Source organism: Lepidothrix coronata, unplaced genomic scaffold (genome assembly GCF_001604755.1).
Source record: "Lepidothrix coronata isolate B3197 unplaced genomic scaffold, Lepidothrix_coronata-1.0 Scaffold88, whole genome shotgun sequence".
NCBI lineage: Eukaryota > Metazoa > Chordata > Aves > Passeriformes > Pipridae > Lepidothrix > Lepidothrix coronata.
The window spans coordinates 3,579,406-3,636,452 of record NW_016690268.1 but is presented as its reverse complement, the minus strand read 5'-3'; the positions used below and the strand labels follow the sequence as shown (position 1 = coordinate 3,636,452).

Here is a 57,047-nt window from a genome sequence, read left to right as displayed (position 1 = left end):
TAAATTTGTCAGTGATGGTCACTTCTTTTCAGATTCCAAAGAATCAGTGTCACCAAAAAGTGACACTTCTCTAAACTGTTATGTTTTGTCTAAATCTGCTGTGTCTTCATGCACCCCAGCAATTTGTCCTACCTCCTAACCCTCCTATGAATTCACATTTTCTCAGATATCCATGCAGTAAGTCCATTTTAAGAAAATACCAGGTAGTACAGTAAGATTTTGGAAAGGGCCATTATTTTGAAAGTTTAGACAAAACCACAGGCCTCCCAAGAGATCTGAAGAACAGGTACAGTATATAGAAGAAATTTAGATGCCCTAACACACACCAGAAGCCTAAATTATAGAAAATCTTTTAAAATTATCTAAGGCAATAATGAGTTACAAGGGCAGGGACAAGTTTAGAACGGCTCTTCTGCAAAAACCATGACGCATAACTTTCTGGATTGTCTCAAGTGCTCTACGCTGAAACTTTAACATTTCAATTGCAAAACAGCTACAATTATTATAAGGCAAGGCTGTTTGAAAAACTGCGTATGCAGTAGGTTTAGATTCCAGAATATAATGACACACTTCACAAACTGCCTTTAAAGGGGAAAATAAGATACTTAAGAAGCTACCATGACTCGTCAACTAGTCTGTAGAAAAAAACCCAGGGAAATACACCCATCAGTTTAAAACCCATATAACACACCACAGTGGCTTCATGTCACTTCTATTAATCTGATTTTTAAACAGCAGTTGTAAATACATCAGAAAAATGCGTTTTCATATATCCACACCAAAACTCTTGACCATCCATTATATTTCATATATAGAGATATCTATATATCTCATGTTTCTCAAGCTAAGTATTCCCATTTGTGTAATAACTACTGAAGATTTCAGGCAGTGACTATACATATAGAAGGTCATCACAAAACCAGGGATAAGAAGAATATTCAATTTTATAAGTTTTAAAAACTTGAATCAAGAGTCACACTGCAGTTCACTCCACTAGTAAAGAGCAAACCCTTACCACATTCACCCTTTTCCTGTTTTCAGCATAAAACATGGAAGATTTATCTAAAATCAGCATTTCCTAGAGATTGCATGTTGGGAGGGGTGCAAGAAAAAACCTGTTCATGACATCTGAACAGAGCTGTGGCTGGGGACAGGCAGAGCACGAGTGCCCAGGCTGGGGACAGGCAGAGCACGAGTGCCCAGGTTAAGGTTCTTAAGAAAAGTAAACTGATAAGAATAACCGCCCCCAACCTTATGAATGGCAATTGGTACACAAAGTTTAATTTTAAATAAAATGTTACCAGTCTTGTGAAAACACGCCAAAAGCCGAATCGTGTTATGAGTCTAAAACTACCGAACAAGGTTTGAACAAAATACTCCATTTCCAAAAAAAAAGCAAATACAGGTTTAATGCCAGTCATCCAAAATCGACATTAGTCTCTTAATATAAGGCAAAAATAGTAATTTTCTTTAATTTTTTAACCTACAGTAAGTACAATCAGCAATAGTTGCCCTGTAGAATATGCATCATCAAGATCTAAAAGCAAGATCAGCAGAGAATGCTGACTCATGCATTGTAAGATCTTCTCAACATACTGACAATTCCATAGCAACTCTGGAAACGTTTCTAGGTTAAGGACTGGATTAATGCTGCAAAGTGGTTTTTTTAAATGTGTGTATAATTTAGTTCTCATGCGCCACAATCATATTTCCGTGTTATAGCCATGTAGCACAAACAACATTTCTTGCAGATCTAAGGGTGTGTCAATATACATTAAACCATAGAAAATGCCATAAAATACTCTATGCAATCTTTAAGCATCTATCTTCAATATAACTGTATTTACATATTTTAATGAACTTATGTAATAAGCCACTGAAGACATTTTTACAATGTTTATTAGATTATGAATTTATAAATTCAAGGACTCAAGAGGCACATAGTTTAAAAGGCCGAGAACACCAAAACTAATTAAGTCACAAAAATCAGAATATTTATGGATGTAATACCAGTAAAAAATAAAAATCACATCCAGCCTAAAAGCAACACTTCTTAAGAGTCATCCTTCAAAGTCAGCATAATAAAAAGTTCTCATTTCCCTCAAAGAAAAATAATTCATCCCACCTACCAAGCTAGAAAAACCTATTTACAATTGTACTTTGATCAGAAGTATCATTAAGTTGTGTAATACAGCCACTTCTACCCTGCCATTAGAATTTAACGTTTCTTTTAAAGTATAATTGTATTTACAAATGCATAAATACTGTAACTCTGATCTTCATTAAGATTTGAATGAAAACAGGTTGTTAAGTCACAATACAAACGTGTTAGTGTAAAAGTAGGTGCATATTCAGTATCATTCTCAAAGAACAGGAAGCCAATACTTCTGATAAAGCTCAAGTTCATCAGCAAGACCAGGTCTTTAAGTTACGTTAATGAAGATTAAACCTCTTCTGTGTTATTCTTTACATTGGTTTCTTCAGTCAACCTTCACTACGCTGTATATTTTGGTTACAAACCAAAAGCATGCAAAGAATCCAATTGTCCCTAAAAAAAAAAAAAAAAAGATAAAAGTTACGTGTTAGGAACACTGGCACAGGAGACACCCATTTCTACTTGTACTTCATGAATCAGGACATACGTGTATGCGATCTGCTATCCATAGTCTTCATATTAATCAGATCAGATAACGGAAAAGACAATGGAAAGTTACAGACAGTACCTGGTCTTTACAATCACCAACTACTCTATATAAAGTATCTCAATAACTTTACGATCACAGATCATGTGGAAGATTCTTGTTTTAAGATGTTTCTGTGTTATTTGTCTTACTACATATTCGTTCTTTGTTGTTTCAGTATGCTGCAGTCCAGCTCCTTCACATTGCTCCATTTCACCCTTCTTCAGTGACCAGTCACACACACTCAGCTGTCAGAATATTATTAGAGTTAATAAACCAATTAAACTGACAGCATCAAAGGGAGTTCTCATTTCTTAGTTATACTTTAAGGTCCCGGAAAATTGGAGCACTACCTTTATTTCTCCAAAGATCAAGATAATAGAAATTTTAAACCATAGTGTAGTTACTACACAACTTGTAGTTCCTACTGAAAACGTGTAATGTACCTCAACAATAAACACTTCTGAAATACTTAAGGCAGTCAAAGGGTATACACAAATCTGAACTGAACTTTAAGGATGAAAACCATTTCCCTGATAACTTAGCAGAATAAAAATAGCTTTATCCATTCTCTTGGTGAAACACCAACAGAAGCTTTTAATAAAAATATTATTCTGGATGTGAAATAGTTAATGCAGTTGGGCTTTGTTAATTTAACTGGATTACTTCAAAATTCAGCCTCAATCAGGATGATACTGGACTAAATAGCGTCTCAGAACACCTGTTACAGGAACCTTAATTTCCCACAAAAACTAAGACAAGAAAAAAGCCATGAAGATTATCTGATTTTTGCCTGAGTACTTCTTCTAAAATCATAGCCTTAACTTATGCAAGAGCCAAGGAAGTTCTTTAAAGGAAAAAGATGCCTTTATTTTAGATCTGGTAAGAGGCACAACAAAATTTGTGTGGTAACTCACTCGCTAGAAAACCTTGAAAGAAACCATGAATGATATCATGGTAATTTTCTTTTTCCCTTTACGCTTCCTAAACTACTGATGTTTAACTGACTCATTTACTATGATACGTAGTTGTGGTCCCAGCTGTGAATCAAAGGTTTGTCATGTAGCTCCCGGTATTTTGCCTGCTGAGTCTGATCAATGACCTGGAATGCAGTATGGATGCAAGTGCCTGAAGCATGTGTTACATAGCAGCAGGGCACTGTCAAAACCCTTCCTGATACTGACAATTTTTAACAGATGAGTAAGCAGCAGCAGAATAGTTTTGATACAACAATTATGATTTTTTCCTTTTAGCTTCTTTATCATCCTGACATGGGAAAAGTCAGTTGCCTTTGGGAACAGATTTTGCTAAACTACTAATATGCTTTTTTGTTTAAGAAACTGGAGAATTCCTTGTCTCTTCACCCCATGTTTTAACTTCTTCAGTAAAAACTTATCTCAGGGCACTTCCGTAAATCTCAGAGAACTGAGCATACCTGCTCTCGAGTTCTTATCAACCTAAATGAACAAAATTATTCTTAAATGCAAGGAATAGGATTATTCCCTGAAATTAGAAGATAATTTGCACTTAATCTTGTGGGAAGTAGACAAAAAAAATCATTAAGTGTATGATGTTTCAAAGTTCTAACCATCTGGTTAACTTCATATGTATTCTCCCGATTTCAATATAGAAACTGAAAATTTAAAACCCCAAGAGTATACAAACTCTGAAAGCGTGGTTCAAGTTGCACAGCACAACTCACATCTCCACTGTCCCAATTACAAAGACTGCCACAGAAAGCATCTAAGGGGGCTGAGAATAAATTACCTCCTCTTTGCATGCTTGTGAACCTACCCTAAAAATGACTCCCCAAATCTGCTGGCAGGCACTGCACAGCCACTTGGTCAACAGAAAGTAAACACATGAGCAAAGGAAAAGGGGGATGCACCAGGCACATCTTAATGCCTCTAGACAATGTCATGTGACATGACTGACTTGAAAGAATATGGGCAAAAGATGGAAATTATATGGGTACCTGAATTGCAGAAAGGCAGCTCGATGAAATCTCTGCACAGAAAATTACTGTAAATTCCCCTGAATGTGTGCACTCCAGAATTACTACACACATCCAAAGTAAACGGAGTGAACAAAGGAGAAAGGGTAAACACAGTCCTGGTTTTGGGCAGACATGCTGATCATCTGTGGGAAAAGCTGGTGAAACTAAATTAATTGACCTTACACTTATGTAAGGCCTAATTATTTTTCACGCTACTTTGTTAGTTTGTACTGCATTTAAAAATTGATCTACATACAGCACTACCCATTCATTTCTAGTTGAACAACCATGCATTCTTTGATTCCTTAGTTCAATGACACTATCAGTAAACCCAGAGCAGAAATAAAGGTTAAAGAGAAAAGCAGTGTGAGAAGGAAAACAAAGTGAGCAAGGGAGGCAGAATCTCTGACTTAGAATGAAGGATGGAAGATAAAACTAAACCCTTCTGGAACCCAGCTTGATCAGTTTTCATTTCATTTCGAGATTATATAATGTACCTAAGTCCCATTCCTTCCTTTTAACAGGCAATGACCCAAGAAAATCCTTGCAGGCCATTGCTCCTGTTCATCATCATCATCTGCATTGTCATGGTGCACAAACAGCTTCAATATTTCCTTAGCTGAAGTGGCAATGTCTTTGAATAATATTCAGTTATACTTAAAATGAACTCCATTCTCAAATGTCAGTTCTTTTCTCATTAGACCATTTTTGCTCTCCTGTGGTAAGTGGAAATGAAAATTCTATTTAATAGTTACAGTGAGATCTGTATTAAAAGCTCTGATGGCAAGCCATTTGTATTCTAGGAAGCCTCAAAATATAGCGTGCATGCATAAATATGCATCAAAGCCTTCAGAATCATTAAATGTCATCATAAACTTGTAAAACTTGAAATTATTTAAACCATTGGTTCAAAATAGTTTCAAAAAATATTGCTCTATATGGTAAAGTATACAAAGACAGATTGTATTCTGCTGGAGCAAAACATAGAATTCTTGAGATTTTTTGAGGAGTTGGAGGTTGCAGTTTCAGTGGAGACTTTTTGCCTTTTCACTGCCATTCTTCCACCTTAAACAAGTGACATATGTGTCTGACTAAAGGTTCCTTCTTAGTACTGAAGATGACAATGGATGATTTTGTGGCCTCATCTCACATACTGAAGAGGAAATGAAAAGGCAACACCTAAGACAGGTGTTTTTCCAGAAGCTCACAATGAGGATTACAAGGTTCTGACGAGATTGATACAAAAAATGTCAGAGAAATTCTGTCTGCTTTTCATGTCACTTCAATGCAATAAAGAAAAAAGCATTCTCTGTCAATTTTTATTCCTCTCTCTTCCTCTTTTCCTTCCTCCTATTCCACAAAAGCTGCAATTTTTATCTTGACACTGTAACTTACATACTTGATTGTGTGTGATTTGAAGTGTGCTTCTCCGAAGACAACTAATTTTAAAAAATGAGTTTGTCATATGACTAACATAAGAATGAAATCTGGAGAAGTATTTATCACATATTTGAAGACCTAATTATTGGCCACACCTCAAATTAGCAGTAGTTTTGCCTCATCCTCACTTAATCTCTTTCACTAAAATTTGTGATCAGAGTTGCAATATGCCACATAACTACCTGGAAAAAAAATCAAAGACATACGTAATTTTTAATTCTGTATCAAGGTAAATTTTGCCAAGGATTCTACTGTGCAAAACTAAAGGTAGACTCAAAATTTAAAGTTAACGTTCAATACTTACCTGTGAAGAGGAAGAAGATCAAAACCATAATCATGGTATAACCGAAATACAAAATGGTGCTAGCTGTTCCTGTGATTTGCAGTTTAGAAAAAAAATAATGTATTGCATATATTAGGAAATAAACTGCAGTGAAACCACTAGTGAGAAATGAACGCCACTGCCAGTGATAGTCCTAGAAGGAGTGAGGAAAAAAGAAGTATTAGTAATAGTGCACTTCTAATGCACTGACTCTACTACTCAATGCAGAGCTACTTTTTCTATATAACTTTGTCCAAAGGTGAGGTTTTATAGGTTTTTCTATCTACAGGAAAAAGAACTATATACAATTAATACTGCTTTTATTACACCATTCACAATTCAAGATAAGAAACCTAAGGATCAATATCAATTAAACAAAATACTAAACCCCCCAAATAAGCCAGATGTACTTATTTCCAGCCACTGAGATTTTTTTTCCCAAGGGTAGGCATGTCCAAAATGCACTCTGACTGAAAAAAGTTAATGGATTAGTTTAGCATGTTCAGAAAACAGGGCGTTAGAACCTTAAGATGTGATATCTGACTTAGCAGTACCTAGCGCAGGCTTTTAATATTTGTTACAAGTTTTGCCAAAAGTTGCCCCCTTCGCTTTTGAAAGACATGGCTGAAGCACATCTCATCCAGTAATGTTGTTCACGTTGAATAGTGGAATACTTATTTTCAATCGCAGAAGTGTTAACTTCTTTTTTAAGCACTCTTAAAACAATATCGAGTTTGAATACTGAAGAGCATTTCTTACCTCTGCACATAGATGGAAGTAGCAGAGCAATATTGTAGCCTCAGAACATGTAATAACCAAAATAATGAATACCAGAAACAGGAAACCAAACATGTAATACATCTGGTGGGACCTATAAAAAGGAGTTAAAAAAAATTAAAATGGCCACTGTGGTAATATTATCTCTTCATATGCAGTAATATCATCTTCACATGAAGTACTTCACTTCCTTTTGAAGTACTGTCAGTTGTGTGACCATACAATTGACTAATTTATTTTCAAACTAAAGAAGAGGTGCCTTGGCAGCTCAGTCTGACAACAGTAAGAAAGCAATCCCAAAGTATGCTCCTTGTTGGGATTTTAGGAAAGAAATTACATAATGGTGAAACTATAGTTCCAGTGAAGTCAGCATGACCTCTTCCACTGACTTCAGCAGAACTTGGATTTCACCTCACATTTCAATCAAAGAGGCAGAGCTGCAAAACAACAAGAAATGTCAAATGCTGTAGCTGTCTGTGTTGGGTAGAGGCACCTATTCAAGGTTCAGAAGCAGTTTAACAAGATCCAGTAACTAAATTGTGCCAGAAGGAAGACAAATTCCTCACAGTAGATTAGTTTGTCAGTGTGCTATGAGCTCACATCAAAATTCACTTATACTGGGCTAGTCTTTGGTGCTTTATTTTTTAAAATAATTACTCTCTTGGTTCCTTTATAATGATTTCACAAGAATTTGTTCTCAATTTGTTTTTTTTCTCCTGAGAGTATTAATACTTTTCTAGCCTAACAACAACTACAAAAAACCCCCTCAAGTCAATTCTAATATTCTTACTACTTTTAAGTTATATGCCCTATGTCACCTTCAGAAACACTTCCACATGAAATCAGAGGAGTAGCACGAGAAAATGAACTATCTGAATATTGTAGGTCAGCTGTAAATTGTTAAGCCACCTCTCTACACACACCAACAAGCAAAACAGGCACTGAGTATCTTCAAACTCACAAAATATTAAAAGATGTTAACATTCAAATTTTTATCGAACCAATATTATGGTAACCCTGCATCGCCAAAAATCAGGCAAAGCATCTTGAAGAAAAACTTAAACAAAAAAAAATTACCACTTTTTGTGATAGAGAAAACTCAAATAGGTTGTGGTTAACTTACCAAATACTATTGAGAATAAAGAACAACTGTATAAAGATACATCCAAAAGGAAGAATCCCTCCCATGACAATACCAGGTAATGGCTTCGTATAGAACGATTGCTCAGGAATCTGACGAGGAATTTGATTTGTGCGAACAGGATGTTCAATAGCCTTTAAACAAAATAAGAAATTGCTAAATAAATAAAATGTCAAATTACAGGACTACCTTTTTGCTTTCTTTTTAAAATGAGTGGTGACAAAAGTCTGCACTTTGTTTTGAACATGTGCATACCCAGCTACCTACATTTGCTTTCAGCTACAGACAGCTCTTACTGAAAACATATGACAGATATTTTGAACTTTGCTTTTTGTTTTTGCTTATCTATCCTCTGTTACAGAGCCTGACCTGATTTATCACTTTTCAGCTGGTAGTAGTGGTGGTGCAGACTCCTGCCTTCCCCTTCTAAAAATCTCTTCATGTTGTTTTTCAGGACTTACTTCAAGAATCACATAAGGATTCTTACATGAATCCTTTTAAATGGAGAGGATTCAAGCTAGCAATTAAATCCTACTTTAAGATGCATGCATGGTGGGAGAAAAAAATTTAAAGGCAGATAAATGCATACTTTTCCATCTTTCCCCTTTCATAAAGATTACATCAGAAGCATCAATAGATACTAGCTAGGTACTTGCTTTCTGATTTGATTTTCACGTTTTTGTGGCACCTACCATGTTGCCTTATTAGTTTATCAAATCATCCCTTCTTAAAGGAAGTGCCCCTGTACAGTGCAGGGGGACTTGCTGGAATTTCAACATGGTTATCAGAAAAAAAACATTGAATTCTGGTTAAGAAAAAGAGGATAACTGCACAGTTGACTTAAAAAGTGCCTAAAGTGCCTTTTAAGGTAATATTCTGTGAAAGTACTACACAAGATCTACAAAGACAGAACTCTGGCTTCCGAAACAGGAAAAAAGCCACAAAAATATGTGAACTTAGAGATATTTATGTTTGTGGGGGATAGTAAACTAGTTTTTAAGGGAAAAAAAAAAAGACCCACCAATCTCATTATTTAATGATTTGGTCACCCAATTATGAAATGTTTGGTCACCAGTGACACAAAGAGCCCTCATACAAATAAGTAAAATTGATCAGTTTAGGAGAAAATCCCAATTAATGTCTGCCAAGCAGTGATAACCATTTACAGAACACTTATGGAAAGAGGATAATTCACAGGAGAACTCTAGCAATTTTATCAGAAAATATCCTCAGTGTAGTGGGCAAACAGGAACAAAAAATACATGAGGAAAACCACAAATGCCTACGTTCCCTTATGTTTGCTGAGTCAACTAATTTTTTCAGTAATGAAGATGCTAATTAAAATAAAAATTAAATTAAAAATACTGACTTATCTGTAGCAGTCACTCAAAAAAAAATACAATACCCCAACTATTGCAGAGAAATATCAGCCCCAACAACCAACTGAATATCAAAGCCTTAGACTTCCAAGATCAGATATCTAAAAGTTCTGAAGTAACTGAACAGAACTGAAACCAACAATGCAACTAGCTCAGGGGTAATAGCCTATACAGTGAAAAATATTTATGTGTGTATATATGTATATACACTTACAAAACAACTTCTCAGAAACACTTACATTTTTCTTAAAACCGAAGTAGGCACCAATAAATGTCAACGGTACAGATATGCAAAACCAGAGTGCCAAAATAGCAACCAAAGTACCAAATGGAATAGCTGCTGAAGAGCCTTCTCCCCAGAGAATGAGGTTCATGATAAAAAAATCCGCAAATACAATTCTGAAAAATACACAGAGCACAGAAATACTCCTTAACATTTTATAATGTTAACAAAAGAATAGCACTGTACTAAGATTTCAGTGTAAATCTCTGTTAAAACCAAATGACACACGAAATATCAAAACAAAGAGGTCAAACAAGAAATTCTTTGTTAATCCACTGGGACTGAACTCCAGCAGGAGCTGACGTTCCAATTAAGCTATTTCAAATATATGCTTGTCTTAACTAGACTTAAAGGTACGACTGCTTGCTGTGATTAAGTAGAAAAATTTATCAGTGGTTATACAGTATATGACACTATATAAGACCAACTACAGTGTGGTGAGAGAAAGAGCCCAGATAACAGAAGAAAGCAATGAAAAATTGGTCTGTCTAAAACTTTCTACTATCAAAATGCTTTTTCTTAGTCAACATTTTTATATGGCAAGAGTAAACAAATGCTTACAAAAATAAATACCACTAACGTATTCATCTTTATCAAAAGCACTGTGATGATACTCTTGTAACTTCCAAAATAAAGGGACGATGTAATAAGATTTACTTGTATAGCTGAAACTTAAGAAATTAGCTATGCATGTCAGAGACGCAATTTAATTCTGTTAATCATGGTGGTATTTCTCAACTTACCCAGGACAAAGAAATGATGTCAGCAGGACATTTGTTTTCCATTTCTCACCTCCAAATGCTGTATTAAAACATTTGACAGATATCAAAACATGCATTAGGCTCACAACTATTAATTTTCCAGTCCATTTACCTGTTATACTTAGCTTGCAAATACTCAAATAACGTGCTATCATGCCCAAATTTAAAACAGTAAACTAAACCTTCAGTAATAAAACTAAATTTCCTTATCATATTGCTTAGCCACAGAGCTTCAAAGCAAAGAAAAGTCTCAGACCAAGGTCAGGAAATGTATCCAACTAAAACTGTGTCTCTGACCAGTTCATCTGCTAAAAGAAGGACATAGATTTGGAGTTCTTTTAAGTCTTTAAAAAACATCTTAAACCTGGAGTGATTAAGAAGTTAAAGCTTTCTAGCATTTGACTGCAGGTTTCAGTAGGAAAATATTCATAAATATGTGAAAACCAAGTTTAACAGTTTTCTTGAAATAATTCTTGCCTGTGAATCTTACAAGAGACTCAGGACTAACATGCTTACAGAACCAGTGATGTTCTCTTGAGTCTTAACAGCATTAAGCAGTGGTGATACCAAAAGACCAAAGATAGTTTTATTAAGAAAATCTTTATGAATTTGCACTGTGCTGATAAAAATTCTAGTCAGTATACTTTCAAATTAAAATATCCTGCTGGAATTCAGTGAAGCTGATAATTTCATATGAGCACTGCCATAATGACATGCTTCTTTATTTCAAGAGTCAGAAGTGATTATGATTAGAGTGATTTTAATTAAGTTTCTATTTCTTCATAAAAACTTGGTAGAACATGGCAGCGGTTATTAAGATTAACCATTTAATTTCAAGTCAGGTTTCATTTTTTAAATGCAATGTTGAAAAAAAAAAACCCAACTTTTAAAACTGGATATCTGTTTCAGTTGCATTTTGGTTTGTCTCACATTACTTTATTTGTATACTATAAGGAAAAATATTCATGCTTGCATGGTCTATCCAGGGTATGAACCACCTCACGTTATAACAAAAACATCACCGGATCAGTCACTCACTATCTTAGAAGTTAAACACGACATTCAAAGATCAGCTAAGTGATTCCCAGTAAGTATAATATGAAATACAATCATTAATAGCCAGATCTCCACCAAAGAAACAGGATTCAATTTATCATCAATACACTTCAAAATATCCTTCAAAACACATAACATACAGCACGATGTAAAGAATAATTCTGTCCTCAATTATGCTCTTCATACTAAAATCTCCTTCTGTTTAAATCTAACTGGCTTGGAGATTAGGAAGAGGAATAGTTTGTTATCACATCACCACCACTGTGGTAAAACTCCCTACAAGATACAAACCCACTTTTCCCACTGGTTCTCCCCACATGAAAATTACAAAATAGTTAGAAGAAACAACTCCAATGTCTACTGCCAGGCTGAAGTTCAGAAATAAACTCCTCTAATCGTGTATATTCTGAACTAAAGTAGTCTAAAAGATTCACCCCTCTCAGTCAAAAGAGTCTTTTATCTTGAGCAAGGTAATTAAACAAGCTGTATGTAGAATGCCATGCTTCACCTTGAAACAAACCAGAGGGTAGAGGAGTCAACCTTTTGAGGCTGGTAGACAGTTCTTGAAACAATAGCTGGGACCAGTGAAGGAAAGCAGTATCCACTAACTCCTGTCAGGGGCCTAAACACTGTTGGGTTGACTTCTACAACTAAAGAACACCTAATAATCCTTCTTCCTGCCACAGTCTGATAAGCACTACTCTCCTACAGACCTAGGAACTAGCTAAAAAGAGGTGACAGTCACAGGCATGCAAGAACTGAGGTTCATGACTTGGGGGTGAGGGTGAGTGTTACCAAGAAACACTGATGGCTAAAACTAAATGCAGGTTTGCATCATCCCCCCAACTATAGGAAACAGAAGTACAAAACTGTCTGACATAATGAGCTCAGTACTAGTAAAATGAAATTTGCTTCCCAATTTCACAAATACATAGTAGCAAGAGCAATTCAAGGTCTTTGGTCATGCTTACATCCAAATGAGTGTAACCATGTTAGTGTTCTATATGTATTTTCTGTTCTTACGGTAAGTACGCTTCTCCAATTTGCCCTAAGGGAAACTACAAACAGTGCTGCAAAATAAAAATCAGTTCTGTGATGATAATTTACTTTAATGAACTTAAGCCTTGTCATTTTCAATAACTTTTACTCACATTTGTAGAATCTGGCAGCAACATAACCAGCTGGAGTTCCAAGCAGTACCCACAAAACTACAGCACAGGTCATTAGAGCTCCCCTGTTAGCAGGCGACAAAAATCCCAGGCAGGCAAAAACTGTGAAGTAGAGATGCACACCTGTATAAAGTGTCTGTAACTTAAAACCAGTACATCAGTTATCTTAAAATCTGTGTATACTAAGTTGCATGTCTACTATATCAGCTCGGGTGTTTTTAATGACTTTTAAGAAATTTCTAGAAAAAACTATACTGCTATTTTTACTAGTACCACGCAACTAGCAGTGAAAAATCATCTGTATTCAACTGATTCCTCTCCACTTAATTACTTACACAGGGTGACAAAAGTCATTATTAAGATCTGTGTGCCAGAGCCTAGAAAAACAGACAACAGCATTCCTTTTCTTGGGGGCCTGAAAATATCACCATGAACCAGTTTCCAGCCAAATTCTTCTTGTGCATCTTCCTGTAAAAGAAATACACCTATTTTAACACAGTAGATTGCCATTTAAATAGCCTGTTACAGCTATACATTTATCTGAAAAAATTACGTTCTGAATAAATTTTAGGAGGTACATTTTAGACTTACAGTGGAATCCATCTGATTGTATCTTGCAATGTCTTTATGCAGTGTCCTCAGCATAATCATAGCTACCATTCCAGACAGAAAGAGTACAATCACCAAGGAATTCATAATACTGAATTAAAAAAAAGAAAATCATCATTCAAACTGCAATGTAAACACTTCAGTACAGTACACTTGAAGGCAAATTTTCTTCTCACCTAAACCACTGGATGTGAGTGTGAGGCATGGATTCCAAAATATAATCCCATCTTGATGCCCACCTGATACTTTTTTCTTCCTGAAAGAGTAAACACATGAGCTTCAGATACAGTTAGTATCCAACTTGCACATTTACAAGCTGATGTTCATGCAAAGCAGTCTTAAATCTTATGACTAAGTGAATTTAGTGCTCCATGCCTAAAATAGTTTAGTAATGACTACCTATAAAAAACATAAGATTTGACCATAGAATTGAAACCAAAAATATTTTCTGATTTTGAGCACCTGTCTTCTTAAGACATAAAGGCCTATCAAATTAATTTAATTCTGCTTCCTCCCTTCAAGACTTATAGGAGTTCACCTGGAATTCAAATCACCAGCAGAATAATAAAAAAACATGCATTTTTTAGCATACGTAAGTCCACACAAAGAAACTAAGCTATGCTATGCAGTTTCCAGCACAGCACTTCACTCTCTAGATAGTGGTCTGTCCAAATTATCCTTTGCTTTCATACAACCTCACTGCAGTACCAACTATCAATCCAGTTACAAACAGCTTTTACTGCAAGACAGATGAGGAGACAATACTACAGAACTTATACTATTAGTAGAGGGAAACAAATTATTCCTTCAGGCATTTCAACCATCAATCAGAAACACTTCAAGAAGAGCATTTCTTTGTTTTATTTTGTACAGTAAATATGAAAAAAAGGAATAGACAGTGCTGATTAACCTGAAGATTGCTATTAAACAAACCACAAACACTACTATCAAGTAATAGGATTGGCTAGGTGTCTTTCTGATGGGATGTTATTTCAGTAATTTATGCAACAGCAAGAGTGCTTTCCAGAAAAGTCAGTTTTTGAAAATATAAAAAACAATGGGTTAAAAAATTTAGCCAAGGTCAAATATCTGGTTCACTGAGGTAATAAAACTAGGTCTCAAAGCAAGCAACAAGTTTCTAAAACAGTATAAATGATTCTAAGATAGAACTGCATTTTTCATCATACCTAGACTGTCTTTTTTCTGTCTTACTGAGATGACCTGATCTGCCAACACAACAGAATTTCAGAAGACTACCTCCAATTGATATAACACTGTGCACAGTACAGCAACACATACAAATAAGATGGGCATGTCATTTTTTAAGGAAGAACAATATAATAGCATGAAGCTAAGGTCATTCTTAATTACAAACTTCTCACAGGTTTTCAGAAATACTTGCTTTTCAGTATACAAATTCATTTCAGCATCATAACTGATATAATTTCTCAAAATACAATTATTACCTCATACATAGTATAATCCCTTTAGAGTATATTTCTTATACCATTTATTGTATTTTGAACTTAGTCTTAGATTAAGAGTACAAAATCTTGGGAAACAGTTTGTCCAGCAAAACTCATTTAAAAGAAAGGAAAAATCAACAAAGAACCCCTATCTTATTTGTCACCAGAAGAAGACACATTCAAGTATCACTGCTCCCCTGCAGTTGCCTGATATACTGCTCCTCTGCTTTTCAATAAAGAGTAGCAGAACAAAAAATACCAGCTTCCAACTCTTTTGTCGTTTTTCATGGGAGTAAGACCCTAGAAAGAAGGCGGCTTTTGCATCAGGAGAGCAGAAAATGATCAGCTTCAACCTATGTACAAGAGTAATTTGATGAAACACACAGCTTCTCAGACTTAAGAGTCTGGATTGAAAAATAATCTACCAGAAAACCTAGGTAAACATGCAAATGGGATTCTTTTAAAAACCACATTTCTCACTCAATCTGTGTGTGGTGGTACGCAGAATTGTAAAGCATGTGGTTAAATTCCAAGTCACCGCTGATATTCCAGTTCAAATAAAGTTTTAAAACTACAAATTTACTATTTTGAGCTAATTTTAGTTGTCCATCTTTAAAATTCAGAGTATTAATGCATGATTTTAAGAGGTAACTACCAGAGAAATCTTAGTACTCACTTGAAAAGAAACTGAGTATGTATAAGCAATTTTTACTTCTCCACTAGCCTTATTATTTATATCCATAGGTGCTCCTGAGCAGTCGGGGTTGTCTGGATTAGTGTGCTTGTAACTGCAGGAAGAAAACACACAAAATGAAAGCTGCTTCACTGACAACACTCTTAAGAAAGAATTAATTCATCTTACAAAAGCATATCAAGCATTCTTCCCTTAAATATAGAAATTGTTCTTAATGTCTCAAAAATTTCAGAACTCATAAGGAAGGTATCATAAGCTCAGGACTTTTTGAAACTTGAACTTTTTAAACAAGAGTTATCTCTTCTAAAATGGAAAATATAGAGAGCACAGTCTCTAAAGCAGCGTGCCAAAAATGAAACAGGTCTGAGTACTGCTAAGAACTCCAAAACACTCAAAAAGTTACAACACCAGAATTACTAACTTCTGTAATAAAAGAATACTTTCAACTGAACCAACAATGCCACAAGTTCAGTTATATGACGAAAAGAAAAACAACATGCTAAGAAATAATACAACAGATATCAGTTTTGCAAAAGCCACATAAAACACCTGAACAACTGACAAGTGTATCTGTGAAATCATTCTATTCAAATCCTGATTGCTGAAGACATGAAATGTTGCACTTCAATTACGCTTCCATCAGGTACTGGTGGAACATCCGATACAAGACAAATGTCCCCCAGTTGGGAAAAGAGGGTTCTACATGCACTACACCCCCCCCACACCCCACCAATACTTCCAGGTTTTATTTTATCTTTTCTTGGCCCAAACAGGAAACAGTTCACCGAGATCCACTGAATTCAGAACAAAATCACATTAGAGTGTCCTACACTACACTACATCTAATCTACAGGTCACATATCTGAAAAACTTCTGACTACCAGGAGGTCCCCAGATCAAAGCAAATATCTTGGGATGGATCACTTTTTGATGAAAAATTACTGCCGAATACTAACCTTTTTGGTTCAAGTTTAGCAGCAACTAGTCTTGCTCCTAGAGCTTCATTTTCCACAACATGGTAATATATTTTTATGTCAACATGGTTGAAAATATAAAAGGTATCTTTATCGTGGAATTCTGACTGCAATGATAAAAGATGACATTAAACAATCAAAAAGATATAGACATCTAAAAGCCTTAGGCAGAAGCTTACATAACACAGACTGCATACCATTTTCTGTCAAGTTCTCCTACAATATGAATGTGAGATTCTGTGAATACAAAGACAGTAAAATGCATCCCTGCATTAAAAAGACAAGCTAGAAAAGTTAATGCTAAGAACAGTCTACTATACCTGAAAAGTAGAAAAATGAATTTAAAGTATTTATAAAATATATTTCTGTAACTGAAGATGTCCTATTTTATTTAAGTAGCAAACTGAATAGATAACTGTGACAACAGAACCTTCCAAGACAAACAACGCAAATAAATGCTCTCTGTGACGGAACCACCCTGACATTTGAAACCAAAGATGCACAGGGATGAACTGCATGCAGCAGCCAGGAATGCTAAATACAAACCTCAGGTGAAGGGAAACATTGCTTTGGAATTTAGTCAGTAAAAGAGGTTCTTAAATCACCAGCTGTGATTTAACAGCTGTGTCTACTGAAGCTCAATTAGGACTTCTTAAGGGTTCTATCCCCACCCTTTCCACCCTAATTATAAGAATAGTTTTATAAATCTCCTTCAGTTACCTCTTCAAGGCTTATTTTCTCTTTATTAAAAGCAAGTATTTAAATAAGATTAAAAGAATACTGACAGATTACATATTTGATCATAAATGCATCCATTCATATAGAGCCTCTGAAACCAATTTATTATGGAGGCAAGGAAACAAAACTGGAAATTGCGGAAACTGTTGTCTTTGGTAAGATCTATTAAGTAAAACCAGCCATTCTGAAAAAACCAAACGCTATTCCAAGTTCTTAGTGACCTCTCCATGGAGGAGGTCTCAGATAATCTAAAGACCTCCTGGACTTTCTACTGCATTCTTATCCCCTGCTTTCAGTGCATTTATCCAGACCTCCACCACCTAATCCAATAGATCTACCAGAGGAGAATTTTGTTAATGCAGAAATCTTACCTTATGCCTTCTTCCATTAGTTCCCAGTTTTAGGGAAGGAATCCTTCAAAAAGTATTGATTTCTGCACAGTTACAAACATACCTATGCAAATCTGATACCATGAAAACACTTCTATCTCACAGAAATGTAAAGTCCAAGCGCTCAAATATTTCAGCTTCTTTGGTAATGAATATAACGTGCTTTCCTTCACCTTTACCCTTCAGATGTACTAAATGATATGCTATGCATGTTCATCCCTTGATCTTTCAGAGCCCTTCTGTATTCCACAGCATAAGAGACAAGGTTCTTAGGCTTAGATCAGGATTTCAAATTGTGGTACTTGCAGAGATATCAAAACACTGAGTTGTTTTTGGGCCACACGGGTTCTCAAGACAGCAAGGACTTTCCATAGAAACATACATAGGAGAAATGCCAGTCTTTAAATTAGTAAAAATGGGATATTAAAAATATATATAATTGCATAAACATACGTTAATAACACAGGCATCTTTTGGACGGCCATCTTCAGTAATGTAACAGCCAATAGGAAAACCAGGATTGCAGAACCTCTGGCCATCTTCCACATCATAACACCAGGTCACAGGCATGTTGTCCACAATCCTGTAAATAGCAGTGACATTTGACAATTTTTCAAAATCATAGAATCAGCTGGGTTGGAAAGGACCTCTGAGATCATCAAGTCCAACCCTTGATCCACTACCGCCGGGGTTACTAGACCATGGCACCAAGTGCCACATCCAGTCTCATCTTAAAAACCTCCAGGGATGGTGAATCCACCACTTCCCTGGGGAGCCCATTCCAATGCCTGATTACCCTCTCTGTAAAGAATTTCTTCCTAAACTACACGGTGTAATGGAAACAACACCAGATTAACATTAATCTAACTCTGCTAACATTCATTATTGGTAAATTAACTAAAAGAATAATACTTCTTTCACATCTTAACCCATGGAATTCCACTGATTGCCAATCCAGTTTCCAAACGAGTTACGAGCATGTAGCTCTTCAACTGAATCTATTATATTCACTGGACTCTTTTCTAAAGTCCTCTTACAGAAATAGCCCAGGCAGAAAAATCCCCCACTCCAAAGTCACAACAGTCTAACATTTCATTATTTTGTCATTAAAAAATGGCCAAAATCATTACTAAACCAGCTAAAATTTATTTCAAGTTTAAGACAAAGCACAAAATAATAAAAAAGTGTACATCACATATTATTCATTGTCCAGCTTCCTCATTGCTCTTCCATTGCAAAATACATTTTTCATGGCACTCATCATTATAACCACTAGGCTATTAATATTAACAGCTACCTGATAATACCTCATTAGATACTTCCAAATACCTAATTAAACACAGGAATTATGACTTTAGGCAACAAAACCAAAGAACTATCTAGTCTGTTGCATATTGGAACAGTCTCTAAAGTAGCACTACTTTTTAAAGCACCCCAACAGATGCAGTAAAGAGTGGTACACGCTGCCTTTGTTCACAAAACAGAGAGAGATCTGCATCATCCCTACCATTAGCTACGCAGCAGAAATAGGTAGCACTGTTCTTGGCTTATACTGACACAACAGAAAAGGTGAAGACACCCTACAAAAACAGAGTTTCCAGATTCTCAGGAGATTCCAAAGACTATCACAGCTGCAAGAAGCAGCAGCACCAACCAGTTCCTAACTTCACCATGCTACTACAGGGTACAATTAAGGTGCTAGTTAGGAGCCATTCCAGATTGATTACATTTGGACCATACTGTATGAGGCCAACGGTATGAGGTTCAACAAGGCCACGTGCTGGGTCCTGCACCTGGGTCGCATGTGGTGGTTTGAAAAACCTTCTCTCTGAGGTAGTAATGGTTTGTCCCACTGATAATACTGGACCAATCAAAAGTCCACATGTGCCCTGTGGAAATTACATACCCACAGAAACGGAAGAGAAGGTGGTGAAGATAGTTTTAGAAGGTAGGTAGCCATGATCTGAGCCAGGAGGAAGTAGGGGGCCAGTGAGCCCCTCTGGGGGCCAAGGGCCAAGGGCCCCCAGCCGAGGCTACGGGAGACCCGGTATAGTGTCAAAGCTGGACCGGGTCCAGCAATCAAGAGCTGGAAGAGTTTCCTTACTGTCAGCAGCAGAAGAAGACATTGAAAGCGGCAGCGGAGCAGTCCTAAACAGAGACAACGGTGGCTAAAAGCCAAAAGATAGCCAGTAGCAGTGAGATAAGGTGAAGCCGGCTGAAAGACCCAGAGATGTTCCTGCAGAAGGGAGAGCTGGCAACAAAACAGAGGAAAACTCAACAGGGCTGTTTTGGGGTAAGACTGCATCACTTTCCCAAAACCCAGAGACCTCCTGAAGAGGAGGGGTGGACTTCCAAACCCTTAGGGAGTCGCAAAATGCAGCAGCAGCTAGAGAGAGAGAGAGAAAGGAGCTGAAAAACTCGGAGTCGTCCTGAGAGCTGAACCAGGACGGAATGCGGAGGAGGTGGCCTTGACCCCGCTGCTGCTGCTACCATGCTGGCAAGCTGAGACAGAGCAAAGGAGCTCCGGTAAGACTGAACTGAAAGCTGCCTTAAATGCTCTAGCCCAAGAGGAGTGAAGGTCTCCAAGGAAAATCCCCCGAAGGCTCGGGGTTGGAATTTCCACAAAGTAAGAACAAAAATCCTGACTGCCATACATAAATCTGCTGCCTTAGAAAAATGAAAGACACTAACCAGTGCCACAAAAAACTGAAATGAAGGAACTGTGGCCTGAGGAGTGACAGAAAGACTTTTCTCTTTTCTTCGTAGACTTTTATTGAAGAAAAAGAGGAATTTAATTTAATGCAAATATACATATGTATGTAAATAAACCATTGTAAATATTTTCCCCTTCCCCCAATATCGAATAGTTGTGTTTTGTCTGAAAACTCTCCACATGAGGTGAGGAAGATATCAAGTCCATGCCATCACTAAACCCTCTCACAGGGGCAAATTGTGGGAGGGGGCTTGAACTTAGAAATTGGATTCTTGGGAGTTTCAAACCACCACAGTCGCAACAACCCCAGGCAGTCCTCCAGGCTGGGGGCGGAGTGGCTGGAAAGCAGCCTGATGAAAAAGGACCTGGGGGTGCTGGTTGACAGTGGCCGAACATGAAACAGCAGTGTGCCCAGGTGGCCACAAAGGCCAATGGCATCCTAGCCCTGTATCAGAAATACTGTGGCCAGCAGGACTAAGGCATTAATTCTTCCCCTGCACTTGGCACTTGTGAGGCCACACCTTTGAACCCCGCATCCAGTTCCGGGCCCCTCACTACAGGAAAGATATTGAGGTGCTGGAGCATGTCCAGAGAAGGGCAATGTAGCTGGTGAAGGTTCTAAAGCATAGGCTTAGGAGGAGCAGCTGAGAAAGCTGGGGGTGTTTAATCTGGAGAAAAGAAGACTCAGGGGAGACCTTATACCTCCATACAACTACCTGAAAGGATATTTGAGGTGGGGTTGGTCTCTTCTCCCAGGTAACAAGCGACAGGACGAGAGGAAATTGCCTTGATTTGTGCCAGGGGAGGTCAGATTGGATATTAGGAAAAATTTTTTCACTGAAAGGGTAGTCAGGCATTGGAACAGGCTGCCCAGTGAAGTGCTGGAGTCATCAACCCTGGAAGTATTTAAAAGACATCTAGATGCGGCACTTTGGGACATGGTTTAGTGGTGTACTTGGCAGTGTTAGGTTAATGTTTGTATTGGGTTTGTGTGGCAAGATCTTAGTTTGCAGGGGGGTACAGAGGTAGGTTTCAGTGAGAAGCTGCCAGAAGCTTTCCCTATGTCTGATAGAATCAGTGCCAGCCAGCATCAAGGCAGACACCACTGGCCAAGGCCGAGTGGCAGCACCTCTGGGTTACCCTTAAGTGACTATGGCAGCACCTCTGGGAAACAGATTTAAGAAGGGGGAAAAAAACCTGCAAGGGTCAACCCACTGCACAGCAGGACTCAATGATCTTAAAGGTCTTTTCCAATCTAAACAACTCTATGATTATATATTTGAAATTTTAATTCCATAATATATGCTGGAGAGAACTTTTGCTTTTGTTAGTATTTTAATTTCACAACCAAACCCAGGTAAAACATTAACATATTGCAAGTAAGTTTGGCTGGGGTAAAGGCTTTCCCTTGCATCTTCTGCAGCAAAGACATACTGAGCTGCCTTCAAGCAGCAATGCTGGAACAAATTGATAGTTTAAGCACCAAATCATTTTTCACAGTTAATCTTCAAATTTAAAATGACTTGAAGAGATTATACATGTGGAGCAAATATGCTATTCAACAGTGCTCTTATATGTCTCTCAAGAACATCTGGTGATGAACATTGTCAGCCAAGATATCAGCATAGCTGTTGAGTCCAATTCAGTCTGTCAATTCCTAATCTTATTAAGGGGCTTTTAAACCTTAAAAGTACTTTGCACCATCTGTGTTCCCTGGGAATTTCATGATAAATTGAAGCTGGATAATAAACCTGTATTAAATCCTTGCTTATGCTACCTTGTTGATCCCTGTTCAACATACCTCTGTACCATACTCCTGGAGCATGCATCATTATTCACAAAATCCAGCCACTGCCACTTTGTGAAGCTAAGGCTAAGGAGGACTAACAGCCATAAAGAGGGATTTTTCATGCCACTGGTTCTAAAATTTTAGGGCAGTGGGCCTAGCGAAAAAAAAAAATAGTAGAAATGCCATTAAAAGGACTAAGAATACCAGAAATACCCTAAATTTCAAGGGAAGGTTTCACACTGAAAAACAGAACTATATCTTACTTAAATCTCAACAGTCATATCAAGTTACCTATACTGGCTAAAAATATTACTTAAATACACTAAATATATCTGTAAAACAATTTAATCTATGGGGGGAAAAAACCCCAAACAGTCTGAAGAATTTTCTGTGTGATTAGTTTTACAAAGTGCTATTTCAGTTTCTATCAGCTTAAGCTATGGGTTTTCCTAAAAAAATTAATTTATTTCAAGTATCATAGCTTTGGGAAATTATTTTTAATTTATAAACCAAGACATACACAAACTTTTAAAGTTGAAGCTTTAAGCTTTAAGACCCACATGCATCACTAAAATTCAAAGTGGTGTAAATATTATAAATATACACAGTATTTAACAGGAATATAAAACCAAGCCCAGCATGTCTGAAGCTCTATTTATTTTAGCATTAGCCATTTACACTTCAAATCTCTGCAACAGTAGCTGTACCTTTCAGAGTTTCTTTCATTACTTCTTCGCTCACCTACCCAAACATATCACTATTGCCTGTGAACCCTTCTGACCTAATCTATCAATTTCCTACAGGACTAATTTCAAGAGATTCCCAGAAATATTTACATTGGTGAGCCACAGTTTATCCCCACAAAGGGATATCCCATATCAGTTCCCAAGAGCAGTAGAAAATGCACTTGCTGCCTTTCCAGCACGGGTGGCTGTTACAAAATTGAGGAAATAGAATGTGACATTACAGAAAAACAGTTAATGACAGTGGCAATATTCAACATTTCACCTGCATTTTTACTAATATATCCAGACAGTTTTAATCTAATTAGATGAAGACTGAAATGTTTGTTCCAGAGAGGCAGGAAGCACATATTTGGAATTGGGGGATACTTATGGTCAACACTGGTTAATGATGCTTATGTCTTCCTTGCAAAAACATGCCACAGGAACTTATGCCCAGGTTGTTCCTTTTATCCTTGCACCTGAAGGCTGCTGTTAGCAGAGCATACCAACATGCAACGCACTAAACAAACACTGATAGTGTGGTTGGGTATTTCCAACATCAGGACCGAGCCTGCTGGTAAACATTTCGCAGCTCTTGGATGTGGGTGCAGAGCACATGGCTACATCCCAACTGAAAATTTCCATGAGATTCAGCACACATTCAGCCTTGCCCCACCCTTAATGACCATGGGAAGAGGACCTCAACGTCCAAACAGAAACAGAGCCCCAAGAGGCTCCAAGGTGACTCAGATGGTTACGGAGGGACTCAGAGAATAGGAAAGGACCAAGCGTTTATGCGTTCCTCAAGATGAATTCATTAATTAAATTTTCATTGTCCACCTTTCCCTTTCATATCCTAGAAGACAAACAAACATTGCATAAAACTCTTTCAGAACCACTGATCCTGTTTCCTGGACAGGAATATTTGAAAGGGAGTGCAATGGTTCTCAAGGAAACCAAAGACAACATAGCAACAGAATAGAAGTCCCTTAAGACTTTTCTCAAGCTAAGGCAGGACTAACTCCTACATTTACAGGTGCAAAGAAATAGTATTTTACAGTAAGCACAAAGCTTTGTGTTCGGAAGCAGATTAATTTCCATTATGCCTGGTGTTTATCCTCCAGGTAAAGGAAGTATTTTTATGAAGGCAACAAACAAAATCTGCAAAACCAGAAGGGGAAATATATTCAGTGCAAATACCTAGTGTTAAATCTGTATTAACTTGCAAATAAAAAATTATAAACTAAAAAAAATTATCATCAACATACTAGACTAACCAATCTATGAATTTTGATACCAACTTACCAATGATGTTGATAATTCAGTAGCATACTTTTTTTCAAGAAGTCTAATTTCTGTTTATCTTCTGGCTTTGTGGTATCATATGTTTTTGTACAAACAGATTTACATGTCTCCTTCTTGTTGAATGTGAACTGAGAAGAATGAAACACATATAAGCAATAAGGTTGTAACAAATTTTGTCTTATTTCAGTATTTAACAATTTTCCCTATGCATTTAATTGTCTGTACTATTATAATAAAATCACCTAACAAACTACCAAGACTAGGTATATTAATCCTGCATAGGAGGTTTTTATATTGATGTATATAAACCCCTCCTGTGCTCATTGTAGGAGCCCTGCACCAAGAGCTCCTTGTTACTGACTAAAACATGTTTTCTGCCATGATTTACCAGACAAGTCATTTGACCTCACAGCAGCAATGCTGTCACAGGCAGCTTCAATTGATAACTTTCTCTCCTACTACCCATACGACAGAACGTGAGAGCTTCAGTCACCAGATAAGACAAGCTGGCTAACACCATTTCTAATTCTTCCATTTTATGGATCCAGTATTTTCAGATATGGTTCCAAGAAACAGCAGTGCTGAGGAGCAATAATAAGGTTTTGTCCAGTTCCAAAGAGAAAAGACAACCTCTGCACCATTTCAACCTACAACTCCATGGTGCAAAGCACAGTTACAATTAGATTAAACTGAGGGATTTCTGTTATGTGGAATTTCAGATTTTGAAGGTCTTTCAGATAAAGCCCTCCTGAAAATGTTCTCCAAGATTCTTATCTCCTCTGGTTACGTTTGAACATACACATTACCAAGCACCCCCTGACAGAGAACAAACCCTGTAAGGAGACGGTTCTATCCTCTCTCCAAACAATACTTGGCCAAGGTTTTCAGAAGGCCGTTTCTTTCCTTCTGCTTGACAAAAATCAAACCTGAATTAGAGAAAAGATACAAAAATTAATAAAATATTCTCAGCTGCAAATAATGTTCCCTAATCAGCACCTACATCACAAGTAAAGGAACTATACAGCCTTCCTTGTAGACAACAGTTTCCTCCTTTAAACTGTAAAAGCAAAGTGTGAAAATTGCACGGTTTGAAAATAAACCAAACAAAACAGAACCAACAATCAAATCTCATAATCGGCTATTTCAGAATAGTGTAGCATAAAAGTTTCCTTGAGTAATTACAAGTTTCCCATTTCAATAGGAATTTTAGCCAAGATTTAAACCTTTACATAGAGTTTCATGATGACTGTGAGAAAAAAGCATGCAGGCCAGATTCCTGGGGCAGGGAGGGGAAGTGATAATAGCAAAAAACCCCCAAAAAAACCTACACACAGACAGCTCCCTTACAACAAGCACTATTAAACAGGTTATTGCAGTTTTATTCACCAACACATTTCATAGCACATCCTCCAAGTTTTTCCCGTCTATTTTTAAGTATATCACATTTGTGTTCACTAAAGTATAGATATAATCCGTGTTTAATTTCTTCAATATTAACAGTCAAAATATTCTTTGAAGCAAAAACTTTACATAGCTGTACGAGGCACTGATACATTTTGTTTGCTCCTATGATGTGTACCAAGAAAACATTTAACACCTCATTAAGATAATTGATGGGATGTTCACACCTCATTACCACTTTAACTCAGCTGGCTATAGGCTAGTAAAGACAGCAGTAATACTTTGATCTACAAAATGACAACTAATGCAGAAAAGTGAATACTATATATAAATATATATATACACACGCATTTTAATCTTAAATTACACTCAAGCAGTGATTCAACCTACATGAGGGCCTATGAATCCATGCACTACTTCTAAACTAAGAGCAAAGACAACTGAGAAGGAAGTAATGTACTGATGTTAATAATTCAGTATCATACTTTTTTCAAAAAGTCTAATTTCCCTTTATCTTATTAACACCTATCTATTCACTGATAGTTCTATTTTTGCAAACTTATGGTAACAAAATAAATAGGCATTCCTCAGAGGCAAATGACTGTAGCAAGATACAGATAAAACTTTTAGATAAATTAAATCCATCTCTTTGCAATAACGTACAACTAAACCAACATAAACAGAATAATATACTTACGCGGTATATTCGTAGGGAAGGACAGACTCCACAGAGTCAAGCCTGTTCACAAACAGCTCGATTCCAGACTGAAAGAGTAGAGATAATCAGCAGTTATACTAAAGCACTCCTTCAATTCTCATGGATACATAAAATTAGGTTTGTTTGAATAAGATAAAAGGAAAGTTGGAAATGTAAGACGTAATTGTACATCTTGTAGGTGTAATGAACTATATCTGCTGAGAACATAAGTAAAACCATCACAAAAGCAGTGACCACATGACAAACTTGCTTTAGGGCTAACAACCACTCAAACTACAAGACAGCAAGGAATCATGCACAAAGATAATACAGTTAGCACAGTTGCCAGTGTTTTAGTTTTATGTACCATGTTAGAGCTGTATTAGTCATCACCATAACTTTTGTGTAATAAAAGTCTTAAAAGAACATGAATAAAAGTACAGATAAGATCAGTACTTCTTCCTATAATTAAGGTACTTCGCAATTTTATCTATGTAGTAGATAATTTTATCTATGTTTTCCAGATGAAAACTGACCTACGAGAATTTAAACAATCTTTTCAGATTGATACACTACTTTAAATTTCAACAGAAGCTCTTTCCAAAGAGAAGACAAAGATTTAACTTCTTATAAAAGTTTTTCAGTAACTCTACCAACTCTTGAGTAAGAACCTGAAATTCAGTCTGCTCTGGTTTCCGACTACTTTGGTCTATACACATTAATTACAGATGGGGAAGCCTGCTGCTATGGAAAGGGAGAGGTCTTTTCCCTCTTGGTCTCAAAATCCCTTCCCTTATTCTAGCCCCACAGTCCCAATGTATTTCAAGTGTTTATCTTACACTGGTTTTGGCAGTTATCTGCTTGCACGGTAAACCAGTTCAACTGGCTAAAACAGCAAAAGACTTAGCCCAAAAAATTTTAAAGAGCAGTTCTTAGTAGCACAGCAAGTTGTCCTCATTTCAGCTGGGATAGTTAATTTTCTTCCTAGTAGCTGCTACAGTGCTGTGTTTTTCATTAAGTATGAGCATAATGTTGATAACAAACTGATGTTTTAGTTTTGGCTAAGTAGTGCTTACCCTAGTCAAGGATGTTTCAGTTTCCCATGCTTTGCCAGCAAGGAAACGCACAGGAAGCCAGGAAAAGCTGACCTGCACTCACTAAAGGGCTCTTCCATATCATAGAACATCATGCTCAGTATATAAACTGGGGGGAGTTGACCAGGAGCCACTGCTCCCTGCTCAGGGACAGGTTGGGCATCGGTCAGTGGGTGGTCAGCAACTGTACTGTGCATCACTTATTTCTCTTGGGTTTTATTCCTCTCCCTCTGCCTTTCACTTTTTCATTAAAGTAATTATTGTTGTTATTATTATGGATATTATTATAATTAGTATTATCAGTATATTTTATTTTGTTTCAATTATTAAACTCTACTTAATTCAACCCACAAGTTTTTACTTTTTTTCCCCTGATTCTCCTCATCCCACCAGGGGCAGCGGGGAGTGAGACAGCAGCTGCAAAGTTCTTAGTTGCCAGCTGGAGTTAAACCACAACAGAAGTTGAGCTGTCTTACTGTGTAATCAAGAGCTGAAGAGCAAAAGGAAGATGAGTGCCCTCAAGAACAAGACCTCTCCCTTTCAATAAGAAGTCATCTATTTTCTTACCAACAGAAGAGCTTTTCGTCCCTATGAAAATTCACTCAAGTTTAGACAAACCAAGAAATTCTGGAGGAAAGCAAAAAAAAAAAAAAAAGATGGAATTGTTCACCTCTGTGTGTAGCTCAGATACTTCAGTCAGGTACTGTATTTTACCAATACACCCTAGCTGTTCTTGTACAAGTCAGGATGCAGCTCTGTGAGGGGCAGGCAGCTGTGAGCTCTTAGGCTGACTAAGTGAAGACACACCTTAGGGCTCCTTCCCCCCCCAGCCATGCAGACCTGCTGCTCACCTCTGGGTAATGCACGCTTGGCGTAATTCTGTGAGCCACGTCAACTTCCTAACACTGCAAAAAGCTGGACTGGCAAAAAGTTGGATAGTTTCCTGCCATGTTAATAAGCTCAAAAAAGGATATAACAAGTAACACAGCTGGGTCAGCACAGAGGGCAGGAACACATTGCCCAGGGGAAGACAGGAATGAAATCTCTCACTCCCAGCAGCAGGGAATTAGACCGCCTCAGCTGGTCACAGAACCATGGCCTCAGATTAGCTGTTCTTCATTGGAGAGGATTTACCTGAATGCTCCAGTTTTTCATAAGAAGTATATGCATTCCTGCAGATCAGCATATTTGATAATTTCCCATACAACAGCAAGTATCCTTTGAAGCCATCAGTATTTTTTTCAACTAAGTAAGGATTCTTAATCTTCAGGCAAGAATTACTATTTCAGCCTGCACAGATCACATTCCATTTCTGATGATATTCCAACCAAAACCACGGAAAGTAGCCAAATTGAGTTTGCCCAAGCAGATTAGCAGGCAACTTGAAAGAAGGGAGAAAAGTCATGAGTCTCATCACTCTTGTGCTGCTACCTACAAGCTCCATTAACAGCATCTCATCCCTTCTCACCAACACAGGACAGGAGATCCAAGGGATCATGATAGCTAGAGTATCATTTAGAGATCTGGTATGTGGATTTAAGTCCTCAAGGCAGAGAAAAATTCACTGCTATTACTGGCATTGCAATCAACATTGCAAGAACTCCGTGAGAACATGTGAAAAAAGACAGCTGTCCAGGAAAGCTCAGTTTTATTCACTTATATAAATATTATGATATAGCAATTATGTGACCATCTATTGTTTCTCCTCACCAGACTACATTCTGTTGCAGACTACATGGAGGAAACCATATGTGAGGAGTGATTTAGACTTCTCCATATGCCTGTGTTTCACTTAGTACGTAAATTGATAAGAGGTGGCCAATATTTGCAATATTACACCTGTTGGGGTGCTCAGTTGCCCACTGATGGCACATTTACATTACCCAAGTACTTCACGTCACATTTATTAAATAATAAATTCTCAGGAGGAGACAAACATTTTGTACACATTATATGAGGAATAAAAATGCAGAGACATCTGAGAAAGGTCACCCCATATGTGACTCAGGTTGGTTACAAAAGACAGTAGGCACCCTGGTTCACCTGACTTAAAAAAATAAATCTTTCTTCTACAAGCTTAAAACAGGAATAATCCAAACATAGCAATATTTTTTCGAGGATGTTGTGAAAAAATACAAACTGCAGCTTGTAAGTCTTAGCCTGTATTTGAAGAAAAAACATTCCTTAAGAGGGTACTGCAGCACCATAATAGGTCATCCCGTGAGGAGATGGATGCTCCATGCTTGGATGTTTCCAAGGCTGGCTTAAACAAAGGTAGAGCTGAGCAGACCTAGTGTTTACAACAGTTGTGCTTCAAGCATGAGGCTGCGATATGTGACCTCCTCAGGTCTCACCATTTCTGTGGTCCTATAAAAGAATGTCCACAGAATGCTTTACTACTACAACCAAAGCACCTTCATTACATGTTTGGCTTATTACCTAATCTGTTGATTCAGGATAGCAAATGGATAAAGTAAGCACATTTACCAAAAGCATACAGTTTAAACAGGCTTGTATTCTGGAGAATCACATACCAGCGTTTCATGTACTGCAGGAGCTGAGAGCTCAGAAAGTGCAAGACAGCCACTTTCCACAGCAGTAAGACCATGGATCATTAAATTGATTGGTCTTGAACTTTCTCGTTCAAGTATTAAAGAACAGTCTGGTGTAATCTCCATCACAGCAGCAGCAAAAAACTTCAAAACGTGCCCCAAAGCAGCAAAGACTATTTTAAGTACAGACCCCTGGCCCACTGACATCCACCAAACAAGTAATCGGGTTATGTGAACTTTGCTTCTTACTTCTGCAAGCATAAAACCAAGTTTAAGCTTCACTTGAGACTCTGGGGCCTAGAAGCCCCTACAGTTCAGGTTCCGGCTGCCCGGAAGACAGAGCAAGGGAAAGCGTCACTGGATGCTTACTCTAGTTTGCCAGCTGCTCGCAGCCACCAGCTGCCAAGAATCACACCCACCCCCCGACACGACCTTCCTTACTCGCTGCAGCTTTCCTATAAAGATTTGAAAGGGCCCGAGAGATGAACGGACGGGGCTTCCTACTTCCCCAACGTGGCCGTAACTCACGGGGTGAGCCGACAGCTCTCTCCTTCCCTCGGAGGGACCGCAGGCACTTTCCAGCAGGGCCGGAGCTGAGCCAGGACAGCAGCGCTACCACTCCCCTGGGTCCTCTGTCTCATGAATTTCATTTTCAATGAGCAATGGCCATAAACTAAAACACAAGAAGTTCCGTCTCAACATGAGGAAGAACTGCTTTACATTGACGGTGGCAGAGCACTGGAACAGATTGCCCAGGGGGGTCGTGAAGTCGCCCTCTCCGGAGACATTCCAAGCCCATCTGGACATGTTCCTATGTCACCTGCTCTAGGTGACCCTGCCTTGGCGGAGGGGTTGGGTGATCTCCAGAGATCTCTCCCAACCCGAACTATCCTGTGAGCACAGCGAGAACTGGACCACCCTCCGAGCCCCCGCAGCCCCGGCGCCGTCGGGAGCCCCGGTGCGGCATCGCGGAGCGGCTGCGAACGCTCCGGGCAAAACCCACCACGCAGCCCCCGCGCAGGGGAACAACACCGGGGCCGAGCCGCATCCCGGGCGGCCCCAGGGGCCTCCGCTCGGCGCCTCTCGGGCTCACCTTGCACTCGGGCTTCTCCTTGCCGGCCTCGCAGAAGTTGACGGGCGCCAGGCCTGGCAGGTAGAAGGCGGCGGCGGGCGCGGCGGCGGCCGCCAGCACGGCGGCCGTGAGGAGGAGCGGCGGCAGGGCCATGGCGGGCCGGGCCCGGCGGTGGCTGGGCGGCAGCGGGGCCGCGCCTCCGTCTCTCCCCCCGCGCGCGCCCGCCCTGACGCGGCCGCGCCGCTTCCGGCTTCCCCCTCGCGCGCGCGCGAGACACGTCGTCACCCTCGGCGCGCGGGGCCGCCCGATGGAGCGGCGGGGGGGGGGGCGGGGCCGGCGCGCGCCGTCTCTTCCGGGGTGTGGCGGCCCCTGTTGCCATGGCAGCGCGGCGCCGTCCCGCCGGGAGCGCCCCGGAGGCAGGGGAACCGGGAATGTGTTAGCAACAGCTTGCCAGCAGGCCGAGGGAGCTGATCCTGCCCCTTCTGCTCCGCCCTGGTGAGGCCACATCTGGAGTGCAGTGTCCAGCTCTGGTCTCCTCAGTGCAAGAGAGACGTGGAGCCCCTGGAGTGGGTCCAGTGGAGGGCAACAAAGATGATGAGGGGACTGGAGCATCTCTTTTACAGGGATAGGCTGAGAGACCAGGGCCTGTTCAGCCTTGAGAAGAGATGACTGAGAGGGGACCTCACACTGACTATAAGTGTCTGAAGGGAGGGTGCCAAGAGGATGGATCCAGGCTCTTCTCAGTGGTGTCAAGCAATAGCACAAGAGGCAGTGGGCAGAAACTGATACACAGGAAGTTCTACCTGAATATGAGGAAGAACACCTTTACTGTGTGGGTGACCGAACGCTGGAACAGATGCCCAGAGAGGTTGTGGAGTCTCCCCCACTGGAGATACTCAGGAACCCTCTGGATGCAATCCTGTGCCATGTGCTCTGGGGTGACCCTGCTTGAGCAGGAAGGTTGGCCCAGGTGACCCACTGAGGTCCTTTCCAGCCTGACCTGTTCAGTGTTTCTGTGAATGTCCACAGGTGACAGGAGCAGCATCCAGCAGCTGTTTGGGACTCCTTGCCTGGGCGGTCCCAGAAAGGCCTGAGCCCACTGATCCCGGTTAGGCTGCACTGGCTTTGTGCCTGTCCAGCGGTCCTTGCTCTTTCTAAAATAAATTTTGTCTTTTTTTAAATAAATTTTGTCTGCGGTTTTTTTGTGGTTTTGTTTTTTTTTTTTTTAGTTCTCAAGGGTTTCACTGGGAGGAGGGATCTGCCGCACCCAGCCACTCATGCCAACACCCTTGAGTTCCCTACGGTTTGCAATCCAAGAGTTTCTAAGTGTGAAAGGGGTTATTTGAATATAAAGTTAATTTCACAGCACTAAAATAAAACACAAGCTTCCTCAGCGGAATATGATTGGAGTCTGAAAAGGGGAGGGGTAAGGAGGCTTATTTTTTACAAAAATATGAAAACTTTCATGCAAAATGTAAACCAATCTCTTTCAAATAGATAATCCAGTGTCTACTATTCACTCCTCTTCCCGTAGGCCCTTGGGGGAAATGATGACTGACACAGCTAGGCAGGGAGAAATCGCCCCTGAAGGCTGGGTAGTCAAGGAGGCAGGATGGTCTCCAAACCCAGGCAGTGCGTGGCCATGGCACGTTATTGCCCACAACAGACTTGGAGCAAACAACATCCCTGTCTTTTTTTTTAATTCACAAGGGTTTTGCTATGGACAACTCTTCACTGTTTTCAAACTGAGCTCTCAGGTGAGATGTACCTGCTGGCTGAGTGGAGCCGGGGAGAAAACAGACAGACGGGTAGGTGTTGGCTGTGGATGACTCCCATGTCAACCGAATGTTCAGAACAACCCGAGTCCATGTTACCTTCATTTCACCAATGGCTGCCGTCCTGTGGCACAATCTACTGAAAAAAATCCCAACCAAAAAAAGAAACAAACCTACAGAAGGGGCAGACATAAAAAGTCTGTTTTGATAAGGTAGAAAAGGACATTGCTCAGATTCTCATTTCACCTTTCCCTGCTTCCTAATATTTTCCATCAGTGTGAGTTTGTGCAGCTTCAGAAACACCCTCTCACGAAAAACTATATTTATAAATGTTGCAGCGTTTCCACTAATTTCCTTGATTCTCAGAACATGTTTTATTTCCTTTCTTCTATTTACTACAGGGTTGGGGGAACACACCTGTTGCTCACACGATCCTATACATAGCCAAAGTCTTTAGGCAGCTAAGGTGTTGCCTAAGGTCTGTGTCCTGCAACACAATATTCCAGTGCCTGAGAAAGCACGAAGAGAGATACCAGGCTACAGTGGCCAACCTGTCTAGGGCAGGGTGAAGCTTCAGGTGGGTCAATTCACACAGCATCTGACTAGATAAAGGGTTGAGCATCTAAATACCTAGGCCACATAATGTAGTCTTTAGGTGAGATAATTGTAATAAATTTTCATATAGTTTCTACATTACACAAGCCATTCTTCAAGTTTGAGATGAATGCATGTTAATTTATAGCATATACATTAGATATTTTTGAACTCTCCATATATTTAAAATTTAAGTTGTTCGTCTACCTTTCTCATTCCAATTCCTGCTTGTCTCATCCTGTAGATATCCTAAGAGCACAATTATAAGATCAAGCCTTATGACAAGCACAGCTGGAGAAGAAATCCCAGTTCCCTCTTTTTATTTAAAATTACTCATGGTTAGGATAATCAGGTTGTAAATGACCCAAGTTCAGTTTCTTTTCTGCCACAAGGGAGTTCAAACATATCTCCCATTTCCCAGGTTAATATTCCAAGCAAATTACTTTTGTGGGCCTAATTCCATTCCTTCACATGAGAGAATATTTAAAGGCATTTGCCCATTTAATCCTCTTCTTCCTTGAGAACGCTCCAAAAACTGCACAATGGGTAGGAGTTGTGGTGTATTTTGTGATCTGCTTAAATCTCTCCTTTTACTATGCCTTTGTGACTGCCAAACCTGCTGACTCACATCCATTTTAAGGGATGCTCTGCCACTTGGTCCAAACAGCATTTCAGTGGATGTGGTGCCATATGCTGTGATGCTCCCTCCTCTCTACTCTGCAAAGGTGATGTGGAAAAACCATTTGTAGGCTGTGTTATTCTGGAGCAACTATAACAGTGGGTTATAATCCCAGGAATGGCCATGGTCCTTGAGATCTAACTTGAGGCTGGGCAAAACCCATCTTCTCTAATTTAATGAGAACTTCAATGGTACTTTGCTTGGTAATTTCTCTTCTTAAATTCCCCTGCTATGGGTTTTATAGCCATAGGTTACAGGTCAGGGGGTGTGGTTTTAGTACCAGAAAAACAAGTGTCACAGGTTTTTATCATCAGAAATTCCAAGGTTATGTGAGACTGTGAAATAAAACACACAAAAAAAATATTTTTTCAGACACTAATGAACCAACAGAAGCCAAAGCAAAAGAACAGCCTGGGTTTTTTCCTGATAAATTCTTGGGATAAGAAAATATGAAGATAAGAATATAGTGGCCAGAAACTGCTGGGAAAGTAAGTGTCACTCCTTGAAAAGTTTTACCCTTCTTTTTATCAGAAGCTGTTGTGAACAACTTTTGCCATTCTTGCGGTGGTTCCACCTTTTGCTGCTTATATCTGGTCTCCAAGGGGTGCCACCTTCGTTTGAGGATTCACAGCTCCCATGGTTCAGTTCTTCATTTCAAAGTCTTAAAAGTCCCTTGTATCCTACAGCTCAGGGGCTAATGCCTTCTCCTAGCATATTCCCTCCTCTGCCTGAAGGCGCTGTAACTCGCTTTTCTTACTATAGCGCCTTAGCAGGCAAGCTGTGGGGCTGTTCCACTTGCTGTAGAACAGATCAATAATCCTTGGTGTGGCAGCTGCAAGCACACAGTTGTTTCCTCCACTACAGGTTTTACAGGCACAGGTTACAATTCAGTTACAATTTTAGTACCAGAAGAGCAAAATAATAGTCTGCTGCATAATGTTTAGAGTGCTAACTGGATACAACTAACATCCACTTTGCTGCTAATTGTCATTTCAAGTTTTTTTTCTTTTATTATAAACTATTTATTTGCAGCCTTGAACCGGAATGTCCCCTACCAACTAAAATTCAGAGTTTTGTAAAAAAGTTTTGTCTTCTTCTCTCCTGAGACAACTGGCAATAATAATGACAAATTTCATATTTGTCTTTCATATTTGTGTGGAAATCCCCTGCTGTTAAGTAGCCCCTACACTGGTAGACTGGCCATTTTTCTATAAAATGAGAAGTAAGGATGAAGACTTCATCAACTGGAGGTGGAAGCTGAATTAAAGTCCCTGATGGCAGTGCTAACAATCATTGCTCACAATAATTTCTGTTCCTCCCGCAGCAGGAGTATCAAGTGTGTCAAAGAACTTCTCACAGATTAAACAGGTGAAGGATTATGGTTTGTGAAGGCTCATTCTGCTTTGGTCTGAGGACATTTGAACAATAACTCCTGCTAAGCATAAGGTACTTCTGCGAGTGATTGAACAACAACCTTTAGGGAGCTTTGAGCCTGAAAACAGAGGGGTCTGCGTTCCTCCTCGGTGGGATGACAGCAGAGCACAGTTACAGGAGAGCTATGGTTCTGTGTCTAAAGTCAAAGTTGAGCACATTGAGTGCCCTAGTCCTTTGTGGATCCAAAGCTTTCATGGCAACAGAAACTTGTGATTGACCAGGTTACGTGGGGGAGTGAAGGCATCATATCATCAGCCCACACAGATGAATGGCAGCATCATCTGTGAGGTACCAGAGCAGAGGTCCTGTTGGTTTGCCTCTTTCTGAAGGCACGGTCCTCCAGTGGGTAGTTGTTGGCCTCCGGCAGCTCAGGACTGCAACCTGTGAATATTCTGCAGGGCTTGGTGGCATGTGAGGTGTGCTTCTCCTTCAGGTCAGAGTAGAACTATAGTGTTTCAGGAAAAGCATATATTCTAGTGCAGCAGCCAATTCACTACCTAAATAAATAGTGCAGCATTCAGAGTAGTCACAGAGTGTGTAGAAACTCATCTGGTTGTACCATTGCTGACTTTGTTTGGCTTTTGTGACTTGCAAGTCTGGTTTTGTGCCTTTTTTTTTTTTTTAATCTTTGTTCAGGTGTTAGATCCAGCACTTCCTGTGACTTTATGACCAACTTCAAATTAATGTTTAACATAACTTCTTTCAGGCTTTTGGTATGCTATAGAGGCCTATGTCCTTTTCTCCCTCTGTTTCCTAGGGCACTAGAAATATGCAACTGTCCAATACCTGACTCACCAAATTAAAAAGAGGAATTTACTAAATAAAATAGGCAAAAAAGAGCTCTGTCAGGTAAAAGCAGCTAATGAATTACATCTTAAAGGAAAATACTGAGACTATCACTGTATATTTAAGGCTAAATTAAGCTCAGCTGACTCTTTTGCCTGAGCGATGGGGCAGAGCCTTTGGAGAAATGAGCGTGCTGAGAGGGACATGGCTATGCCTTGCAGCAAACACTAACCAGACTCCTCCATGAGGGAGAAGGGACACGTGGCACCAGCTAGTGAGGTCTGAGCGCCAAGGGCTTTGGGAGCAGCTACATTTATGAGTCTCTCCAGCAGTTGCTATAGGTAAGGTTTCTGTGAGGTCCCTGGTGGGTTTTAAACCAGCACAAAAGAAAGTGTGGGAAGATTGCTGCCTCCCTGGCCCACGTCTCCCATGTTTGGAGCTGGTCTGGTTCAGGCTGCACCAATTAGAGTGTTCAGCCCTCAGAGTGTAAGAATGTAAATGTTTTTAACATCATTACCAATTAATGGGATTGCAAAGAAACAAACCTTTACGCAGAAATATGTTTGTGGATAAAACAAAGAGGAATGCTTCTTTTTATAGCTCTATGAGCCCCAAATCAGTTGAGCTGGTTATCTGTTCAGCAATGTGCATGGTGATTAATGATTCCACTGCAAGCTGAAATATCCAAGCTTGTGGAAGTTTTCAAGCTTAAATATAACTCCTGGTGGTCACTGTTTCTATCAACTGGGAAAAGAAGAATATGTTGTGGGTTTTTTTCCTTCAAGAAGAGACTGATTGGGATCTTTGTCAAGAGTTAAACTAGATTTTTTGGGGAAAAAATAATTTAAAAAAAAAGTGTGATCATCTGCTTCTAGCCCATACTTGTGAACACACAGAGAAACACATACACACAGACACATTTGGTTATTAGCAGTTAATCTGTGGTCACATTTCTCAACTATTCTTCCCTAGACCTGTATCCTTCTGTGGCATGATATATTAACACATGCAATCAGCCACATTGATAAAGGTCTTTACCCAAGACCGGTTACCGGTGGTGAATCTTGCACATTTGTAAAGCAAAACACAATTATGAAATTCAGATTTAGGGAAGCCTGCTGGAACAACACAGTAAAGGCTAAAGAGCTCATTTGGGATGCGTCTGCTGGAAATCTAGACATGACAGTATCGAGGCAGTTAAATTCTTCTGAGACTTATTTTTCCACTAATTTCAATTGAGAATTATGTGCCAAATTAGGAGTTGGATATTCATGTACATTGAGTTTGCACCATGCTCCTTAGGTCCTAGTTTTAGTCCTTGAATTTTGTAAATGGTATGCTGAGTATTTTTTGACTCATAGAAAGTGTATTTGTCATAATGTTTTCCCTGTCCCGTGCTGCAGAAATTGCTTTACCACGTCTGTCACTGCCGGGTATTTAGGTGTCTAAGAAGGACTGTAGAGCACTCCATAAGAAGGACTGTTTAGAAAGGGAGTTTCTCAATAATCCCTTCAGTTCCTGGAATTTTATGCCCTGAAGTATGAGAAAGGTTATTTGTCATAACTTTTAAGTCTGCTTTATCCATGTGATCTAACTGCAGCTATGACTGTTCCCCTTAAAGGCTTAAGCCCTTTTAGATTTCAAAATATTTTTGTCGTGGGTATGAAATAGTGTAATTACCTTAATAAATACTTGATGAATTACGTACTTTTTAAAAAATTTGTTTCAAATCTGGAGCTTTTAAGCTTCATCCTCTACTCCTAGTATTGAAAAAAGGGGTGAATGACAGAGCCCAGTTTCCCTACCTTGCATCACCACATTTCCCTTATGACTACTCCTTATACTAACCCGTCTTAGAGAAAAACTTCAGCTCTGGTGTCAGTCAGGCTCTGGGGAATATTCCTATCAAAATAAAAAGTCCTGATGTGGGACAAAAAGTGTCCTCTAATACATGAATTTTTCAAATAGTGGAGAGAGTGGGACTGGGGCAAAGTGATGCTGGACTGATAGTGTCCCTGCCCTTTGTGATCAAACCTGTGCTGAAATAAATCGATGGGAGCCACCAGCTAAAATGATATATGGATTGTCCTAAATTGCGTCAAGCATCAGATTGGTAACCTATACAGATGTTACAGAAACATCTACAAGTTGCCGTTGTCCTATTAGGTGGTTGCAGTGGTGACAACCCTGCAGTTGTCCTACCCAGTGAGGCGAGTGGGACTTCAGGCATCCTCCCTGGGATGCCACTGGTGGGAAGATGGCCTGAAGAAGGCCTTCAGGAATCCTGTGGCCAGGCCACACTTCAGCCCAATGTTCAACATTTGGAGCACTTACTTGGGCTCAACCCCCACTAGCAAAAACGCTGGTCTACGTGGCCAATTCCTGCCTCTTGCACCGGGGTCAGAGCAAGAGGTGCCTGGCAGGAGATGAGTGAAAAGATCACGAAAGAAGCAGCTATCAGCAGGTGACTTGTGCTGGGAGGCAGCGGGCAAGTAACCTTGCTCCATTTTATGGTAGTGCTTCACCTGCAAGTGCCCGCTGTGAGTGAAATTGCCTGGGCTGGTGCTGTCCTTTATCAATTTCACTCTCAGCAGGCTCCGCAGGTGAAGCATTTCATTGCGGGAGTTGGACTCAGCTTTCTCCTTGACAGCCTGAAATAGAAAGTGGAGAAAGGAAAGAAGGTAATAAATGGAGAAAAGCAAAAGCAAGACAGAGAGCCACGAAAAGCAGGATGTATGTTAAATGGTAATGGTAGTTCAGTGCAGCCAGCCCTCTAAAGTGGGGGGAATTTGACACTGAAAAGAGTTTTGCTTACCTATTTCAAGCTGTGCCACTTGGAAGTAAAAGAAGTGAAAGGACTTCACAATTAGAAGGGAAAAATTATTATGAATAATATTATGTTGAAAATACTATGTAAGATGATGTGGGTACAACTAAAAGATAATTTTCTTCATCTTCAGCCTAACAGAGAATTTTAGTAGTTGTTTCTGTGAGAAATCCAGATAAAAATTCTTTTTCCCTGTTTTTCTAAATTCTGAATTTCAGATTTATATGCCTTGAGTTTTTGTGGGTTTTGTTGGGGTTTTTTGTTGCCCTCTTTAAGACAACCTGCTTAAGACTTTTAGTGTTCCTGGGTGCTTGATACCACTTCCCTTGAGAGAAATTCAGCATCCAAGATGAGAACCATGCAAAACCAGTATCTGCATCTGAATGTCTGACTGCCTGTTACTAGGGAAAGAAGTGCATTGATTCAGAGACAGGAATGTCGACACAGCTTTGAAGCTCCCAGACCCATCTCTTTCCAGTTAGTCACATCCTAGGGCTTATGGGGAGTGTGGGGCAGCACAGAGCCAAAGCATTTGAGCTGGTTCCCAGCTCCTAGAGGAATTGTTTGCATGGAGACTAGGAGGCTGATTGTAGAACTGCAAACATCCTGCTTTAGCCGCAGTGAGCTGATACCTTGAACCAGCTGATACCTACCTGCAGCAGGGGACAAGGGGAAGTGATTCCTATACCTCCTGTAGGATACACCCCACAGCACCAGAAACTCTGTCCTAGATATGGGTTTGGGAGGCAATCACACTGTGTAGCCCATCCCTGAAGTTTTGTGGATAAAGAGCAGCTTTTTATTCCGGTGACATGAGGCTTGTGCAGCTGTGTCTGGTGGCTTGCAGTTTGCTGCTGGTTAATGTGGGAAAACTGGTTGAGAGGCTGTTGCTGGAGGAAGGAAATCTGAGTGGAAAAGATCACAAATCAGCAGAGCTCTCGAATTTCAGGAGAGGAGGGAGCAAAAGCAGTGGACTAATGAACTTAAACCAGAAGACTTCAACCCGCTCAAAGAATTGGTAAATGCAGTCTTGTGGAAAGGAATTTTAATGGGAAAGGGAGCCCTGGAGAACTCTCAGCTCCTCAAAGAGGCATCAAAGATGCAATGAAAAACCACATCTCAGCAAGATGTGGGGAGAGGCCAGTGTGACCACCTAGGAAGATGACCTGACAGTCAAAAAGATGGTATAAAAGGTGGCTTGCAGGCAGGAAGTACAAGGAAACGTTCCGATGCTGTCCCATATAACACTCTCATGGGTGAACTAGGGATATGTGGTCTTCATTAAACTGCTGCAGTGTGGGGTAGAAAGGAGGCAAGGGATCAGGCAAGCATGTGGAAGACAGAAGAGGAAGAATTAGGTGTGGAGAGAGAAGGTGGCACAAAATGGGGTAACTTTTTTTTCCTCTAGAATAAAAAAAAGCATTCAAACTAAAACCTGAACACAATATTACACATCTAGTGTTGTAGTTCCATGCAAATGCCTTTGCCTTCTTAGCAACGGTGTGTGACTGTAAACAGAACCAGATTTGCCGGATCAGTAAATACAAACCTGCCCTAATGCTGAGAAAAATATTAAGATCCTTTGCATGAAGCTTTTTGTTTTCTCAAATGAGGAAGAAAAGCAAGCCAACCTACTGCAACTCCCCCCATAATGAATTCTCTTTTATATTCTAAAGGGTGGGGTTTCTAAGTACCCAAATTTGAATGATTAAACAAACCAAGAGGTACATTTTTCTACTGGATAGATTGCAAGAGGTGGGTTTGCCAGCTGCCACCCACAAGCTGGTTTAATAAGGTTATTTGTCTATTTGTCCCCATTTGCAAATAAACTTCTTTCTTAGGTGCCCCTGTTGCCCCTTCCAAAGTGACATGTTAGGAGTGCTTAGATAATTCAGGCAGAAGAGTGCACCAGGAGCAGGAGGTCCTCCTACTGATTTTTGTATAAGATCTCTGCTGAGATAATTTTTAAAGCACCACATTCTTTTACATTTTTTTCTTAATATGTCCCACTCTGTAACAGGATGGAGGTTAGTTTAAAGCTTAATTAAATTAGCAATCAATGGGATTAGGATGTCAAAAGTTGATGTAAAACATCAGGTAGAGGAATTATCATCTCTGTTATTCTGTATTATCAATTCATTGGAAACCAGGGGAAATTTTGAATTACATTCTGATTTATATCTTCCATATGTCACATAGACTACAGATAAATGCAAAACTGCCTCTTTAATTTATGATTGATGGGAGGAAGGTTGATCAGATGTGAAAAAATCCATGCATATCATTTACACAAGAAAGAGACAGAAATGCTTGGGAAGTTCCGGTGAAAAGATGATGGCTCTCTCAGTGACCTTTTCTCTCTGGAAAGTACAGTATGTTCCCTGGGAGGTTTACTTGCCATGCTATGTATGGATCACTGTGCAAATAGGCAGAGGAGAAAATAGAGGCTGTAGTGAAAAGAATCTCACCTGACGTGTGAGTTCGCTAACAACGCAAATCTCAGTATACATATAATGAAAATTATCTATAAACACTCCTACGTGGTGGGTAGGTCTGAAAAGGTTATTTGGCACTGCTCAGAAAAAGGTGTTTGTTTGCCATTCTTGGCTTTGGATGAGCAGGAATACAGTGCAGTGCCACTGAGAAAATGGAAATGTAACACAATCCAAAATCTATCAATACCAAGATTTTTGCAAGTCAGATTTTTATTTTTCTTTTCAGTTTAGATGGTCTTCTAAGTAGCATGACTTTGCAATGTGCAGAACAATTATAATCCTAAATTAAAAATAAAAAATTTAAGTGTGGAAAGGGTAATTGCTATTCTGATGTTACATAATGCTGCAGCTCTGTTCACAGATACTCATACTGGGTGCACTGGCTACTATATTGTATGTTGAATGTTTGACAACTCTGTTTTAGCAAGGATCAGTTTCTATACTGTTCCTCCTTCATAAAAATGAGTAAGTGCAGAGTGGTAGTCTGGTAGGCTGGCAGTGCATCTGACAGAGCAATCTATGAATTCATATGGACTGTAGGATCTCTTAGTACTGTATTTGTGTTTGAAGTACGTTGCTTCAGGAGTTTTGCAAGCCAAGAAAAAAAAAAGAGCAATCTGTGGTGACTTGGCCTGCCAAAAATCATGAATCTGGAAGCAATTACGGAAAATCAACAGCTGAGTCTGCTAGTAACTCAGCACCTTGGGTGCAGTGGGAAAAGCTTCATAAAGCACACAATTGTATTTGTGTGATCTAGCTGAATGGAAAATACATGCAGTTGAATATGCAAACTGTGCATTCATTGACCTGACTTGGGTGACATGTTTGGATTGCAGCAAGTTCTCTATGTACCGTTGCATTGGTTGTTTGCAACTTCTCTGAAATTCCATCCATCCAGTGAAGTAGGCAGTACCTACACTGATAATTTTTACATGAAGAAATAAGATCATAGAGTCACAGAAATGTTGGAGATCACCCCCCTCAAAGCAGGTCTACTGCCAGTGTTGTGCTACCACTGTTAAGTCAGCTGAGCCTTTATCCAGCTAAGTCGTGAAAACCTTCCAAAGCAGGAACTGCCACCACTTCTCTGGAGCACCTGGTACAGAAGGCTTTCCTAGTGGCAAGCCTGAACTTCCTGATCTGCCATGTGTGCCTGTCGCCCTTTGTTATGTCCTCTGGGACCACCAAGAAGAGTTTGGCTCTGTCATCTTTGATCTTCAGGCAGACACAGGCTGCTGTTCTATCACCCTTTGGGCTCCTCTTCACTGGGCAAAACAGACCCAGCTCCCTCCACCTCTCTCACACTGCATCTGCACTCCAGACACTGGGCCATGGTGGCAGCCCTTAGCTGCACCTGTCCAGTTTTCCACAACCCTCTGGAGGCAGGAGTCCCAACCACCTGCAGACTTTCCCGTGCCATGCAGATGTTCAGTTTAATCTGCTGGCCACCCTCCTCCCAGCACCCCTCATAGCCCCTTTTCAGCAGAGCTGTTACTTTACATCTTGGAGTTATTCAGTCCCACATGCTAAACTTTCAATGTCTCCTTGTTGAACTTCATGGGATTGCTGAAATCACTGCAGTGGTAAAGGTACATGGTTCTTGGTCTCGCTGTTATGATTTTTCACATTTTTAGAGTATACTGGTGACACTAACAGCTCCAGGCACTACCAAGCTCTTTCAGTTGTACACAGCCCCCAGAAGTCTCTCAGCCACTATTTGTGGCACAGTGTGCCTTGATCTCACAGGGGCACTGCAAATCTCTCTTCTTTCTTGATTTCTCATACCCACCTTTGTTTTTCTTAAGCCTCACACATTCATCTTGATTTGTTTCTCTCCTATCCAGATGGGATTTTTTCTGAATGGTGCCCTCTTCTGCTGGCTAGCTAGCCCTGGCCCTCTCTGTCACTCTGTCAGCATAGAGCGTAAGTGCCAAAGGTCCCAGGCAAGAGCAGCTCCTGTGGGTGGGGAAGCACCTGCAGGAGGTCATGGCCATGGCCCACTGCCCTCTCCCCTGCTCTTTGCTCCCTTACCAAGCCAAATAACAAAGCATTTGTTCCTGACAAGCAGATGGGGCTGAATTGGAAAGGAGCCCGGATTCCTTATAACTTAATCTCTGTCTACTCAGCTGTAAGTAAAGAGAGTTTTGTCTCAAAAGAACATGATTTCTTTGGCTTTGCCACCAAGTATTTGTTCACTGACATATTTTTTTTCTCATACTGTTTTCCCGAGAGAAGAAATGAATAGTTAGATTTCCAGCTACCAAAAAAAATTATCTGTTGTTAAGGGAGGATGGATGAGGAGCCATTCACTAAAAGGCAGATTACTTCTGATGAGGCTATTATGCCAATTACAAGCTTTTTTTCCTCTATATAAAATGCTGTCCTGCCACAAATTCCAGGCTTAGAGAAGTGTGGTCATCCATTTATTCCAAGAAAATGGTGTTGAGACAGATGAGCTGAGGAATTCACAGAGAGAGATTACAAAGTTTCATGGTAGGCTGCTCTGAGGAGGAGTTTTGGAGACTACCTAGATTTTTTACTGTATTGGAAAGCTTATTTTGTTAGGAATGAACAAAGAATTATATTAACATTAAGCTGACAAGTGACTTCATATTTCAAAAAGCAAGATATCATAATCATATTCCTTTACCTAGAATATAGCAACAAACCTTTAAAAATCCATAACCTTTTTCTTTGTCAGACAAAGTGCAAATGGTCCTTTAATTTTTGTCCCTTGACTGTCTTTTTCAATTCTTATGGAACATAGTCATAACAAGCATATTAGATATATCCTGAAAGTTTCCTGGCAAAGACAATAGTTTCCATTTTACCTCCCTGATAAGATTATATCCTTCTCCATAGAGAATGGAGAGCTCCTGATGGATCCATCCAAGGTAATGAGTGAGACCAGCTCCTGCAAAAGGAGTCAGGCTTTGGATGCCAGAGTTTTACCCATGTTGGCTGTAGCAGGAGCCTGGTTTCTCCCAGACAGGAGCAATATTTTTTGATCAGGAGTCAGCATAGGAATGAAGGGGAGGACTGCATGAGACATGGAGGGCTGGCAGGAGCACGGGAGGAGCTGGCTCCATTTCTGGGGCTGCATGCTTTTCCTATGTTCGTGGTATCAAGAAACCTGTAATGTAAATTATCAATGTGCCCCAGGCTGAGAACATAGGGCACCTGACCTGGCACTGGCAAAGTGAAGGATCAGGTGTGAGTGCTGCAGGTAGGCAGGCAGCAAAGACCCAACCACAGAGGGTACCCACCATCTCTTACTAGTGCTAGTCAAGGCTATATATAGAAGCTTTGGTTAATGACTAAAAGATATATGAGCACATAGCTGTTACTTCTGTGCACAGTGATGGTGCTTGGTGGCACTTTGGGGGCCAAGAAACCATGCCTGAGGCTACCCTGAAAACACTTGGTGAGTGCAAGCTCCCTGAGCACTGTGCCATGCCTATTCCCTCCTCCCATAGTGCTCTCCTTCGCAGCCTTGGCAGCCCTTCCCAGACAGCGAGCCATCACCCTGCTTTAGCTGTGGTGGTGCCCACTCTGAGCGGAGCAACCGTGCATGTCCACCCTGTGCCACCAAACAAAAGGCTGCCGACCTACTCCAGACCTTGGGCTGGCCCCTGAGGTGGCTGCTGAACTCTCCCTCTCTGCCTGTTGATAAGCTTTGGTGCTTTGCAATTCCCCTTTCCAATTACTGGCCCTGCTCCCAGCGCTGGCTGGGCCTGGTGTGTGCTGCCTGCTTGGCAGTGATGTGGGACTGTGGGGCTTAAGGTGGGAGGAGACAAAAGAAACAGTGAGGCAGAGCAGGGACTTGCATCAGTTGCTGGGAGGGCATCATCTCACTGCTACCTTTTGCAGAAGTCCTTGGAAGTGCCTGCTTGGCTAAAGATGGAATCATCTGGATAAGCCATGCAGAAGTGGCCCTTACAAGTGTTAGGACAGGGACTCAGGAAGTTCCCTGGGCAAGGCATGTAGACATTGAGACCAAATGAGACAAATGTCTTTCTGAAATGACTTGGGTATAATTGACTGGTTTTGGGGCGTGGAAACAGAGAGAGTGAGCCCTGCTACTCTTTTTTCTTTAGCTGCCTTGCTATATTGCTAAAAGAAACTTAGGGGGATTGTCCATATAAATCTAAATATACAATAAATATCAACACCACTATTCTAGGTATTGTGGGCTCAATGTTTTCCCTTATCATAGGCACATTCCTATTTCAAGGACATCCACATGAAGTGATCTGAAGCTCCAGAACTGACCTCTTGTGACTCCAAGTAAACAAACAGCAATCCTGCAGTCATCAGCTATCTGCTGGCTCACTTCATGGAGGCACCAGCACAAGGCAGTGTGCCCATTGAGGATGTCTGGTGGAAATTCCAGCTGGCATAAGGCTGGAACCCTCCTCTCACCTCTTCCTGAAATAGGCAGAGCACCACCGTGTGTCAGACATCCCTATGGCATCTTTTGTACCCATGACTGCTTTGCAAGTAGGACAAATCATGGTAAAGCTTGTGCAGCCAGAGTTGCTCATGAGAGATGGATGAGCAGTCTGTGGACTGCAGAGGGCAAAAGTGGGGAGCTGGCATCTTCCTTTCCCCACTTTCCTAAATTCTCTTTTCCTGGGAGCTGGGCTCCTCACCCAGGCTGGCACTAAGGTTTTATTGGTGTGAGACTGGAATCCAGCTCTGATTGCCACTGCAGGGACTGCTCTTCACAATTAGCTCAGAAGAGAGGTGTCCAGGAGGAGAAAGGGCTTCTCACCAGGAGAAAGAGCTCTCTACTAAAGTGTCAGCTCAAAACCAACTTTTACCTCAGTGGAGAACAAAGAGACTGCTGGCTGGGTTATGATTTTTAATATTTGAAAAAGCTCTCTTTCTGAAAAGACACTTAAAAAAGCAAATCAAACCAAACCAAACCAAAACATGAATGTGAGCAAATCCTGAAGATCCTCTTGTCCTTGAAAGGAAAGAGGTAAGAAGCATGGCCCAGCCACTATCCTAAAACCCCTGTGGCAAGCAATAATCTTGAAAAAGCCAGTGCAAGCTATGTTTTCAATTTATAAATTAAATGTGTTTAAAATTTATGAACTCTGACTGCAGGAGTAACTACTTCATTAGACTTTAAGGCTGTGTGTTTCCTTGGCTTTTTTCATGGTAAAGTAAAACACATTTCTAATAAACATGGAAAGAGGTTCCAAGCTAGAGTCACTACTTTTATGTAAAGGACCCTCCAGACTCATTAAAAAAGTTTACCACCTAAATAAAGCAAGCACATTGTAATTCTTTAACTCATAAAGTTGGTAATATATACAGAATATTAGCCTACTCTTACATGTACACTGCTTGGTATCAATGAATGACATACAGCAAGGGGTTTACTATAAGGAAATTAGCATATAAAACTATGTTTTGGTAAGTCAGACTGAAAGACGAGCTCAAGGAATAAGAGGATGTAAGTTGGGGGCTGCTCTGATTTGCTGAGCAAGCATGGCAAATTATATGCAGATACTGAGCTGAATCTGTAGCTGTAACCAAAATTGCTCTGTTTCTCCTAGTTTATATCAGTGTTGAGATCCCGTTGACAGTCAGCAGTGGGAACATGAGTGGAGGTGTGGTGGTGTCTGCACCATGCATTGGCCCACAAAATGAGGCTGTGGCTGAAAGAGCTGGCACCATGCACTTCCCCTTACCAGCACTGGTGCATCCACAGCTGAAGTACAACATTCATTTTTGGGACTCCTGCCTCCAGAGGGTTGTGGAAAACTGGACAGGTGCAGCTAAGGGCTGCCACCATGGCCCAGTGTCTGAAGTGCAGATGCAGTGTGAGAGAGGTGGAGGGAGCTGGGTCTGTTTTGCCCAGTGAAGAGGAGCCCAAAGGGTGATAGAACAGCAGCCTGTGTCTGCCTGAAGATCAAAGATGACAGAGCCAAACTCTTCCTGGTGGTGCCAGAGGACTTAACAAAGGAAAAACCCACATATGTCAGATGGGGATGTACAGTTTGGCCATTAGGAAAGCCTTTTCCATCAGATGCTCCAGAGAAGTGATGGTGGCTCCTTCCTTGGAGGCTTTTTATGACTTGGCTGGATAAAGGCTGATTTAATGGTATGATGGTGGTGGTAGTCCTGCTCCAAGAGGAGATAAGGCTAGGTGACCTCCAGTAGTCCCATGAAACCAATATTTCTGTGATTCTGTGGTTCTTTATCCCAGAGCAATGGGGAAGCATGTCCCAAAGCATCAGACAGTTCACCTGCTCAGAGAGAGAGAAGACACCTCTGCCAGATCCTGTCTCATGAGGACTGGTCTCAGCCTAGCACTTACAAGTGTGCATTAGGCTATGCCGGGGCTTAGACCCAAGTTTGCGAACAAATCTGTCAGCCTTAGCTAGCTGGTGTCCTAAAGTCACCAATGTCTGACTTACACTCAGTTGTGCCTTGTAGTAGTCACATCTCAGTGTACTTGTGCATGACAAAGTGGCATACTGGCAGAATCTTTGGTCTTCAAAACCCATGTTTCAGCAAGATGTCACTGTATTTTCAAGTCCAGTGATGAAAAATCCCCCATCAACTTTTCTCTGCCTTCTCAGATACTTTACCCTTTATGTGAAGCCTTGTATGTATAATTTGCATTCAGTTCTTCTCTTGCATTGGAATTAGTCACATGAGAATCACAGGATTGGCTTTTTCTGGTTAAAACTTTCCTCTGCGGAGGAACCCTTTCCTGGCTGTGCTTAGAAAATTGTCCCCAACCCTTCCACTGTCTCAAAGCTGATGCAGCCAGTTGCAAGGTCCCTACCTCACAGATCCTTTCCTTTTGGGTTACAGGGGTGATGAAAATAACACTGGAAATCTCACTTCACAGTTTCTTGCATGACAGCAAACAACAGAAACCACCCAAAAGACCACCTTTTCCTGAGCCAGCTCTCCTGTGTTTGCAAAAAGGACGGGGTTGCTCAGCGAACAGACTTGCTCCATCTCTGATTACTTTGATACTAAGACCATATGGGCCTCTGAGCTGGTCCCCACTCCCTGGAGCATTTGTTTGTGGATATTGCATGTTCCTTAGAAACAGAAAAAAAAACCAAAACTGAACCCAATGATTTTACTAAGTGAAACAAGCAGGTACGGTAGTGCTGCATATGGTGCTAGTAAAAATGTAATAGCGAAAGTTGGCAAGAGCCAAGCAGCCTTTGTATTAATTCTCTGGAGCTTCAGGTAGAGCCTAATGTAATTACTTGCTTTACTTTGTAGCATTTTAAGAGAAAAGTGTGTGCTTTAAAAAGTTGTATTTCCAAATAAAGCGGTCAGCTCTGGAGCAGACAAAGTGCTTGATTCTGGTCCCTCTGAATTCAATCGCAAAACTCTTAAATCAGAGCAGGATTATGTCCTAAATCGAAGAAATAACAGCAAACAGAGCTGTACTGTTTTCTAATTCACTGCCCAGGCTGCCAGACTGTAACTTTTCGCTACTTTTTTATCCACTGGAAGCTCCAGAAGATTTACCTTTTCTCAGCTCCAGGGTCTGAGTCTGAATATTAGAGTTGAATTTTTTTCTCACATGAAGACACTTGCTTTGCAGACATCTCAGTGAAAGTGGGTGAGTCCAGAGATCCTATATGTCACCCACACAAACCCAGTGATTTCATTCAAGAAATATTTGTGTCATGCTTTTCATAGAATCATAGAATATCCTGGGCTGGAAGGGACCTACAAGGATCATTAAAAAGTCCAACTCCTGGCTCTGCACACAACAGCACCAAGAATCACACCATGTGCCTGAGAGCATTATCCAAACACTTCTTGAACTCCATCAGGCTTGGAGCTGTGACCACTTCCCCAGTGAGTCCAGCCGTCCTCTGAGTGAAGAAACTTTTCCTAATATCCAACCTAGTTGTCCCCTGACACAACTTCAGGCCATTCCCTTGGGTCATATCACTGCACCAGAGAGAAGAGATCGGTGCCTGCCCCTCCTCTTCCCCTCATGAGGAAGTTGTAGACCACAAAAATATCAAATATTTCAAAATTCCAGAGTCTGCCAAAATGCCATAAATTTAATTTTCCTGGGTAGATTCAAAAGCCCTAAATACTGAGGCCATTTACATTGCTGCAATAAGAAGAATTTAAAGTGTTTTGGGGATTTCTAAGAGGAGCTTTTGATTTTTTTCTGTTTAGTTTTGCAATTAAGGAACTTGCTAAGATTAACTTCCTTGTTGAAAGCAAGCCTGTGATCTTTAAAACATGCCTCTAATTAATCGAATTCTGTCAATCAACATTGTTTGTGAACTCTTATCAGAAGTTAGGCAAGCCTGCAATAAGTCTTACCAGCAGCCTTTTCCAACATGCCATTGATAATATTAGTAAAGATTAACTATTTGATCACCAAATTAAAAAATAACATGGTTCCATTGCTTTTATTTCTTGAGTTTGTTATCTAACATATAAAGACAGCACTTGTGGAAACCATTTTTTTTCTTGGATGTCCAAAATCATTTTACTATACATTTTTTCTAACTAGCTTGTAAGTTAAAAGTTTTTCCGTAGTACCTGCTTTCTGGGTACACATACGTCTTCCAGATTTTCACTTAATGCCTGAATAACAAAAAGAGTATCTGAGCTGTCTTTGTCTCTGCCGTGCTTTGACCTCACCACACCAGTTGTCAACAGAGCAGCCAGAAATGACAGAAGGCTGAAATACACTGAGATCCATGCTCTGCCTAAATATTGATTAAAGAACTAGTCCCCAGACCCCCCTCTACTCAAATGGTATGAGAAGGAGCCTTCCATGGACATCTGGTGCTGGACTGAGCCTTCTATCAGTTTGAAGTTCACCTTCTCTTATGATTCCTACGAGCAATAGCTTTTCCAGCACATTGGCTCACCCTGTGATTTCTGTTCAAGTGTTTATGTTCTTCAATCAGCACCTAACTTGCCTGGAGTTTGTCCCATACCTATGGCAGAGTTTTCATTCCAACTTCTCCTGGCCTGCTTTCAATCACTGGGGTCATGTGCTTCCAGGGGGAGATGGAAAGCAGATTTTATTAGATGGACATAAACCTCAGTAAAGCTGCACTGGCTTTTGGTAATTTCAGTCCAATGAACCACAGGATTTATTACTGAGGTTTTCTTATTGAAGGTTTTTATTTATTACTGAGGTTTTCTTATTCCTTACAAGGTGAGGGAAACAGTGTCCCGCGCTTGAGGTGGCACCTGCTCCAGCTGAGACTGGTGGGAAACTTCACCTCCCTTGGCTTTATGCGCCCTGTCTACCAAGAAGATCTCCTCCACGCCTTAGGAAAGACATAAGCATTGACTCTGGATGTGAAATGTGGGGCTCTCCCACGCCACATGGGCTCTAATGCCAGATGAGACCTTTAAAAACACTGTAATACCCTTAGGTGTCCTCCAGAAACCAGAGTCCCTCTGCTCTCAGGCATGCCCTTTTCCGTTGGCTTCTTTCCTTCCTCCCCTCCACACCCAGCCTTGTATAATGAGGACCATCTCACAGAACAAATTAAACCAGAGCACGTACACCAGCACCCTTATGTTTACCAGGAAGCAATATTCACTCCCCTGTCTCATGCCATGACCAAGGAGGTGCCGAGCAGCTGGATGGCAGCAGAAGCCCATGGACTGCCTGTACAAACACAGGTTATTACAATGTGCCTGCAAAACTCATGAACATGCAGATAACACTTTGGGAACATGGAAACACCTGCTGGCCCCTGGGGTTCAGATTGGAAGAGCAGGGGGACAGAAGGGTCCATAAATACTCTACAACGGCATCCTCCCAGATGAGCCTTCCACACTGCAGGGCCCTGAACCTCTTCCTCCCTCTTCTGCAAGCCCTGGCAGCTGAGGAAGTGTCTGGTAACCAGGAACTTGGTGACCTTTTCACAAGGGCATGTAGTGATAGGACAATGATTTTAAACTGAAAGAGGGCAGGTTTAGATTAAATATTAGGAAGAAATTCTTCACTGTGAGGGTGGTGAGACACTGGGACAGATTGCCAAGAGAAGTTGTGGATGCCCCATCCCTGGAAGTGTTCAAGGCCAGGTTTGGTGGGGCTTTGAGCAACCTGGTGTAGCAGAAGGTTCCCCTGCCTATGGCAGGAGGGTTGAAATGAGATGATGTTTAAGATTCCTTTCATCCCAAACCATTCTCCAATTCTATGACTACCTGGTCCTGCAGGTGCAGTAAATTTTCCCTAGTGAAAATGAGTCTTATCTATAAAACAAAACAAGTTGGGGCCTTTGAGGTGTTATAAAAGAAGCAGTGCCTGTTTTACAAGCTGCAAAGGGGAAGAATTTGCCTTTCCCAAAGCTGCCCACCAGCATTATGGTATCTGCATACAGTGGCAGCATTGAGGCAAAACAGTTCTGTCAAACATTTGCAGCACAAGGAAAAAAACATTTTTCTATGGGAAATTCAATGGGAAGAGCTCCTGAGGGCTCCCCCCTCACAGCCCTGCAGGAGGTCAGCTTTCATGAAGAAAGATATTATAGGTAGCCACACCACACTGACCAGGTTTTGCTCTCTGGCACCGTACACCCATCACCTTTCACCGGCCCCAAATCCCTCAGTCCTCCTTGCCATGTGGCATTTTCCAGTCTAATGAAGGGCTTTAGGTCCAGGTCCTCCCCAGAAAGCAGTGCCACAAGAGCAGCGGCTTGGCATAGGGTGCGCATGTAGAAAGTGAGAGTGAGTTTGCTTGATATCAGAGGTGATTGCTACCAGCATTTCCTCCAGCTAAATATGGGGGTAGCCACTAAAACCAAATCCTGAAACCGCTGAAATTGAGGGGGTTTTGTCTGGTTTCTAATGGGAGCAATAGCTGCCGGCATCAGTTCCGAAGAATTTCACATTAAGTAAAGATGTGCAACAGTCCGAGGTCTGAGAACTTGAGTTAGCCCAGAGCTTTTTCTCAGTTTTGCTTTGAGGTAAGCCAGCATTTCAAAGTGAAACCTGGCTAAAACCGTGAGGGTAAGCGTTAACCTACCCAGGAACGCTTGAGGCATGTAAATGAGAGCCCTCCATGCTCGAAGAGGCTGAGGCCTGAACTTCAGGCAGGAGTGAAAACATCCAAGAAAGGAGTTTGGGGTAGCTCTGGGGGAATCATAGGTATTTCCCTCAGGCAAGTTTAACACCTCATTTCCTTAAATGTCTTTAATTCATACATAGTAAGAAGCAAAGGTTTTAAGCCAAAGATTTTGGTGCATCAGCTCCTATAAAGCCTGACCATGGCCGGGACCTGATTTCTGCCCACATACTTGCTGTCAGGTGGAGGTAAGGAAATGTGAATATGTGTTTGATGGAGGTGCCAGTGTGGGAGACACTTGACACTGAAGTTTTCAGAAAAAGTCAGCTTCCAAGGGTTGTGGTAGGGAAGGTTTTGCATAGGACACTGTATGCTTCAAAAGCTGCCTGGAATTCCAGAAACTAAAAACAAAACAAAACAAAAACAAAAACAAAAACCCCCAACCCCCCCAAAAAAAAACAACAAAACTTTTTTTCCCATCTAAATGCTTTTAAATTCTCTAAATTAATAAGTAGAATTAGATCTTATTAAAATATTTAATTCTTGTACTAATGACTAGTAGAGGCATAGCAAAGTGATTCAAGAAGCCCTTGCTCTCGAAGCACAAACCTTTGATTTCTCCCTCTCTCCTTTACGTTAATCAGCCATTTTAACTCCAACCCCTTCAACGAATCTTTCCCGGAGAGTTTGCAAAGGCAGGACATAGGTGCCTGCCCCTTAGAACAGTGAAACCCCATGTTCGTAAGGGAGGGATGGCCCTTTCCCCCCGTCCCGGCAGGGTCCGGTGTCCCCGCCGCCGGTGCCTCGGGGCCGGTCCCTCGTTGTGACGGTGACCTCTAGCGGCACCAGGGAGCCGCCTCTCCCCTCCGGGCTGCTCCTCTTCCAGACATCGACGCCCAAATCGACTCCCGACTTCCATTCACCTCTGCCGGTTAGGAAACGAGGATTTAAGCAAGACGGACTATGGGTCTTGACTTTCCCCATCTAGGTGCACAGACACCGGTTCCCTGTAATTTGTGGTAAGTGTTTCGTATGTCTATTTTCCGCTATCTTTCCTATGAAAACATCTAACTCTTTTAGTAAGTGGCAATTATGCAGCACTTAATCACAATCCCAACCAACATGTCTCGTGTGCATGTGAAGTAAGCCTCCTTCCCCACAACAGTGGGCAGCAGCAAATTTCACCTCTAGTTATCCTAAAAACAGCATCTGAGGGTAAAAATCTATTTTTGCTAAATTTCCCTTTTCCTAATTTCTTGCCGTAAATCAGCATTTCTTTGACATCCCCGACTATGGAGAGGATGTGAGCTGGAGCTCAGCACACCTGTTCCCCTCCGTGTGTTCTCCGTGCTCTGGATAGGCCCAGAAAGAGAAGGGCCTCCTGCACTTCTACTCACTTCCTTCCTGCACCCCACTGGCCCTCTCACACAAGACCAGACCCCTAGGCAAAACCAAGTCCCTCAGGCAAAATGGGCTGGTGTACTCAGCCTCGTCAGCCCATCTCCTGTCTGGGCATCCTTGGGTGAGAAGGCAGTCCCATGTGCTCCAGCCCCATGTGCCCCTGTCCCATCGACATCTTCCCCACAGGGCAAGGAGGCTTCCCACTGCCCAGGCCAACTCTCCATCACCTCAGCAGCCCCTCTGGTCCCAGGACTAACAGCTGCTCTGTGGAGAAGTGCCTGAGCTGTTCTTTGCCATGCTTGATCTACCCCAAGCAGGGCTGCGCCAACTTGTCTCAAACCCACAAGTGTGGGATGATGTTTTTTCTCTGCTTACAAAAGTCACTTTTCTTCCCTTAAATGTTTTCTTTTTCACCAACTCCCCATCCTTCCTTGCTGATGCAGGGCAAGCTCTGTCGTGGGCCTCCTACAAGGCTTTTGCAGCAGCAATCATGCAAAGATGTGAGCAACCACTTCCTCTTTCCACCATCTCTGTGAATCTGCACCAGGACCTTTTTCAGCTTTGAACCACTCTCCTTGGCTCAAGCCTAGAGAAATTCCCACCATAAGAAACTCAAAAGTCACCTAACACTTCTCCCCTGCTGCACCATGCACACACAGGAGTGACACCAAAGTGACTTTCCCCATATAGTCTCTGGAGCATCTTATAATGGGAGCCACATCACTGTGGCTTTGGAAGGTTGTGGTTCGTTCCTGTGCCTCCTGAAAGCCCTGGAGTTGTTAACACATCACTCTGCTTTGCCAGGGCTCAACCTTGGCATCACCCTGCTCAGGGCTGAGTGCCAAGGCCTTGCAGACACCCCGCAACCTCAGGAGGGGAGAGAAAGTTCAGCACCACCTGAAAAAGGGGGATTTGCACCCTGGCAAGCTCCCTTCCTCCAGTAGGGCTGTGGCATTGTCCTATGCCGCCCAGTGGACAACTCGTCTCACCCAGCAGCATAGAGGCATGTTAGGGAAGGTTTCCTTGGAGGAAACAATCCTTAAGTAAACTTTTAGATTGGTCTAAGGACATGGTTTGCCACCTCTTGAGCTGGGCAGCTCAGGAGACGTTCATTTAACCTGCCCTGCAGACTTGGTGTTCAGTTGCCCTGCAAAGGGCATGATCTCTCTGCTCAGGGTTATTTCTTTCACAGAAGACCACACCCCACGCATGAATTTGCATCTAGTTAGCATTTGCTTAGTGGACCTTACTCAAAGGCCCCAATGTGGTACCTTTCTTTTACCTCAGGCTGGTTTCTGATAAAAATCTGGGTCATCCAAGTAGTAAGTACCTTGTTCCTGTCAAGCTCAGTACATTTTACAAGACCTTTGTCTTTCACAAGAACCCATGTGAGGTTGCACAAGCCCTTGGATCCAGCCAGCATAGGGAATCCACCTACAGATATGCTTCACCTCAAAGAATAAAATGAAGATGTTCACATCTCAGGAAGAGAATGTGCTTCTAAGCATAAAACAACCTTCCCCCACATCCTCACCCCAGTCTGCAATTACAAACATTACAAACATTAATCCCATCATCAATACACATCGCACCAGAAAAAGCATTTGTGGTTTTTAAGTCACAGATCAGCCATGGAAAACAGATATTTGGAACAACTGTCCACAAAATAAAAACCATTCAGGCAGTGAAACTGAGAATCATTTGGGTGCAGGAGCTTGACCCAGCAGCATGAAGACAGTGGGCGAACACCCACCTGTGTTGGTGGGTCCAGCTTCAGATCTCCTGGGTCATCCGTGTGCACAGAGCCTACAAGTGAAGCACAGCTTTGAGCGGAGACATGTGGCGAGGACCTGAGTGGTGGGAAGCAGCGGGAGTCCGAACACTACAGCCTTTGGGTGGCATGGCTGTGACCAAACCTTTTGTTTCCTATTACAAGAAAGAGCTGAAAGCAGACTTTTTCACTTCGAGGCATTCGGCACGGCAGCCAGAGCCAAGCTATTAATTTGTGAACCAAGTGTGGGTGGGGAGACTGTGCGTATCCTTATCTACACCTTCTGAGGAGTGTCAAAGTCAAGCTAGTGAAACTACACTGTCTCCATTTCTAGTAAATACTAATTTTACCCCTCCTAGGAGTTGGTATTTAAATCAAATCAGAATGATGACTCTATTGTCCCAGAATACTTGAATGCATTAAAGAAAAACAAACGAAAACTCAATCCACTAATAAGACCGCAGCAAACAGGTGCCTTTGCTGTGTTTGTTCCTGTATTTGTTCATGTAAATTGTGTGTTTAGTAAATGATGATCAAGGTCAACTGAAGTCATCAGATGACTACAATGCTGGAGAAACGGGAAATTACTGCTCTCCCTCAAATTTCCCCCAGCCCTTGAACAAAAAACCCCTTTGTTTCTTGCCCTTTTAGAAATCTTCTTCTTTATTCCCATTTTTCATCAGCCAAGTTATGACTCGTTCTGACATTGACCATTTGCAACCACAGTGGTCACATCCCCTCCTAAGCAGGGACATTCACATGATTACAGGGAGCTGGTACACATTTAGGAAGAGAGCTAAATTCCTGCTCTCTTGAGGGTAGTCAGCGGTAGATGATGCGATACCCCTGTGTGCTATATGTGATGGTACTAAAGAACCAGCAGCATGCTGTAATAGCTGTGTAAGGAAGGAGACCTGTTCCTGCATTCGAAAACAATTTCAAAGTAGCAGGGTTTTAGACATCCTCGAGCTCAGACTTTGATTGGGGGTGTGAAGAATGAAATGCTTCTCTCTTAGTG

General features: G+C 41.0%; 2 protein-coding genes and 1 long non-coding RNA gene across 3 annotated transcripts in view; 2 read left to right on the top strand and 1 right to left on the bottom strand.

Moving 5' to 3' along the window:
• Window positions 1-1,385: 1,385 nt before the first annotated feature.
• TM9SF2 (transmembrane 9 superfamily member 2) lies at window positions 1,386-31,482 on the bottom strand. The gene is made up of 17 exons (XM_017821098.1): window positions 31,245-31,482; window positions 26,506-26,573; window positions 25,240-25,333; window positions 24,408-24,535; window positions 18,329-18,458; window positions 16,731-16,855; window positions 15,757-15,868; window positions 13,791-13,870; window positions 13,597-13,705; window positions 13,341-13,473; window positions 12,988-13,107; window positions 10,763-10,820; window positions 9,976-10,135; window positions 8,340-8,491; window positions 7,199-7,310; window positions 6,422-6,593; window positions 1,386-2,548 (listed from the first exon to the last, which is right to left on the bottom strand). The coding sequence occupies exons 1-17, from the start codon at window positions 31,374-31,376 to the stop codon at window positions 2,481-2,483; spliced, it is 1,953 nt and encodes a 650-aa protein (XP_017676587.1). The 5' UTR covers window positions 31,377-31,482; the 3' UTR covers window positions 1,386-2,480.
• Window positions 31,483-31,590: 108 nt separating this feature from the next.
• Window positions 31,591-32,359, top strand: LOC108500312. The gene is made up of 3 exons (XR_001875823.1): window positions 31,591-31,718; window positions 31,847-32,055; window positions 32,253-32,359. It is a non-coding gene; the product is annotated as an uncharacterized LOC108500312 (long non-coding RNA).
• Window positions 32,360-53,838: 21,479 nt separating this feature from the next.
• Window positions 53,839-57,047, top strand: part of LOC108500295 (G-protein coupled receptor 183-like) — a 15,559-nt gene continuing 12,350 nt past the window's right edge. The window contains exon 1 of the mRNA XM_017821037.1: window positions 53,839-53,876. The gene's annotated coding sequence lies outside the window, so the exon portion shown is untranslated. The remainder of the gene's footprint in view (window positions 53,877-57,047) is intronic.

Bases quoted from the DNA above. Each gene is read 5' to 3' on its own strand.
- TM9SF2 (XM_017821098.1), bottom strand. From the start codon at position 31,376: ATGGCCCTGCCGCCGCTCCTCCTCACGGCCGCCGTGCTGGCGGCCGCC. The intron at 15,869-16,730 runs GTTAGTATTCGG...TTCTTCCTGCAG, and splicing joins GCTAAACTTGAACCAAAAAG to TTACAAGCACACTAATCCAG. The intron at 2,549-6,421 runs GTAAGTATTGAA...TTTTTTTTTTAG, and splicing joins GATCTTCTTCCTCTTCACAG to GGACAATTGGATTCTTTGCA.